General features: G+C 38.9%; 1 long non-coding RNA gene across 1 annotated transcript; it reads right to left on the bottom strand.

Annotated features, from left to right (window-relative positions):
* Positions 1–19322: 19322 nt before the first annotated feature.
* On the bottom strand, positions 19323–58549 carry LOC134484811 (uncharacterized). Its single transcript, XR_010062644.1, has 4 exons — positions 58413–58549; positions 44334–44435; positions 33368–33525; positions 19323–22029 (listed from the first exon to the last, which is right to left on the bottom strand). It is a non-coding gene; the product is annotated as an uncharacterized LOC134484811 (long non-coding RNA).
* Between the last annotated feature and the right edge of the window lie 13540 nt (positions 58550–72089).

Here is a 72089-nt window from a genome sequence, read left to right as displayed (position 1 = left end):
ACAACATTCAAGTCTGGCCACGGGAACACCGTAAGGTAGATAAAGCAGAACTGATATCAAATAGTTAGAGAACTGTATTCTATAGTTCATGTTGTCCTCTGCTTTACTGATGTCTGGTAATTTTGGGATTAAATAGGGATTTAGGTGTTTATCATTTCAAGTAGGTACACAATATTTGGACTGTTATATTCATTCTATAGCTGGGCAACATTTGTTGCCAAAATCATTGCAGAAAATGGAATTGGAAAACAGAAATTTTGAGTACACATTCAGCAATATTTATAAAGTCCCATATCAAGGAATGTACAATAAGAAAGTAAAATACAGTATTCATTCAATTGAAGGTCTGTTGGGAAAAACTTGCCATTGGAAAACAGTGAAAACCTACAAAATTGAACTGTATTTCATGAAAAGTACCTGGGAATAAAATTATTATTCAGAAGAATCTCCTCTACTCCATGTTACAAGATCTTTTCTATCCATTCCAAGCCCTTGAATAACATATTCTTTAGAGAGATGGAGTACATAAAGGTTTCCACTGAATCTCAGGAGACATACCAGGAAAGGGCACCCTCAAATCTAGTCAATGTAAGGAAAGCTGTTTAGCCAGTAGGGCCTGGAAGTTCTCAGTGACATCATGATGAGGATCTGCCTGAAAAATCTCTTGCAAGCTGGAGAGCTTTATCTTCTTCTGTGATGTCAAAAGTTTTGTCATGATTGCATCTGCCTCTCAGGTATTCTTTCAGAACCTCTAAGGTTTAGTAATTGTCATTTAATTCAGAGTAAACAGCTATTAGGGAGTGAAAACAAAGAGGATGAAGAGATCAGAAATGGGGAGAAGGAAGATGCCTTTCTGTCTTTGTCTAAAAAAAGGAAGAAAGATGTGTGCTTGGGAAAGCTCAGTGACTCCTTGGCAAGGGTTGAGTGGTATTGCTGAACAGAAAACATTGATCTTAGCCTTCCACATGTGGGATTCAGGAGCTGGGGTCCTCTCAGATGCATCTGGATATCTCTGTTCTTATGGTTCCTGGAAGGCATAGTGTTTATATTATTCATTTCTTTATTCCAAAGGGAAAGTGTTGGGAATGGCACAGATTTTCCCTGAGAGCTCATGGCCTTCATTCTTTTTGTCCAAATGAAAAAGGTCCCACAGAAGAATGAAAAGGCAAGTATTGTGTCCTCAGCTCAGAGTAAACTCCTCCATGCTTTGGAATCCAAAAGTGCAGTATCTATCTGACTCTGATATTTGGGAGAGAGAAGTGCTTCTAGTTGAGACTTCATCATCTCTGTCTTTCCACTAGTATTACTCTGAATAACACTTTAGATTTCTGAGTCAATAGGCATGATTAGGTGACAGTTTTCTTATCATTTATATCATTCTTTTATTTACTTTTTTGCAAATTTTAGTGGTTTCTTAAACTGGATATTTTGATATTTACATGTAAAATAATATTTTCTTTCTCATTTTCCTTCCCATAAGATCCCTACATATTCACTGTCCCTTCTTTAACCACACTTTCTGTCCCTTGACAATCCCTTGAACTAGAAGATAATCCTAGGTTGTATCAAGGGCTTCTCCTTCCATTGATGCCCATCAATGCCATTCTCTGCCACATATTCATTTAGGGCAATTGGTCTGTCCATGTAAAGTCTTTGAATATTGTTCTAGTACCAGAAAGCTCTGGTTCATTGGCAAAGTTGTTCTTATGGTGTTGAATGCACCTTCAACTCTTGCAATCCTTTCTCAAAATCTACCAACAAGAGGGCGGTTTTCAGTTCACTGGTTTGCAACTAGCATTCACTTCTGTATTTGACATGCTCTAGCTGTGTCTCTCAGGATGTATCTACATCCGGTTTCTGGTAGAATGCACTTCTTAGCTTCATCAATCTTGACTAGTTTTGATGACATATATATATATATATATATATATATATATATATATATGTATGTATTTTTGGTGACTCCTACAGTATGAAGTTAGTTGGTATTTTAACATGGATTATGCGCAACTAGGTGAAGAAGGTAGAATCCACAAATGCATTGCAAAATAGACTCTCTCCTGTTCTTATGAACCTATTGAAGTTGAGGTTTCACTGCTCCAGAAGCCATTCTTCTTTCTGCCAATCCTCCTCTATCTTATGTTTGGTCTTAAGAAAGGATCATGGTAAAACATCCTAAACCCTTAAATATGACCGTGAGACACTGGAATGTAGGTATTGCAGATGATATCAAAAGCGAATAAAGAAGAGAATTCTATGCTCCATGTGGTCCTTTGCTTTACTGATATCTGGAAATTTTGGATAGAATAGGATTTCAAAGTTTATCATTTCATGTCGGTACACCATATTTACACTGTTATACTCAGTCTGTAGCTGTGCGCCTTTGTTGAGAAATCATTGCAAAAAAATGGAAGTGGAAATTCGAATTTTTGAGTACACATTCAGCAACATTTATAAAATCACCTATCAAGGAATATACAATAAGAAGTGAAATACAATATTCATTCAACTAAGGGTCTGTAGAGAAAATACTGACCTTTGGAGGACAGAGATATCATAGAAATTGAACTTTATTTCATAGTAATTAACCTGGGAACAAAATATTATCTAGGAGAATCTCTAATATCCCATGTTCCTAAATCTTTTCTATCCATGCCAAGTCCCTGACCAAATTTCACCATTCAGAGCATGTAACCAATAATGAAGCAAAGAACAGTTTGCAGCTTTAGAGAGATGGAGTTCCTAAAGTTTTCCACTGTGTCACAGGAGACATACCAGGAAATGTCACCCTTGTATCTGGTCCATGTAAGGAAAGCTGTTGAGCATATAGGCTATGGATGGTGTCAGTGACATCATCATTAGGCCCTCCTTGAAAACTCTATTGTAACCTGGAGATCCCTAGCTTTTTCTGTGATGTCCGAAGTGTTGTTTCTAATGAAACTCCCTTTCAGATATTCCTTCAGGACCTCTAGCGTTTACAAATAATCCTGTAATTCAGAGTAAACAGCCATTTGAGAGGGAGAACAAAGAACATGAAAAGATCAGAGAAGGGGAGAAGGAAGTTGGTCTTCTGTCTTGGTCTAAAAAAAAAGGAAAAAATACATGGTCCATGGGAAAACTCAGTGAGACCTTGGTATAGATTGAATCGGAATGCGGAATAGATAGCCTTGACCTGAGTCTTCCACATCAAGAGCTGCGAGCCTCTCAGAAGCATCTAGACTTCTCAGGTCTTATGGCTTCTGGAAGTCAGAGATTTTATATCATTCATTTCTTTATTCCAAAAGCCAAGTGTTTGAAAGATAACAGATATTTTCTTGAGAGCTCATGGCATTCATTCTTTCTGTCAATTATAAACAAGTCCTAAGTAAGAAGGAAAAGACAAGTATTGTGTCCTCTGGTCAGTGTAAACTTCTCTATGCTTTGGATGCCAATAGTGCAGTTTGTTTCTTATACTAATGTCTGGGAGAAAGAAGTGCTTCTAGTTGAGATTTCAACATCTCAGTCTTTCCACTACTATTTACACTGACTAACACTTTAGATTTCTCAGTCAATTGGTGAGATAAGCTTGCAGTTTTCCTTTCTTTTATTTCTTTAATTTTTAATTTTTTTTAGCAAAACTCTCAAATCTCATCCTGGGTGACGATGTAGATTAGACCCATTAGATGAAATGAAGAATTAAAAAAAATCTCCTCATGATGAAAGTGGTAAGGAAATCACATTGATGTATCATAAATGCAGTGCCAAGAGTAATTTTCAGACTAGTCTGGGGAGATGCTGCCTTCATCAGAGACCACAGACCTTTAGTGGAGTATGATTCAGTACTAAACTGGAAAGGGGAAATTATGGTTGATATTGTTCTAGTAGATCTCACAACATTAAAAAGTGTTTCTTCCAGATAAATGAATGATTATTGTAAAGCAACTCCAGGAACGAACTTATGAGACCCACCATTAGCCTGTGAAATAATGTGTTAAAGAAGAAATCTGTGTCTCTCCAGGGACAAACTGTTGCTTTCAAACCAACAGTAAAGTGTCCATTCTATGAATGATACGTAGATATATACACATTATAACAGGATGGATACAGAGTTTCTTCAGGTCCATGAATGAGGTATTCAGCAGTTGACCTGACTCAGCAATAAAGGTAATTTTTGCCAACTCTTGAGACCTGAGCTCCTTCACTAGGAGCCCCATGATTGAAGGAAAGACCAAACTTCAGACAACGTGTCTCAGATTTTATTTAGTTCAGGTTTCATGGTCTTGGTCCTCAGAAGGAAAGACATCTTGTTTTCCAATTCTTGTTTATCCTATAATCCTTCTCTCTGATGCACTCATGCAAATAAATTACTGTGCATTTCATTGATAGGTTATTATTGCTATTTTAATTCTCTTGCCAAGAACTATAAAAAATAAGAATGACTGTATCAAAGCATCATATGAAAATCACACTAAGGGAATGTGGCCATTGGACATTTGTAACTGAGCTGAAACTCTTACTAGAGACAAACTGTTGTAGAAGGTCTTCTATAGATACCTGGTGTAGTAGTTGTTGTTCCCCAACAGATACTAAAGGATGAATATCTCTCTACAGAGGAATCAGACTAGTCACAATGATCACAGACTATGGACCACATAATTTAACAATGGCTGACTATTTGTAAAGTCCTAGAATGTTTTATTAGTTTATTAGTCCAATAGGCTAGATGTCTCATCTGGTCATTGGTATATGGATAAATCTTCAGTATGTAGGTTCTAATGTCTGTGAGGGTTTGGTAGCAATGTGACTGCAAGCAGGAAAAGGTAAAAGCTTCTTTCTTCCATGTTTTCTATGGGGATTCAAATAGAATGCATGGTTAAGAATACATAGGGATTGCCATTTTCAAACAGACCAGTATCTTCAACTAAATATTCTTTTCTGGGAAGATGCACTTTGTCAGCTTGGCTCATGTGTATGTGAACTGCAAGATCTTGTGTGGGAAGGCAGTCCTGTTCATCAATCCCAATTGCCCCTCTTACAGAAATATCCAAGACTTCCTCAATCAACTCCTTTGCAATCATGGTCTTCTGAGATTTGAAGACATTACATCTACTAACAACACCAATGGGATTCAAGATTACTTACAAAAGCTCACTGGAGTGAGAATAGTTCCTTGGGTCTTTATATGTAGAGAAAGACTGCATAGGCAGACACAGTGATCTAATCTACCTGCAACAGAATGAAGAGATGATGTGGCTGAAGCAGATTGGAGCTCTGCATTTATTAAAGGGATGGCAGTAAAAGCCCATGCTGACAGCAGACATTCAGACATGCTGAAGCCATGCTGAGACTTGATGTTTGTCACAGATGATGTCAGTATTTTCTTATGACTGGGATTTTCAACAAATTGGCTTTCATTCTATTCCTCATTCCAAAAAATCTGTTGCTGTAGGCCTCAAACCATGGGGTAGGGAAACTTAAGAGACAACAGAGGTTTGATAATCCAGTCTTCATTCACTGACTTGTCTCTACCTCTAAGTCCATGTTTCACAATCCAGTGCATTTAAATCTCCAGGGAATCAGTTACTGTTTCTCTACCATGCTGGTCTGCTGAAGTCATTTTACAGAAGTCCACTTCCAAGTAATTATTAAAGCAATGAATATTTTGAAGTTGTTTATGATCTACACACAGGCTTTTTACGCCCCAAGCATGTACCATCCCACTTCTGCATTTGCAGCTCTCAGCCAGTGTTCTCGACCTATCCATCCAGCAACCCTTAGATTCCACACTTTGTATGAGGATAATATTTGAAAAAACAGAAGAATAGCTGTAGCATAGTTGTTCTTCACTGTAGCCATATTAACACAGACGGCAGAGCATATGATGCATTCATCTCTGTTTGTAGTGTTTAATTCCCCGTAAAGTCCCAAACAATTGAGAGTTGATTCTGTCAGAGTACCAGCAAAGTCAAAAAGGAAATGCAAAATTTCAGAATTCTCCTTCCAAAGATGTTTTGAAAGAAGTTGTTTGCAAAACACTGTCTTAATAAATTTATTCCATTCTCACTTTGATATTTTGCTTTGATGTCTTGAAGTGATGTTTAATTATCACTGAAATGCAGGTCCCCTCTATAGTCTCCAGTATGAAGAATTCATTCCTCAAAAGGATGTATCTGCAGATGCCTGAAAAAATAATAGAAAGAATATTTCTTGATAAAGATCTAGGTTAATGTTGAAACATCCTACCACAAAGATACATATAAGAAGTTCATTTGACATTGACCTTATGTTATGCAGAAATTCTTCACATATTCCCTCTATCGTTGGGGTTTAATTAATCTCCAATGAATAGTTGACAATGAAGAGTAGCCTTTAGAATCATTTTACCCTTTTCAGTAATAGTTTTAAGCAAATGGAACACTAAAAGATCACAAAGAAGAAATGGTTATAATCAAAAGATACATGTGGGACAGTCTAACTCTCATGGTCAAGATGACTTTGCACATGCTCCTTATGGTCATGGATTGCACTCATAATACTCTGCAGAAGGTTGTTCCTACTGCCTCACTTTAAGCTCCAGGAATTCCAAGCTACAAGAGCTGTTCAAGTTCCCTTACAATGCACTTGAAAGCCACATATGCTTAGGAACTTTTGATGTGCTTTAGCTCTATTGTCAGGTTTTTTTAAGCCTCTACCAAATAGCAAGCTGTCCTTTTTACCCCCTTCTCAACACCTCTAAATCTGCCCTACTCAATTTCTCAATTGACATTAGTCATAGCTCAGCACCCCAAATATGCAGTCATCTTACTGTGTTTTTAACATCCTGCCTGCTACACCAATGGCCACTCCATACTAGATCTCACATGACTGGTAACTCTTGCTCCACCCTAAATACTTTCTCCACCCTTGTGTCTACTAGCCTGTTGGTAGAAATCCACACAACTGATTGGCCAAGAGCATCTTTATTGAACTATAGAGAATCAATTTGGGAACAGGACCTTCAGTGTTCGCAGTATGATTCCCGATCTACGAATCAAAACGATAGCAAACAAGACTCAATCCATGTCTCTGGTTTTGGGAGGGAGATAGAGCACTTTGATTCAGAGTTGAAATTTAAATAATTATAATATATATGTAGTATTAATTATGCCAGGATAAAAGGATCCAAAAAGTGGAAATGGGCAACATTAAAGGCAAGAGAAAAATCCCTACTACAGCAAAAAATGTGGACCTGTTAGAAAGACTGGTCTCTTTCCAGCCATCTGAATTTGTACTTGAAATTCTTCTAACCACTCTTGATCTCTGCATGTAGAAAAGAACAAAAAGAAAAAGAAAACAAAATAAAACAAAAAATCATTAAAATGAAACCAAAAGCAAAAAGAAATAGCTAATCAACCCAATCCTAAAAGAAGAGGACCGAGTGAAGATTGCTTGAGGTCCTCATTTTTAACTACAACTACAAGTCACCAATAGCTTTCAATGCAAAAGTTTGTCATTATTTTATTTGAAACTTCTCTGTGGGTCAAAGAAACAAGGTTTATAAGCTGCAACAACAGGAAAGAGAAAAAAATCATACTGTAGAGCTCAACACTGATATTACTATGGTGACTGTGGGCAATGCAGAGAATATTGGTGTTTGACAATGGGTCTTGTGGTTTTCTATATGCTGGCAATATCTATGACTCTGAAATGAATTAGAGTCATCACCAAATCATCACTAAATGAACTGCTCCTTTCTTTGGAGCACAAGATCTGGCAAACTGTTGACTGACTATGATTTTTAACTTGGATCTAGCCTCTGTGGTAAAGCTAAGGCTTCTGATGCAAAATCCTCCACCAAAATACTGGACTATCAATTGAGCTGCCAGCCAAAAACCAAGTCCTGACTCTACCCTGCAATCCAGAAGAGGTTTCAAAGTGTCAAACATAACAATATTTTAATTGTGGCTTTGTCTTTTTTTCACTTTTTATTTTAAATAAAGTGTGATATCTGGCATAATTCCTTCTAATTTCTTCCTCACATAGAACTTCACTTTGACCTCAAATTCCATTCATGAAGGGGTACTCTTATCTTTCGTTGGCTAAGTTTTCTATTTTGCTTTTATGGCTTGCTGTGATTGCTTATTGTGACTGTCTAAATAATGCATTATTGAGCAACTGACTCCATAAGAATGGCTTGCGGGCATCAGTATTTTGCATTTTCTTGATGGTTAGTTTATGTAAGGTGACTTAGCCCACTGTGGATGGTAACAGCACTAGTAAGCTGAGGAGGTTACAGAGAAAAGGTAGCTAAGCAGATTAGTAAGCAGAGTTCCTCTTTATTTTCATGCTGCTGCCTTGTGTTCTTTTCTTGGATTCCATTGATTATGAACTGGAACTTGTGAGGTGAATTAAACCTTCAATTTCCCACACTGGCATTTTTATGTTTACTATAACATAGTCATACTAACTGGAACATTTGGCACTTTCTTGAGATCTGATCCGATAGTCCATCCTCCTGCTGGCATGTAACCTACCCTTTTAAATTAATAAATAAATCCAAGTCACTCCAAACTTTTGACATATTCACTCTGCCAACAAAATCACACTGTGTATGTAACTTACTTTTTTAATCTCATATTTTTCCTCCCACATTTTTTCTCTTTAAAATTATCTCCCTAAACATGTTAGCACTTTGTCGTTTTAAGTTATCTTATGTCCCATAGAAATAGTATAGTCAAATTTTTGATTTTCATAAAAGTGGGTGATTTGTTGTAGTAAAATATTCTAATCAATACTTATTGCATTAACTTTATTAATTAATCAAAAATTGACATTATTATACTATCTAGTTATCCTTAAAACTATAAAAGATTTGATTCATTCAAGGCTTTAAGGTCCTTCAGAACATCAGGTGGAACGTTCTTATGTATAAACTGGATGTATCATGGTTACTTCATATGTCTTCTAACTCACAGTGTTCTTTCTAACAATGCGAATTCAGGGTATTTGATATATATTTTAAGAGTGTTTAAGTGGAATATTTCCCTGATGACTTGCCCATAGTTTGAAATTGGAAAACAAAAAGATAACGTGTTTTGAGTGTTCACTTTGAATTCTACTATTTCATGAATGCATTTTCAGCTTTAAGAAACTTAATCTTTTAAAGAAAAATTGTCTCTATTCAGGATCACGTCTAGCTAATTCATAGTGGTCTTTGCATTTTAAATACTTTCGTCCACAATATTTCGTTTTATATTTTCAGAGTATTGTGAGGGGAATTTCACCCATATTTCCTCACAGTATGGTTTGGATTGGCATAAAGGAGGCTAAGGAATGTTGTGTGTTCGTATGATATTCTGCTATTATGACTGTATTTTTCAGTCTTAAGAGACTGACATATTTTTAGAGTTTTTAAAATGGTATCATGACATCTGCAAATGAGAACACTTTCATTTCTTCATTTTTCATTTGTATTCCCTGGATCTTCTTCGGTTGTCATATTGCTCTAGCTAAAATTACACATACTGTAATACATAGTTGTGAAACCAGTGTTTATTCTTGTCTTCTTCCTGCTTGTAGTGGAACTGCTTTGAATTTTTCTCTCTTTAGCACGATGCTTGTGCTGGGCTTCTTGTACCTTGCCTTTATTATGTTGAACTATATCCTCCATATCTACAGCTTCCCCAGGATGAATCAAACTTTTATGTTGGGATTTGAAGAAAGCTTATCTGGTAGAAGATTATTTTTAATGTTGACTTGAATCTCTTCACAAGTATTTTATTGAGAATATGTGTGTATATGTATAAATTAGTGTGTAATTCTCTCTCTTCCTCTCTTTGTGTCAGTCGTTTGTAACTCTTTCTCCCTCTCTCATTACCTTCCCTTTTGCCTCATTGTCCCCCTGTCTCATTCTCTCTCCTTATTTTGTCTGTCATTGTTAGATAATACCAGATTCAAAATACAATTTTAATGTATTCAATCCTTTTGTCTACTTTATTGAATAGTCTTAGACACTTTAAATGCTATTTAAATGTATATTCATTTCTTTTCAACTGAATACATGTGGTCCTATGATATTTCAGGTGGGAGAAATTAAAAACCTGATTCTTTGTAATTGTTTAGTATAGAGCTTTTTAAATTATGCAAAATGAGCTGATTTAATATTGGTATATAAATACATCTAGTATTTACTGTCACTTCCAACCCCGACCAGCAGGAAAGGAGAGACACCACACATTCTTCTCAAAGCAGTTTTTTCAGGAACCCTTTTGTCTGCAAGCATGAACAATGCCTCCATCCAGCCCCCGAGCCCACTCCCTTATATCCTCCCTCAACCACCTCAACCGTCCAGTCTGCGTGACCTCCATTCCTAGGTCCACGTCACATGGTCTGATATATCGTCATGGTGCGCCTGCGCAGCTCTCACGATGGGGAATGGCTTAATTTCAGGTGCTATTAATGAGACGCGGCAGCAGTCCCGGGCTCCATTTTGGGATTGCTGCTACACCCGCTCCCCACAGTAAATCCGAATGCTTTAAAAAAATTCTAGATTTTGGACTGTAAATATAAATAATCTGTGTTTTCTCCATGTTTCCGATTTTCTCTTTCATTTTATTAATTCAAACCTTTCATTACCTAACATGGCCAGAGGTTATGACGATCCTGTTAATACTTTCCAAGAGTGACCCCTTCCTTTCATTCATTATATTGTCTACATTTGTCTACATTTTATTGATTTCAGCCATGATGAGTTGGATATACATGCTATACCCCTTCCCCAAGGCTAAAAAGCCATCCTGAAACAAGATGCAAAGAGACTATAGGTCCCCAAAATTGTGGATGGGATCAGACATAAAGCGTCTTCTTGATACAAGAGGTGCTGCCCTCATGTCACATAGCAGCTGTGGTTTCCTGCAAAGCTTCAAGCCAGTCAACAGTCAAGAATGCAGTGAAAAGGCCTAAAAACTGCTGTACATAACTGACATACAATGGACAGTAAGTATCTTCAGTTGGAGGGTTGAAAAATTAATTGTAAGGGTTTATAATAGAGTTATTAAACAGTACTTTAATGTAGAAGATATACAAATTTAGGATTCAAAGAAATAGAGTGAGTGGGTAAAATAAATGGAAAGATTATCATCAAAATTCTTTGGAAATTCTCAAAGAATAAAATATATGAACTCTATTCCTCAACATTATGTACATAGAAAATGTTTTATTATATAGGGATACTTCATGAAGCGACCTTATGATTTCTGTTGGTTAAAACAGATCTGCCAATTCTGTGAGTTGAATATGTGCATTATGTAATTTGATCTTAATAAGTTTAAAGTGGCTATTTTCAAAAATAGTAAGCATTATTTCCATGTACATGTTCAAAAACGGGCTTCAATAAATAATAATAATAGAAAAAACTAAAACACTATATATCAAGAAAACATAATTAAATTTGGCTACATGTCTAAGCAAAATATTCAAAAGTGAAGAAACTCAAGTGACTCAGAATCGAAAGTGAAATATTTATCATCCTTATACAATACAGAAATGCAAATCAAAATTATTCTGAGATTTTTTTCCTCCCTTTCAGAAATTTTAGTTTTATAACACATGAGTCAACTTATGTTTGCTGTGTTATGGGGAGAGGGGAACATTGATATTCTTCTGGTGGGAATGCAATCTTCTACAGCAACTTTGGATATCAGTATGATGTTTCTTCAGGAACATGGAAATGTATGCACCTAAAGATATAACGCGAGGAAAATATATCCAAGTGTTGATTCATGCTAGTATAGAGACTCTTGAATATTTAGAAATATTCACGTTGTTCCTTAACAAATGAATGCATAAAGAAAATGTGGTGCTTTTACAGATTGGAAAAGGAAAGCATGTAATTTTCAGGATAATGAATGGATCATGTGAAAGTCATCATAGATGAGATAATCCGGACCAAAGAGAAAAAATGGGATACATTTTCACTTTAATCTGAATATTAATTCTCCACACTGTATCAGTTTGATTAGTTTAGTGTAAAAGTCAAGGGATGTGGTCCAGACTATCCTCACTTTGTGATGTACAAATGTACTTATGGATTGCAGAGGAACACTGTCAGGAACAGGAATGTCAAATGTGAAGAGAGTGGGAAGAGGATGACAATGGAGGGAATGCAGAGATGTACAGTTAAATTGGGAGACGTTTGAGGCATTGAATGAAAACCATATGCAACAGAAATAAAAACTATTTTTTTATTTAATTATGTTTTTTGTCAAACTAAAGATTTAAAGCTATAAGGACAGAAGATAAAACATTGATTGGGTGTTTCTATGTGAAATTTCAATAATAAGAAACTCACAGTACTTATGGATTTCAACTTTCAATAAAGCTATAGTACAGATAATGCAATATACAGTCCTTAAGGAGACAGATGGGAATATCTCTGCTGTTTAAAAATATTAATTATATACATTATATATGTAAAATAATCTATTTATTTGCTTACATTTCAAATGTCATTTCCCAAACTGGTCTTTCTTTCTTGAATCCCCTAAGCTATTCTGTTCCTCATTTTTCTAATATGGTGCTCCCCCATCTACATGCGCACTTCCGCTTTAGTCCTCTAACATCCCCCTTCTCTGGGATATGAAGTCTCCACAGGACCAATTGCCTCCCTTCACACATATGGCAGATGAGGCAGTTGTCTTCACCATATACTCTGCTATTTGTGTAGCACAAGTCTTCGACTGAGCAAAGCATACTCTAGGATGTGGAAAATTTCCTGAGGCTCTGAAGGTTATATTTAGTTGATACTGTTATTCTTCAAATTGGGTTGCAATCCCCTCCAGATATTTAAGGCATTCCCCTAACTCTTCTTTTGTGGCTGTCAGGTGCTCTCAAATGCTTAGGTGTTTCTGCATCTGTCACAGTCAGGTGATGGCAGAGCCCCTCAGAGGGCAAACATATTAGGGTCTTATCTGTAAGCACATTTGAAATCAGGAATAGGGCCAGGATTTAGAGTCTGTGGAAGAAATGTTTCTTATGGTGGTGTGTCTCTGAAGGGCCTTTCCTTCAGTTTTTGCTCTGTTTTTGTATTTGTCTTTTTTTAGACCTTGGATGTATATAGGATAAAGATTTTGAACTGTGTGGGAAGCACCATTCCTTCACTGGTGGGCACGTCTAGCTACAGGAGGCAGTCTCTAATGGTTCTATCTCTTTGCTGCTTGGTATTTCAACTACCATCATTCCATTAGGTTTATCAGAACCTCTTGCATCCCTGGCACCTGGGACTTTTATGGGGAAACCCAAGTTCACCACCAACCACTGATGTTTATTGTCATTTATTACACTTTTCCTCTGGAATTCTCTCCTGTCTCTTTTCATTGTTGCAACTCCCCCTACTTTGTCCATCATTCTCTACCTCTAAATAAGTCCCTCCGTCCCTCTGCCTTCCATGATTATTTTGTTCTCCCTTCTAAGTTGTTTGCAAGGATTCGCAATCTGGCCTCCTAACATGTTACCTTTCATGTGATAAATGCTCTCAATAATGGGAGTTCTGAGCTTTATGGCTAACATCCATTTGTCACTAAGTTCATCCCATGTTATGTCCTTTTTGATCTCTGTTACTTCACTAATTTCCAGCACCATCCCTTTGCCTACAAAGTTCTTGGTGTCCTCATTTTTAATACCTTAGTAGTGTTCCTTTGTTTAAATATAGCACACTTTCTCTATTTATTCCTCAGTGGAGTTGAGGTAAATCACGCTTGCGCCCAGCATTCGACTATTGTAAGTAAGGCTGTTGTGAACCTGTTCAACCTCATGTCCTTTTTGTATGTGGATCAAGGTTGAGTATATGTGTTGAAGTGAGTGGTAAAGCTGGGTCTTCAGGTAAAGCTATTTGCAATTTTCTCTGAACGTCCATATTGCTATCCAAAGTGGCTCTACAGGTACTAATAACACCAGCAGTGAGGGAGTGTTCCATTTGTCTACATCCTAGCTTACTCTGCTACTGCATCAGTTTTTTATCTTAGTCATTGAGATTGGTGTAATGTAGAATCTCTGGTTCATTTTGATTTGCCTTTTTCAGATAAGTATGGATGTTGAACATTTCTTGATGTTTTTCTCAGCTATTGAGGTACCTCAGTTGAGAATTCTTGGTTTAGCACTCTAACCAATTTTAAAAGTTTGGATATTTATTTGTCTGGGACATTAAGTAAGGGGATATCAATGTGGAGGGGACAATCACTATAAAAGGTGAGGGGTAGAGGTTAGCGGTGATGGACAGGAAAGTAGACAATATCATCTGTGATCTTTAATCAGTGTAAATATGCATGTATGTATGTATGTATGTATGTATGAATGTATGTATGTATGTATGTATCTATCTATCTATCACTCTGATCTATCACATATTGCACTACTTTGATATATTTTCTCCCTCACATAGGTCTAGTATTATCTTCTAATTATATCACATGCTGGAAAAGCTAATTAGTTATGTTTCATGCTAAAAGGTATACAGTCACATAACTAAAGTAAATATTTATGTTTTTATGAAATAGTTGAGAAATTTGATAGCATAAAAATTAATTATCTTTATTGAATCTGTTTTCTGAACTGAAATTTAACCTGAATCAAAATTTATAAAGCAGCTTTTAAAATTCTTGAGTACTAATGTATACATCAGAATTGTTTCATAAAATTAGAAAATAGAGTGCATTTGTATGTTACATATATACACGTACAGACACATATATATATATATATATGTACACACATATATAAACATATATACACACACACACACACACACATATATACATGTGGCCACATACACATATATACAAATATATACATATATACATATACAAATATAAATATATGTACAATATATAAACATATGTCCTTATGTACTCATACACATATAGACATACACATACATACATACATACATACATACATACATGCATGCATGCATGCATACATACATACATACATGCTTTTAAAAAAAGTTAACCTGTAAAGAGTAATACATGAAAAACTACAATTATGTATCCTAATCAAAGTTGTAATGTTCAACTTAGCAGAATTATTGATTGATGTGTTTTCACTGCCTGAAGAAGCTACTTGGGCAATTTGACTCAAAGCAGCCAGGATGGTTCCAGTGCCCACAGCACTATTGTTCATACGATCTAACCAATTGGCCAATGTGGTCCTTCACAACCATATAAAATGCTGGGAGGAATTTTTAAGAGTGAAACATAATGTATGTAACAAAGAATTATTAGTGGCAGTATACCGTTGGGGCAATTCTACATTTGGCGCTATACAAGGAACATCATGCAAACAGGATGTACAGAAAAAGTTGGAAAACAGTAGAATTGCTGTGAATTGGGATAAGTACTGGCCAGTATCTGGCAATGGCACACAGAGTGAGTGAATCAACCTGGATTACCATTTCCACCAGTAATGGTAGGGTTCGTAGTCTCATCTTCACGAATAGCAGGAGGCAGTTTGCAAGTCAAATATTCAGGCACCCATATTGGATTGTCTTGATTCTGTGGAAAAACACAAACAGCGCCCCTAGATCTCAAAATTACGAGTCTGGGCCACACCATTCACCAGTTAAAACATCCTTCCACTTTAAGTCTGCATTAGCCATAGGTTTAGTAGCAGCATGGCGATCCGCAGCAGTGCGGCCATGCACATCTAAAATTAAGAAATTTAGAGTAAAAGGAGCTAAAGACAACTGTTCTCTTGGTGTTCTGCCATTGGCAATTTCCCCTTTTTGTTTTTGAAAGAGCTCTTTTAAGGTACGATCTATTCTTTTCACAATTCTTTGACCTTGGGGATTGTATGGCAATCTAGTACTATGACTGACCTGCACTGTCTGGCAAAATGAGTGAAAGGAGTTTACAGTGTAGGCAGGACCGTTGTCTGTATTGAGACTATCAGGCTTTCCCCAGGCTGCCCATGTCTGTAAGCAATGACTAATGGCATTACGAGCCTTTTCACCAGTCATCAGAGGGGCATGTATAATACGGGAACAGGTATCAACAGAAACATGAGCATATTTTAAATTTCCAAATTGAGATATGTATGTGACATCCATCTGTCAAAATTTTCGCGGGATCAGACCACGAGGGTTAATTCACACATGAGGAAGGAGGTGTAACTGAACACAATTCTCACCTTTATACAACATCACGAGCTGCAGCTCTAGAGATTTTAAATTTTTGTTGAAGAGTGAAAACAGGAACATGAAACTTTTGATGAAATTCTCTAGCGAGATCAACCAGAGCAGCATGAAAAATAAAATCTCTATGAGTACTAGCATCCATCAGGATGTTATTATTGGACATGGGACGAGGCAATTTAGTATGAGCTCGGATATGTTGTATGAAAAACTTATTTTTTCTGGCCCAAAACAATTTTTGTAATACTAAAAGAATTTGACCCACAGTACTAGTCGACATAATTGGTCCTGCAATTTCAAGTGAGCGCAGAGCATTAACTACTTAAGCAGAATCAGAAATTATATTCAAAGAGTCATGAATTCTTTTAAAAACTTCCAATACAATTTTACATTCTGCAATTTGGGGGGTGCCTGGACTGTATTGAATTAATACTGGTTCTTGAGAATAAACCATATAGGCACCTACACCTGTTTTGGAGCTATCTCTATAAATATCTAACGCTCCAGACAAAGGCTCTGAGGCAGCGAATTTAGGAAAGATCACAGGATGTTCAGTAAAAAAAATTGTAACAAACAATCCTTAGCATAATGATTTTCAAACTCTCCATCAAAACTACATCATAATATGGCCCAGTCATCTATCAGGGCACACAATGTTTCCACCTGAGTGGTAGTATATGGTATAATTTTTTTGGACAAAATAACAATATGCTGAATACAAGATTTAACACCTAACATAGCAAGCTGTTCGACAGCAGAGGAAAAATATTCAAGGGTTTTATTCGGAGAAATATGGGGATAAATCCACAGTAGTGGTCCTTTTTGCCATAGCACTCCTGTAGGCTGACGAAAAGTTCTCAGTATACACAAAAAGAGAACCTCCTTTTCCTTTTACCTTCTTAGCATTGCTTTTTCCAGTCTTTCTTCTACTTTTCTCAAGGATGATTTTGCTTCCTTGGTTACAGCACAGGGTGATGTAACCTGAGAATTTCCTTTCAGGATCTCATAGAGTGGTTGTAAATCTACTTTAGGCATTTTAATATAGGGTCAAATTCAATTTATTCTTCCTAGTAACTTTTGAAAGTCATTTAATGTTTTTACATGATTTTTTCATCAAAAGACTGACAAAAGAATTGTAACCAGTTCACCTGGGACTTTCAGGACCTCAACAGTGGCCCTTTATCAAACTGTCTCAGAGGGCTAAAGGCCCATGGAAAAGAAAACTTTAATCTTGACCTTGGTCACAACCCCTTATTGGAGTAAGGTGAAGAGCCTATGCCAAGACTTTCACCTCTTATCATCTTAGAGCAAAGCCTGTTCTGTCTAGAAAGACAAAGTTACTCATACTCTGCTGTAGACATTTTTGAAACTACTTTAGGCACCCCCTGTCCCCAAATCTGGGGCATTTTTACCATAGGGGCAGAAACTGGCTGCTGAGGGGACAGGATCAAAGGCACTCTCCATGTTAATGATGATGAAGGGGAAAAGTAACTTAATGCTGGAGATCAAGGGGAAATGTAACTTAATGCTGGAGACTGACTCCTCTCTTGGAATAAAGCCAGCAGATAAGGCAGACTCTCTTAAGGAAGTTGTCTTAATGAGCACTCTCTTTCTGTGAGCAAATGTTGAAGGTCAGGTGTTCAACTGGGAGCAAGTGGAATTTTTTCTTCTGACCTTGTTCTTTCAGTTATGGATAAATTCCTTTCTAGTTCTTGTTTTACTTAGAGTCTTCCCCCGCCTTATGCTCAGCCTTTTCAGATTGTTCTTTCTGTAACATTTCTAACACAGCCTGTCCCTTTTCTATAGCCTGTTAACAGCATTTCTGATCTTCTAGGCAGGTATTCATTAAGTGCCAAACCGGCCCATCCTCTGTCTTTATAGTTCCTTGCTCCCAAGCAAAATTTAAATCTTTTCCCAGCTTATCTCAGCTGTCAACCATGAGATTCCCAGAGAGTTAGCCAAGGAGTAATGGCTTCGAAATCACTAAGAAATCTCTCTATAGTGCTTCTTTTTATCCTGTCTATTTCTTTCAAACAGCTCTTGAAGAGCCAGGAAAATTGGGTGAGACTGAGAAGTTTCCATGTTCACTGTAGCAGCTCCGCAGCTAGTTTTGCTCCCCCCTACTGTGTGGGCTGGGAACAAAAGCACAGATAAAACACTATGTTTCAAAAATTAACATTGGGAATCAACCAACACACCACTACTAGAGCAGGGTCCATAAAATTAAATTTCCTTCTACTACACTTACTCCTTAGCCAGAGGCCTTATCTGGGGAAATTTTATTTAAGAGTGATTTCTTCCTCAAGTTTCCTTGTCTCTTTTCCTTTTGATTTTAAGCTTACGCTGACCAACAAGCTCCTGAATAGCTGACAGGAGGGGGTGGAGTGTGAGTTTCCCACGATCTACGACCTTATTTACTATTGATTTACGAGCAGGGCAAGCTGGAGTGTTTATTTACACACCAGTTTGTAGCTCATCATTAGTGGTCTCTACCCAGCACATGTATTCATGGCCTGGATGGTGGCAATTCAAACAGTAGCAACACCACCACACAAAAAGGGTAAAAGGCAAAAGTGTTAGTACAACCCACAGAAGATCATTTGGGGAAAATAAAACTTTGCCACGTTTCACTCACCTTTTTGCCTGTAAAACAAGGCTTTCATCGTCTCTGCTTACTCCAGAGAAACTTATTTTCCCATTAGGGAAATTTTATAGTCCCTAACACACCAGAACTTGATCGACACTATCTGGGATATTTATCGTCCCTTTTCTGGGAGCTTTATGATCTCTTATCCAGGAGCTTTATCGTCCCATCAAGAAACTTCCTCACGTCACAGTCCTAAGGCTGAAAAGTTCCGAATCCACTTGAGAAAAGAGAATTTTCTTGGGTCCCCGTACAAGTTGTAGTGCCCAAGTCGTCCAGTAAGGAAGACACAACACCATTGGATTCTTCTCAACAGCCTTTTTTGCAGGAAAACCTCATTCTTGATATGGGGGACCCTGGGGAACAAAGGCACCTGACTTAAATACAAGACAGGCTGTGGTTGTAAATTTGTTCTCTGGGGATTGGTGGAGTATGAAATACCTTATTAACATGAATATTACTCCAGTCTGATAACTGCTGGAGAAATGTCACGACATGCACTTTGTAGTTGTTTATCACTAATGATCACCGGATTTCGGAGCCATCTTTAGCTTCTCCCTACATATTAGTTTGAGTGTATCTGGTATGATGTGAAGGTCCTTGATTCACTCGTACTTAAGCTTTGTACATGGTCTTAAAATGGTATAATATGCCCTCATCTTCATGCTGACTTCCAGTTCAACCAGCCCTTTTTTCGGAAAATGTTATATTTCTTCCTTTGGATGGATTTATCTCCATTGCCAAAGATCAAGTGAAAGGTTTGTGGGTTCATTTCTGGGTCTTCAATTCTTTTTCACTCTCTATCTGTCTGTTTCTCTACAAAAAACATGGAGTTTTTATCACTATTGCTCTGTAATACTGCTGGAGTTCAGGGGTGGTGGTTCCCGCAGAAGTTCTTTTATTGTTGAGGATAGTTTTAGCTATCATGGCTTTTTCTTATTCCAAATGATTTTACAAATTGCTCTTTCTCTCTCTATTAAAGAATTGAATTGTAATTTTGACGGAGATTGCATTGATTGTGTAGATTGCTTTTGGCAAAATGGTCATCTTTACTATATCAATTCTGTCAATTCATGGGCATGGAAGCTCATTGTATCTTTTGAGTTCTTCTTCAATTTCTCTCTTCAGAGACATGAATTTCTTGTCATACAGATTATTCACCTGCTTGGTAAATCTCACAACAAGATATTTTACATTATTTGGGACTATTGTGAAGTGTATGATTTCATTATTTTCATTCTCAGCTTGTTTATCCATTTAGGATAGGAAGGCTCCTGGTATGTTTGAGTTAATTTTATGCCCTGACACTTTGCTGAAGTTATTTATCAGATTAAGTAGTTCTCTGGTGGAACTTTTGGGGTCACTTAAGTATACAATCATATCATCTGCAAATAGTGATATTTTGATATCTAACCTTCCAATTGTATCCTTTTGACCTCCTTTTGTTGTCTGGTTTCTCTGTCTATGACATGGAGTCCTGTTTTGAATAAGTAGGCAGAAAGTGGTGCAGCCTTATCTAGTCCCTGATTTTAGTGAGACTGCTTCAAGTTACTCCCCATTTAGTTTGATGTTATCTAGAGGTTTACAGTATATTTCTTTCACTATGTTTAGAAATGGGCCTTCAATTCCTGATCTTTCTACGACTTTTATTCTGAAGTGTCACGTCCACCTCGGCTGGCAAGGAATACGCAACACAGTGGGATTCTTCTTAACAGCCTTTATTGCGGGATCACCTCTTTACTGATAAGGGGAACTCAAGCAGCAAAAGCGCTCGCCTTATGTAGAGAAGAGACTGTGGTTATGCTAATTGTCCTTCAGGGATTGGTGGATCATGGATCACCCCACTATTACTCTGCTACTTGTCCTTCATGGATTGGCAGAGCATGAATCCCTCATTAGCACATTCCTGTCCCATCCAACTGATGCCAGGTGCAAATTCCATGCATGAGCTGTATACAAATACCTTTGTTCACCACAGCAGGGCTCTGGATTACCTCATTATCATAAGGCCGCCCTGGCAAGTGGACAAGCCTATGCATCCTCGATAAGTCATTTACTACCACACGGGACAGGATGTCTGCGCCATCTTTGTTTTACCATGCTGCTCCCCACTTCTCCCCCTTTTTTGTTTAATAATATGAATGGTCTAGATCTGGGTGTAACATCATTCTTTTCATTGCTCCTGTCTTAGGTCATTCCTGATGATGACTCAGACTTACCCATAATTGGGTTCACATACAACCACTGGGCCTCCTGTCTCAGGTTGGACCGAACTCCAGGATATTTACCCATCTCTGGATACAATGATTCCACATGACAATGACAAAAATGATCTAGGGCGAACACTTAATCTTATAAAGAGGCCAGCCCTATGTTGGGAGAAGCACCATTTTCAAAGACGATCATAGCCTGGTAAACAACCGCTTTTTGTCTGACATGTTATCTTTTTAAATGGCCAATAAGCTAGAGACATACTCTGCATCCAAGGAGGAAAATAGCTCCCCAGGCAAACATACCTGCCCACTCCATAATAAAGGGAGAAAGCATTGGCAATCCATGACGTAAAGTCTTCAACTGTGATAGGGTCCAACCTAGTGCTGTTAAGTCAGCAATCTACATCAGCAATTGTCTTGATAGTTGCTCTGCTTTCATGGAATAGTTCCCTTTCAGATAATTCAAGATTTCTTTGCTCTGTTGAGAATGCTGAGAAAAGTTAACTTGTAAAGGAGTAATGCATAAGCCTCTATGGGAAGAAAAGCAGGACAGCTGCGTAATATGGTAAGGTGCTTCAATTTGTCCTTGAACTAAATCTATCCTTTGATTAACTAATAGGAGGCCAGATACCAAATGGGTATATTGCTCACATTAGAGCTTATATTATATTGAATATTGAAATGTGGCTCTACGCAACCAAATGCAATGCAGGGAAGAGTTCTTAAAATAAAACATAAGGTATGCGACAGAGAAAAGTTAATGGCTGCATACCATTGGGGCATTTCTCCATTTGGCAAAATACAGGGAGCATCACACAAACAGGAGGCAGAGGAAAAGTTTGGCAAAACAGTTGAATTGCTATGAACAGGCATGGGTACTGGCCAGGATCTGGCAATAGCCCACAAGATTAGTGAATCAACCTGAATTACCATTCCCAGTTATAGTAGGGTTCGTAGTCTCATCTTCAGGAAGAGCAGAAGGCAATTTTCGAGTCAAGTGCTCAGGTACAAATTGGATTTTCTTGGTTCTGCGGAAAAAGACAAACAGCTCCCCTAGACCTCGAAATCACAAGATCTGGCCCACACCATTCACCAGTTAATATTCCTTCCACTTTTCTTCTGCATTACACATAGGTGTAGTAGCAGCATGGCAATCCGTGACAGAGCGGCCATGCACGGACAAAATTAAGAAATTTAGCGTAAAAAGAGCTAATGAATGTTCTTCTTTTGGTGTTTGGCCACTGGCAAATCCCCCTTTTTGCTTTTTATAAGCCCTTTTAAGGTACAATGTGCTCTTTCCACAATTCCTTGCCACTAGGGAGTGTATGGTAATCCGGTAGTATGACAAACCTGCATTGTCTGGCAAAATTCCTTAAAGGACTTTGCTGTGTAGGCAGACCCGTTGTCTGTCTTAACACTATCAGGCTTTTCCAGGCCACCCATGTGTCTAAGCAATGACTAATGGCATTACTAGCCTTTTCACCAGTCACCAGAGTAGCATGTATAATACCAGAACAAGTATCAACAGAAAAATGAGCATATTTTAAATTTCCATATTGAAATATGTGTGTGACATCCATCTGCCAAAGTTTTAGAGGGATCAGACAACAAGGGTGAATCCCCACATGACAAGGGTGGTGAAATTGAACACAATTCTGGCAACTAACACCACATCACGAACTGTAGCCCTAGAGATGTTAAACTTTTGTAAAGGCAGGAACATGAATCTTTTGATGCAATTCTCTACTAAGATCAACTGGAGCTGCATGAAAAATAAATTCTCTATGAGTACTAGCATCCACCAAGTCGTTATTATTGTCCACAGGACCAGGCGAATTAGTATGAGCTCGGATATGTTGTATGAAAAACTTATTTTTTCTGACCCAAATCAATTTTTGTAATTCGAAAATAATTTGACATACAGTATTACTCGAAGTAATTGGCCCTGAAATTTCAAGTGAGCGTAAACTACATAAGCAGAATTAGAAATTAAATTAAAAGAATCATGAAATATTTTAAAAACTTCCAATACCATTTTATATTCTGTGATTTGGGGTGTTCCTGGACTGTACTGAATCAATACTGTTTCTTGAGAATCAAACATGTAGGCACCTACACCTGTTTTGGAGCCATCTGTATAAATATCTAATGCTCTGAGGCAGTGACCTGAGGAAAGATCACTGGATGCTCAGTAAAAAATTGTAGCAAAGGATCCTTAGGATAATGATTGTCAAACTCTAAATCATGAAGTTAGACTAAAGGGGGACAAATAACCCTATTGAAATATGGGGTTCAGAGCAAAACAAAGAATTCACGGCTGAAGAATATCAAATGGCAGAGAAACACCTAAAGAAATGTGCAACATTTTTAGTCTTAAGGCAAATGCAAATCAAAACAACACTGTGATTCCACCGCACACCAGTCAGAATGTCTAAGATGTAAACTCAGATGATAAAAGATGCTGGCAAGGATGTCAAGAAAGAGGAACAGGCCTCCATTGTTGGTGGGATTGCAGACTGGTACAACCACTCTGGAAATCAGTGCAGAGCTTCCTCAGAAAATTGGACATTTAACTACCTGAGGAACCAGCTATACCTCTCTTGGGCATATTCCCAAAATATGCCCCAACATGTAACAAAGACACATGCTCCACTATGTTCATAGCAGCCTGATTTATAATAGCCAGGAACTGGAAAGAACACAGATGCCTTCAACAGAGGAATGGATACAGAAAATGTGGTACATCTACACAATGTAATATTACTCAGCTATCAAAAACAATGACTTTATGAAATTCATAGGCAAATGGATGGAAGTGGAAAATATCATCCTGAGTGAGTAACCCAATCACAGAAAATCACACATGGTATGCACTTATTGATAAGTGGGTATTAGACCAATTACCCTAGATGCACAGAACATGTGAAACTTAAGAAGGTTGACCAAAATGTGAATGCTTTGCTCCTTCTTTAAATGGGGAACAATAATATACTTGGGAGAGGATGGGGAGGTAAAGTTTACAACAGAGACAGAAGGAACACCCATTCACAGTCTCCCACACATGTGGCCCATACATATACAGAAACCTAAGGAGATAAGAGATGATGCAAAAAAGTGAAGGCTGACAGGATCCAGATGTAGATCTCTCTTGAGAGACACAGCCAGAATACAGCAAATAAACAGGCAAATGTCAGCAACAAACCACTGAACTGAGAACGGGACACTTGTTGAAGGAATCAGGAATCAGTTGAGCTTGAAGGGGCTCGAGACCCCATCTGAACAACAATGTCAACCAAGCAGAGCTTCCATAGACTAAGCCACTACCCAAAAACTATACATGGACTGACCCTGGGCTCGAACTTCATAGGTAGCAATGAATATCCTAGGAAGAGAACGAGTGGAAGGGGAAGACCTTGGTCCTGCCAAGACTGAATTCACCATTAAATGGGATTGTTTTGGGGAGGCACTAATGAGGGAGGAAGGGGAGCTAGCACCTATATAGAAGGGGATGTGTATGGGATACGGGGATGTTGGTCGAGAAACTGGGAAAGGGAGTAACAATTGAAATGTTAAAAAACAAAATAACCAAGTTAATAAATATGGAGAAAAAAATAATTTTCAACATGTTTAATCATAAGGAAAATGCAAATCAAAACAACCCTGACATTCCACGTCACACCAGTCTGAATGGCTACAAAAAAAAAATCTCAGGTGACAGCAGATTCTGGCAAGGATATAGAGAAAAAAAAGAGCACTCCTCCATTTTTGGTGGGATTGCAGACTGGTAAAAATCATTCTTTGAGCTTCTTTAGAAAACTGGGTATTGCACTATCTATGTACCCAAGTATATCTCCCCTGAGCATATACCCAAAACATTCTCCAACATACAACAAAGACTCATGCTCCACTATATTCACAGAAGAAGAAGGAAATTACCCAGATGCCCTTCAAGAGAGGAATGGATACAGAAAATGTGATAAATCTACACAAAGGAATACTACTCAACTCTCAAAAAATGACATCATATAATTCATAGGCAAGTGGATGGAACTAGAAAATATCACCCTGAGTGAGGTAACCCAATCACAGAAAAAACACTCATGGTATGTAGTCAATGATAAGCGGATATTAACCCAAATGCTCTGATTTCCCAAGATGCACAGACCACAGGAATTTCAAGAAGGATAACTGTAATGTGGATGCTTCACTCCTTCTTTAATAGGGGAACAAGAATACCCATAGTAGGGCACAGGGTGTCAATGTTTAGAGAAGAGAATGAAGGAAAAGTCATTGGGGCCCATACATATACAGCCACCAAACTAAATAAATGGATGAAGCAGCAAAGAGTGGCAGGCTGACAGGAACTGGATGTAGATCTCTCCTGAGACACAAAGCCAGATAATGGTAAATACTTAGGCAAATGCCAGCAGCAAACCACTGAACTGAGAAACGGATCCCCGTTGAAGGAATCAGAGAAAGGCCTAAAAGAACTGAAGGGGCTTGAGACCCCATGTGAAATAACATGCCCACCAACCAGAGCTTCCAGAGACTAAGCTACTACTCAAAGACTTTACATGAACTGACCCTGGTCTCCAAAATCATAGGAATCACTGAATGCCTAGTAGGGGCACCAGTGGAAGGGGAAGTCTTTGGTCCTCCCAAGACTGAACCCCCAGTGAATGGCATTGTTGGGAGAAGGGCAGTAATGTGGGGGAGAATCGGACAGTAACACCCCTGTAGAAGGGGAGTGGGAGGGGCTAGGAAAATGTTAACATGGAAACCTGGAAAGAAAATAACATTTGAAATGTCAATAAGAAATTCTCAAGTTAATAAAGATTGAAGAAAAAAAAAAAACACTCCTTCTGGAAGAGGAGAATGTATCATTTTCCGTTCAGTATCTGTGGGAAGAATTTTGGACACTTGGGCAAATGTGGAATAACCCTATAGAACATTGGAAACATTTGGTTATTTCCGCAAAGTCCTGGGTGGATAGGAACATCTTGGGGTAAAATGGGAGATCGAAGTTCTCCATGTCTAGATAGGGAAGGATGTTGGGAACCTGGAAAGTGTGGGGAAATTACCTGTCCAAGTTTGTCAGTAGAAGAGTCAGCAGAAGGTGGGCCAGGCATAGTGTGATCTACTTTGAATCTTTCAGTGTTCTCTCCAGTACTGTGTTTTGTAGATGTTGCAGGCACTCTGGCTACCAACTCGTCAAAGTCCATATTTTCTTCAAACCCAGTAGAAATAACCCACTTTTTTTTTCATCTTCCCAAGAATGAGCACTAAAGATGCGGCCACTCTTTTTCTGGTAGCAGGATGTAAGCACATGTTCTGGTATCCCTGGTCAGTGGGTTACTCAGTGATCTGCTATCCTTGGTCAGTGAATTACTCATGCCCTCAGGAACCCTCAGAGGAAGTGGAACTGTCCATTTCTTCTTCTCTGTCAGTTCCGGTCTGTGGTCTAGGACCCCCTTACTGACTGAAGCCTTCATATGATCTTCGAGTTTCCGTAGCTTTTCTGTAGCACGAATATCAGGTTTTTTTGAATCTCTGGTCTTCATAGGGTTTTGTGCATCTGAACTTGTACCGAGTGCGTCTAAGTAGTCCGGGAGGTACAAAGTCGCTCGGGTCTCTGCTGTTCAATTGCTTCCCACACTGGTGTAGGAAGTTATAATCCGGTTGGGGGACACTGAAGGCGGTCTCAGGTGGCGAACACTGGGAACCCTTAAAGTGCTTCCCCCATTGGAGTCCGGTGTTATAATCATCTTGGGGGACTCTAAAGACGTTCCAAGGCCGAGGAGGCTGGGAAATCGGCGGTGCATGGTCAGAGGGTAAAGTCCGGGATGAAGCTCACTGGCCTCTCTCCACACATCTGGCCTTTTAGTCGTTAGGAAATTGAACAAGAAATGGCAAATGGGCTACTACTCGTGAAGTGGCAGTGAATGTACTTCCCAGTGGTGAGGAACATCAGTTGAGCTGTATCATTTGAGTATTGCTCTCTCTCCCGAGAACTTTGGACAAGTCCGGAAGGCAAAGCAGGGAAATCTCGAGTGACCATTGATCTCAGGAAACAACCAAAGCTCGAGAGGGCCTGTCCTCGAGTTAGCACGGGGCAGTAGCGAGGACTGCATGGTGCAGTCGCGAGGTCTGCACGGGGGTCGTGAGGTCTGCACCGGGAAGTCGCGAGGTCTGCAGGAGGCAGTCGCGAGGTCTTCATGGCCCAGTCAGGAGCTGCCTCACTTGTCAATTCTGCTTGTAGTAGCGGGCGATCATCCAAGCTTTCTGAATGGGGAGGATCCCTGTCGACTCTCCTCCTTTGAATCCAGAGTGCTATCTGCTCTTGTGCACACTGTCAGGGGCCAAGACAAGGGATTCTGGAAGGATCAACATGAACGGAAAGGGCAAGGAGTGCTTAAGACACTGTGCAGTCAAGCGACTCTTAAAACAGGGTAGTTTCCTGTAAACTGAAGGCCATCAGTGGTGCAGTCATGTGTCTTGGAGCCTCAAAACCGAATGTGAAAAGCTGATCCAGACCCTTGCTCCTCAGAGACTGTAGGGACTAGAAAATCACTGGTGGACTGTGTTAGGGAATGAACATGTAATAGGATATGAATAGAGCATAGAATGCGTGTGATTGATATTAGAATTCCATGTGACTTCCAGGTGTTTCTGTGATGCTTGTGACTTGGTGTTCATTATTTTTTCTTGTCCTAAAGCTCTTAATATTATTTCCATGATGATATTTTTGAAATATTGAGTATGCTACTCAATGGAATGTATTTTCTCTAGTCACATATATTGAATTTCTAAATGTCTCTTGTTATCGTACACAGTTGCCTGGCTAGAAATCCTGGGATGCATTCAATACTAGTAAGTTTATTGAACACATACTGTTCGTGTTACAAATTTTGCTTGTAATTAATTCTTTTGGTGACCCCCAAATAGATTGTAGAAATGGCTCCTGCCTTTTACAGACATATCTACAATCACCCTTGCTTGGAGAAAGGAGTTAAGTGTTATGCCTTCTTTGAATGAAGAGAAAGCCCTAAGGCTACACTCCTCAGAAAACAAGAAATCAGAAACTGTAGGAAGAAATATGCATCTAGGCAACAATAAATGTTCCAAGCTAACCTGTGCAGTAAAATAATGTATGGAAAATGCCACTCCTTTATTATTAGTATTATTAATCATTGTTTTTGTTTTCATTGCAAATATTAACCACTTTCCAGTCCCTGTTAATAAACCACCCCACAGTATACTCCTCCACTTTGTCTCTAAGAGGGTGCCTCCCCAAATCTCCCACTCATTCTTCCCTCACCCCTCTAGAATCACTCTTCTCTGGGACATCAAGCATCTAAAGGCCAAGTGCTTCCCCTTCCACTGATGTGAGATGAGGCAGTCCTCAGCTACATATGTAGGGTACCAGACCATATACATTCTATGGTTGGTTGTTAGGGCCATGGGAGCTCTGAGGTGTCTGCTTAATTGATATCGTTATTCGACCTCTAATTACAATCCCCTTCAGCTCCTTCAGGCCTTCCCCTACATCTTCCATTGGGATCTCGAGGCTCAGTTCAATGGTTGGCTGTGCTGGCAGAGCCTCTCAGAGGATAGGCATATCAGACTCCAGTTTGCAAGCAGATCTCAAGATCAGCAACAGTGTCCAGTTTGGTGTCTGCAGATCTCTGGATGGCCTTTCCTTCAGCCTCTGCTGCATTTTTGCCCTGCATTTCCACTAGACAGGGATAACTGTGATTTAATAAGAGATGGGTGAGTTGTCCCATTCTTGCACTGTGGACCGTGTCTATCTACTGCAGGTGGTGTCTTCAGGTTCAGTATCACTGTTGTTGTGTATGTTGGCTAATGTCAACAATGTTAGGTCCAGGGAACCTGTCACATCCTTAGTATCTGAGAAATTCGAGAGATTACCCCCTTACCAGTGAGTGAATGCCATGTGCCTTTATTTGTGTTAGGGTTACTTCACTCAGGATGATATTTTCTAGTTTCATCCATTTGCCTATGAATTGCCTGAAGTCATTCTATTTAATACCTCAGTACCACACCATTGTGTAAATGTACCACCTTATCTGTTTGTCTTTTGAGGGACATGTGGGCTCTTTACAGCTTCGGTCCTTTATAAACAAGGCTGTTATAAACATAGTGGTGTATGTGAACTTGTTGTAGGTTGGAGCAAGTTTTGGATATATGCCATCGAATGGTACAGCTGGGTCCTCAAGTAGTAAATACTACGTTCAATTATCTGAGGAACCTCCAGCCGGTTTCCAGAGTGGTTTAAAGAGCTTGCAATTTCAACAGTGACAGAGTGTTCCTTTCTCTCCACATCCTTGCCAGCCTCTTTTGTCACCTGACTTTTTTATCTTAGCCATTCTGAGTGGTATGAGGTAGAATCTCAGGATTGTTTGATTTGCTTTTCCCCAAGGACTAAGGATGTTGAAAATATCTTTAGGTGCTTCTCAGCCATTCAATATTCATCAGTTGAGAATTTTTGTGTTTAGAACTGTAGTCCACTATTAAATAGTGTTATTTGGTTCTCTGAAGGATAGCTTATTGAATTTTTTGTATATATTGTAGATTAGTGCTCCATCGGATATAGGATTTTTAAATATCTTTTCCCAAGATGTTAGTTGCTGTATGGAAGTAATGACAGTGTCCTTTGCCTTACAGAAACTTTGAAATTTTATGAAGTTTCATTTTTCAATTTTTGATCTTAGAACAAAAGACTTTGGTGTTGTATTCAGGAAATTTTCCCCAATTCTAAAGTGTTCAAGGCTTTTCCCTGCTTTTTCATCAGTTAGTTTCAGTGTATCTGGTTTTATTTGGAGGTCTTTTTTTAATTTTTTTATTAACTTGAGTATTTCTTATTTACATTACCAGTGTTATTCCCTTTCCAGTTTTCCAGGCAAACATCCCACTAATCCCTCCCCCTCCCCTTTATGGGTGTTCCCCTCCCCACCCTCCCCCCATTGACACCCTCCCCCAACAATCACATTCACTGGGGTTTCAGTCTTACCAGGACCAAGTGCTTCCTGTTCCACTGGTGATCTTTATGTGGAGGACTTTAATCCACATTTACTTAAACTTTGTACAAGGAGATAAGAATGGATTAATTTGCATTCTTCTACATTCTGCCCTTCAGGTGAAACAGCACAATTTTTTAAAAAATGCTATCGTTTTTTCCACTGAATGGTTTTAGATCTTTTATCAATTTCCAAGTGGCCATAGCTGTGTGGGTTCATTTCTGCATCTTCAATTCTATTCCATTTATTTACCTGCCTGTCTCAATACCAATACATTACAGTTTTTCATCACCATTGCTCTGTAACACAACATGAGCTCAGGGATGGTGATTTCCCCAAAATGCTTTTATTTTTGAGAATAGTTTTCTCTATCCTGGGATTTATTTTATTCCAAATAAATTGGCAAACTGTCATTTTTATGTCTGTGAAGAATTCACTTGTAATATTGATGGGGATTGAATTGAATCTGTAAATTGCTTTTGGCAAAATGGACATTTTCACAACATTTGTCCTGTCAATACACAAGCATGGGAGATCTTTCTAATTTCTGAGACCTTCAATTTAATTCTTCAGAGACATGTGTTCTTGTCATATATATCTTTCACTTGCTTGGTTAGAGTCACACTGAAGTATTTCATATGCTTTTTGACTATTGTCAAGTGTGTCATTTCTGTAATTTCTTTCTCAGTCTATTTCTCTTTTGAGTAGAGTACTGATTTGTTTGAATCAATTTTTTACCCTGCCACTTTGCTAAAGTTGTTTATTAGGCTTATAAATTCACTGGTGGAAATTTTGGGGCCAATTAAATATACTACCACATCATCTGCACATAGTGACATTTTGAATACTTCATTTGCAATATTAGTCTGTTTACCTACATTTGTTGTCTAATTACTCTGGCTAGGACTTCGAATACTATATTGAAAAGGTAGGGAAAGAGTGGGTGTCCTTGTCTAGTTCCTGATTTTAGTGGGATTGCATTAAATTTCTCTCCATTTAGTTTGATGCTGGCTACTGGTTTGCTGTATATTGCTTTTACTGTGCTTCAGTATGGTCCTTGAATTTAAGATATTTCCAAGACTTTTAACTGTAAAATGCTTTCTCAGCATCTAATGAGATAATTAATTGTTTTCTTTTCTTTGAATTTGTTTTTATAGTGGGATTAGTTTGATTAGTGATCAGGTTCTGTATATTAAACAATCCCAGTATCTCCAGGATGAAGCCTACTTGATCATGATGGATGATTGTTTTGATGTGTTCTTGGATTTGGTTTGAAAGAAATTTACTGAGAATATTTGCAGGGATATTCATGAATAAATTGGTCTGAAATTCTCTTTTTTTGATGGGTCTTTGTTTGCTTTAGTTATAAGCATAACTATGGCATCAGAGAAAGAATTGTGTAGTGTTTCTTCTATTTCTAGTTTGTTGAATAGTTTGGAGAATATTGGTATTAGGTATTCTGTGAAGGTCTGAGAGAATTCTGTACTAAACCTTTCCAGTCCTGGGATCTTTGGTTGGGAGATATTTAATGACTGCTTCTACTACTTTATGAGTTATGGGAGTATTTAGATGGTTTATCTGATCCTGTTTCAACTTTGGTAACTTGTATCTGAATAGAAAATTATCCATTTATTCCTTACTTTCCCGTTTTTTTAAGCATAGGCTTTTATAGTAGGATCTGATAATTTTTCGAGTTTTCTCATTTTCTATGGTTATATCTCTATTTCAATTCTGATTTTGTTATTTTTAATTTGAATACTAAGGATTTACCTATTTCTGGATTTTTCAAAGAACCAGCTCCTGGTTTTGTTGATTCTTTATATAATTCCTTTTGTTTCTACTTGGTTGATTTCAGTCTGGAGTTTGATTATTTCCTGCTGTATAGTCCTCTTGGTGTATTTGGATTTGTATTGGTTCTGAGATTTCAGGTGTTCTGTCAAACTACTAGTGGATCATAGCAATTGTTTCTTTGTGGAGGCTCTCAGAGCTGTGAGTTTTCCTCTTAGAATTTCTTTTTTGTGTTCCCAAGTTATGCCTTCATTTTCATTAAATTCAAAAGTGTCTTTAATTTTTTCTTTATTTCTTCCTTGAACAAGTTCTCCTCGAGTAAATCATTCCTGAGCTACCATGTATATGTGGGTCTTTAGTTGTTCTTGTTGTTATTGAAGACCATTCTTAGTGTTTAGTGATCTCATAGGATGCAAGGGATTAATTCAGTCTTCTTGTATTTGTTGAGGCCTGTTTTGTGATGGATCATATTGTCAGTTTTGGAGAAGGTACTATGTGGGACTGAGAAGAAAGTGTCAGGAGCCATGACTGGACAAGCTAATAACTGGCAGGTGATCATCCTCAGATGAACAGCATCGGATTACTTTATAATCCACAACTGGTACACCCTTATTAAGCAAGGCTGTAATGGATTCATTTTGGGAAAGTTTCCTGCTATTAAAATGCTATTCCTGTTGTTATTATTAGACATATATAACAATAATTGAGTTATAGCACCTTTGGAGCACATCTCTGCAGGCCTATGAAGTTGTACTGTCCCGTAGTGTTAGTATACAGACAAGTAGATGAATTCTTTAGTCTTAATAACGATCCTACAATAATTCTTAAAATTATATCAATGGTTATTAAGCTCTTTTATAGTGGGACTGCTATAAGTCTCTTTCTATTAGTCAAAATTCCAGTGACAACTCTGCCAGTCTCCCAGGTGTGACCATTTAATTGTTCTGAGAGAGTAAACAGACTTAATCCTACTCAGAACACATTCCAAGAGGTTCCAAAACAGTTATCAAGAGTCAAACAAAGAGATCAAACGATTTGGTACAGGTGAAAGGACACAAGATAAGATATTGACTGGGTTTTTCAATATATAACTTCACTAACAACTATGGTTTAGGATCTTCAGTGAGCCTGTGGAGCTGACACTCGTGATGAATGTTTAGCCAGATAATTACTTCTGATGGATAATCGTGATGTCATGCCCCACCACCATGATGTCATGTCCCACACCCATGATGTCCCGCCCCCTTCCCAGTGATGTCATGCCTGAGTCCCTTGCTAGAATGGTTGCATCTATTCACCAGGTAGCATTCTGAATGCTGCCCTGGAACCACACTCCTCCAGGCTCCTACCATTTATACTCCCTCCTTCTATCCTCTCCCCTTCTTATCTGAGAGAGTGGAGGACCCCTCTGGGTTCACCCTCTCCCCTGGCACATCAAGTCTCTACTCAACTAGATTCATCATCTCCCACCAGGTCCTGAAAACGCAGCCCGGGTAGGAGAACAGGATCCACAGACAAGCGACTGGTTTAGTGACCCCACCTGAAGATCATTGTGCTCCTCTGTCTCTGTCTGCACTTCCCTCAGCCCTTCAGTGAGACTCACTGAGCTCCATTCGATATTTGGCCGTATGTCTGTGCACGTGTGTCAGTCGGCTGCTCTGTTGAGTCTTGCAGAGGACAATAATGCTACCCTCCTGTCTGCAAACATAAGAAAGGACCATTAATAATGTCAGGGTTTGCCGTTTGCCCATAGGATAAGTCTCACATCCGGCCACTTACCTTGTCGCCATTCCCTCATTTCCTCTTCCATCTCTGTACTTGTGTTTCTTATAGAGAGGTCAAATTCTGGGTCAAAATTTTGGGAGTGTGTTTGGGTTATTATCCTTCCACCTTGGGTCCTCTGTGGCTATGGAAAGTGACCATTTCAGTACCCGTATCCCCACTGCTACGAATCTCAGCTAAAGTCACCCTCATGGATGCTGGGGTAGCCTCACACATCCCAGATTGCAGGCAAATAATACAGATATCACCCACCCTGGACAGTCACTGATTTCAGTTTATTCTCCTGCCGTCTGTCCCTCTTGCCCGTCTCTCCCAAGAAATGATTCTCAAACCCCATTTCCCTTCCCATCCTCTCACCACCCAATCCTTTCCTTCCATCTGCCTACTCTCATTATTTTATTCATCTTTCTGAGTGAAATTTAAGCATTTTCTTAGGCCTTTCTTCTTGTTTAGCTTCTTTGGTTCCGTAGATCGTAGCTTGTGAATTCTGTACTTTATGGCTAATACCTTCTTTTAAGTGAATATGTACATGTTATTTTGTGTCTCAATTACCTCATTCAGAACAATACTTTCTCATTCCATCTACTTGACTACATCCTCACAATGTACTTATTTTCATAGCTGCATAGTATTCCATACTATAAATGAACCACATTTTCTGTAGCCATTCTTTGGTTGAGGGGCATCTGGGTTATTTCTATTTCCTTCTTATTATGAAGAAAGCAGTAAGGAAACTTATGGAGCACATGTCCTTGAGGTATGGCAGAGGTCTTTTCAGTTATAAGGCCAGGAGTAGTATAGCTAGGTATATATATATATATATATATATATATATATATATATATATATATATATATATATATATATATATATTGGTTTATATGCAACTTAAACAAAGTTTAACTCCATGTGTAGCTCACAAGTTAATGTGAAATGCTGAGGGCAGAATTTTTTACACTTCAGTTTGCTTATATGGTGAATCACTTTGATCGATTTTCATAGACTGAACCACTCCTGCAGCTACAGGAGGAAGCCTACTAGATGGCACTGGATGGAATATTCATGTGTCCTTGGATTTTGTTTTCTATAATTTTACCTAGTATTTTTTCCACCTATGTTCTTAAGGGAAGTTCGTCTGAAATTCTTGCTGTGTTAAGTCCTTTTGTGATTTAGGTGTCAGGGTGACTGTGCTGTCAAGGAATAAGTTTGGCAATTTTCCTCCTGTTTCTGTTTTTTGGAGTATGTTGAGAATTCTTTGAAAATCTGGTAGGACTCTGTGCTCAAACAATCTGGCCTTGTGGCTCTTTCAGTGGGGAAACTTTTAATTACTCTTTTGTCTCTTTAGGTGTTGTAGAGCTATTTACATAGTTTATCTTACCTCAGTTTACATGTGGTCAGTGTTATCCATCTACAAAATCATCCATTTCATTCAGAGCTTCAAATTGTGTAACCACCAGGTTTCTGAAGTGAGACCTAAGGATTTTGTGACTTTCATCAGTGTCCATGGATGTGGCTCCCTGATCATTTCTGATTTGGATGCTATTTCTCCTCCTAGTACATTATCTGTCTTAGGGTTTGTCTGTCTTGTTGATGTTCCCAAGGAACCAGCTATTTTTTTTTGTTGATCTTTGTATTCTTTGTTTCTGATGTACCACTTTCACCCCGAGTCTGATTATTTCTTGCTGTCTCCTCCTTTAATATATATTTGCTTCTTTTTATTTTAGAGACTTAGGGTGTGCTGGGAAGTTGCTAGTGTTGGTTCTCTCTGGTTTCTTTATGAAAGCGCCTTGTGCTGCATATGCATGTTCCTCTTAGCAATGCTTTCCTTATTTCCCTTAAGTTTGGAGAAGCTGTGCCTTCATTTTCTTTGTATTCTAGGAATGCTTTTTTTTATGTCTTCTCTGAACGGATGGCTCTTCAGTTGCGAGTTATTGAATTTCAATGAGTTTATACACTTTTTCTTATTGTTGAAGTCCAGTTTTAATCTATTGTCATCTGAGAAAATACAATGGTTAGCACAGTCATTCTGTATCCCTTGTGGCTTTTTTAGAGTGTGAGAACATGGTCAGTTTAGGATAAGGTTCCATGAGGTACTGAAAGGAGAGTGTTTACTTTTGTATTCAGGTGAATTATTATGTAGATATCAGTGAGGTCAACTTAATTGAACCCCGTGTTAGTTACATCATTTTTTTTTTAATTTCTGTCTCAATGGCCTGCCCTTGGTAAGAGTAGGACATTGATATTCCCTACTCCTCATTTGTGAGGTTCGATTTGATATTTAAGCTTCAGCAATATTGCTGCCTTTGTCTTTGGCATATAGACATCTAGAATCGAGATGGCATTTTGGTGGACTTTTCTTCTGATGCATATGAATTGTCCTTCCCCAACTCTATTGATTACTTTTGGTTGCATGTCTGATTTGCTGGATGTTAGAATATCTACGCCATTTGTTTCTTGTGTCTATTTGCTTGGAAAAGCTTTTCAAACACCTTTGTATGAGGTTGTGTCTATCTCAGTTGCTGGATTGTGTTTCTTGAGTGCAACAGAAGGATAGATCCTGTTTTTAAATCCATTGTAATAGCCTGTGTTCTTTTACTATTGAGTAGAGGCCATTAATGCTTAAAGGCATTAATGATAAGTGATATTTAGTTCATTCTATTTTGATGTTGTCGAAGCATGGTTATTTTTTTTTGATTGCATGTTTTTTGGTTTTTGTTTTTTCGATTGGGATGTTTGAGTGTGTATGTGAGTATTAGATATGTTCTGTAGGGTGCATGGCTTTTTTTGTTAACATGTTTCGTTTTTGTTTTTTGGAGGAGCTGTTAGAGTATGTGTGTGAATATGAGAACACTTCTGTAGGTTATGCTGTGCAAATATTAATTTCTAGTGGGAGGCAGGGATGGTTCAATTTCTGAAAATCCATCAATATAATGCACTACCTAATGAAAATAAAAGAAAAAAATCACATGATAATCTGATTAGATGCTGAAAAGGCTTGCAAAAATATTCGAAACCGTTTTCATGTTAAAAGGATAAGAGCGAGCAGGGATACCAGTCCTATGCAGAAACATAATAGAAGCAATGAGCTGCAAGTCGGTACCCTACATTAACCTAAATGGAGAGAAACATAAAGCAATTCCATTAAAGTCAAGGACAATGTAAGGATGCCCACTATCAGTAGAGTATTTGAAATTCTATCCATGGTAAAAGAATGGTTCAAATTTGGTTCTGACATGGAGTATGGCCAAGGCCTGAGAAGGAGAAATGGCATAGAGATTTAGAACTCCTGGGTTATGGCCCACTCTTCAGCACAGTCTCATTGGGCATTGGTGAGTCATGAACCCAACGAGGACTTCATGCAGAGTGTTGCTCGGTTATACCACTCATATCTCTCTTAATCTAAGAAGTGCATGAAAATCCTCATGGAGATTCCCACCATTCAAAAGGCAGCACCATTGGTATTGGCAATAACAGTGGTCAAGGTCATTTAGGGATTGCCTCTGGGGCAGATCAGTGCTTCCATCATTGCCTGAAGAAATGTACAATGGTCAGAGATGACCACAACCCTTAAAAAGCTTTTGGGAAAATAAAATTGTTCGTGAAGCTGGCTAAGATGTTTTCACTACTGTCTCTGATGTAAAATATATATATATATATGGAACAATTTGAAGTTCGGAAAGGCTGGGACCTTTTAAGGTCAGGGATCAAGAACAATGGTGGTACAGGTAATGGTGTGACTGTCACAGAAGCTGGACTGTTGATGACTCATTTCTGACCCAGTTTTACCCTCAGCTTCCTGATAAGATTTAATAAGGATTTCCAATCACAGACGTATATTCTGATCATTTAAAGCAGATATGACGTTTTTATACAGATGTTTAGATTTCTTTTTTTTTTTTTAAGATTCTTATGAGGGTACTTTTAATGATAAATAATACAATACTTAACCATTGCTCTAGAAATTCAAATTGCTGCCTACAGTGAAGGGAAACCAACTGAAAAAAATACTTTGTTTGTTCTTTGTTACTTTATAACAAATTGCTTACTTATGAAGTTACGTTGGCCTTGGGAGTAATTTGTTTTCTCTACGTGTATTATGTAATACGAGGTCTCATACAGTGTTGGGTACCACTTTTTTCACCATCAAGCAGGAGAAGAAAATTAGTACATGTTCACATTTGCAATTTTTAACGGCTTGAAAGATTTCACTAGGATATCAAAGCTACTTGTTGTGGTTTGCCCTGAAGTTATCTGTATTTTGATGCTAAATCCACTGGCCCAAGGATAGTTGCCTAGTCTTGTACTCAGAACTCAGGTGACTTCACAAGAACCACCTCCCATTGAATTTGTAAAGTACATGTGAGGGGCAGGAACAGGATAGAAGGAATCCTGTCATTGGAGGAGAAGGATGGATGGGCGGGAGAGATGTTTGAAAGGAGAGGAGGAGACTAGAGGAAAAGGGAGAGACAGGAAGAGGAGAGGGTGAGAAGCCATTGAAGGTGAAGTCAAGATTCTGCTCTCTGTATTTACAGGTTGGTATTAATGTTCCTAAGGGATAGATGGTAAAGTGCTTTGTTTGTTTAAGTGGGCAATTATATCTTATTAATTGGGTCAAAATTATTGTGTTGTGTGTTCTTTTACATGAGGGTTTGAGGATAGGAAAGTGTGTGGCAGCAAGAGACACTGGGCAGCCAAGGAGTGGGGATGTGTTTTCCCAAAGATATCTACCAGATATCATGGGACAATATGGTGCCAGTGCTAGCGGTGTAAAAGGCAACATTACTTTTTTCTTTTCTCTTTTTACAACAGATCATGAACCAAGGTGATGATCAAGAATCCAATAGCATTCCTTAGAGTTTACTGAAAAGTTTTATTTTCTAAGTAAGAGGACACAGGCTCTATGTTAAGGCATGTGATAACTTAAGGCCAGGAATTCAAATAATGAAAAAGCGAAGCAGCCTGTACTGACAGGCTGTAGGTCCGCTGCTCTGTGATAAGTAAGGGCAGCTCAGAGAGTTAAGAGATTAAAGCTGCTTTTTAAAGAAAGTTGTTTAGAAAGTTTTTCAGGATACTCATATTCTTTTTAAGGTGGGCTCCAAGTGAATTTTGGGATTAAATCCTAGCTACACAAGGTACTTCATTATTAAAGGTATTATTAAAAAGTGATAAAATTTGGTTTTAGAAAGAAGAGTGTAGGGACATTTCCTGAAACAGGGGGGATTTTCATAAAAGCTTCAGAACTTAGATAAGGAAAAATTAGTCACTACCACCAAGTTGAGAGTTGTGATAAATGTCTGTAACAGCAGGCAGAGTGAATGCAGACATATATTGTAGAAGTTATTAAGGTTAAAGAAAAATCTGTGGCTCCGGGTAGAGAGCTTAAGTGATGGATATATTTTGGGCTAAAGCCCTGAGTTTTAAGTTGCATATTGATTTTAGAATTGATAGAATGTTGTGGTTTGCCTTGAAATTTTCTCTGAATTTGTTAAATAAAGGCAAGAGCGTGAGATTTGGACAGAGGGAAATGTCAGGAGCAAGAGGGGGATTAGATTCAGAGAATAGGGTTAGAGAGAACAGTTGCTGACAGTTGAGCCAGTGGAACCTGAGCAGGAGGGGGAGAGGATGGAACAGTTGGGAGTGTGAAGGGAGGAGAAGGAAGCAAGGAGGAGAAGGGAATGGTTTAGAGATAGGATGGGGAACTGAGAAGTGTTAGAAGAGACAGGAGATGGAGATAGGGGAGGAGAAGGAAGCTAGGAGGAGAAGGGAACGGTTTAGGGACAGGATGGGGAACTGAGAAGAGTTAGAATTGACAGGAGATGGAGAGAGGGGAGAAGCTAGGAGTCTTTGTAAGAGAAAGAGAAACTAAAGCATGAAAGGGTTGATATATTTGGGAGAGTGAGTAAAGAAAGAGAGAGAGAGAGGAGAAGCAAGGAGTCGTTGTGGGAGAAGCTGGAGACTTGGTAAATATAAGGTGCAAGGGATAGATGGTACCGGGCTTTGTATGTTTAAGTGGGCAATTATATCTTACCAATTGGAAATAAGATTATTGTGTGGTGTGTTTTTATATGTAAGAGTCTCACTGTAAGAAAGTGTGTGGCTGGGCTGTGTTTCTGCCAAGATATCCAGCAGATATCTGGGGCACTGAGGTGTGGAACCCAAGCAGGGTAAACCAACCAGAGAAAAACATTTACTGTTTCATTTTTATTTTTTATTTTTTATTTTTATTAATTTTTACAACAACAATAGAAGGTGCTTAAGTTTGTTTTAAGGAGAGTAAAGAGACTACCTGAATCACGTGGTGATTTTCATCTGTGGTTTGAAACTTAGGGAAAAATTGGTCTTATTTTGCAGTTTGTGTCTGACATTGATATCTGGGAGATAGAATTGTTTCTAGTTGAAACTTCATCATCTCAGTCTTTTCACTAGTAATAATCTGAGTTCCATTCCTTGACAGTGACCTTTTAGATTTCTGAATCAGTAGGTGTGATTAGGTGGCAGATTTCTTTACTTTAATTTCTTTTATTTTTTTAGCAAATTTTATTCCTTTTTTCAATTGGATAATTCTATATTTACAATTCAAATGTTATTTCCTCCCCAATTTCCGGCCCATAAGATCCCTAAACTGTCCCTCTCCCCATTTCTACAATGTCCCTTACTGCTTCTTGACATTCCCTTGAACTGGGAGTCAAACCCAGGGAGGATGAAGGGCTTCTCCTGTTGATGCACAAAAAAGCCATCCTTTGCTACATATCCAGTTGGAGCCATAGGTCTGTCCATTTAGACTTTGAATATTGGTTTAGACCCAGAAAGCTCTGGTTCATTGGCATTGTTGTTCTTATGGGGTTGAAAACCACTTCAGCTCCTTTAATTCTTTCTCAAAATATACCAACAAGAGGTCTGTTTTCAGTTCACTGGTTTGCCACTTGCATTCACTTCTCTGCTTGACAGGTTCTTCCTGTGTCTCTCAGGGAAGATCTATATCAGCTTCCTTGCAGAATGCATTGCTTAGCTTTATCAACATTATCTAGTTTTCGTGGCTAGTAAACATACATTTGTTGGCTCGTACAGCTGGTTAGGTGCAATTTTAAAATGGATTCTGCACAACTAGGTCAAGATTTTATAATCCACAAATGAATATGACCAATAGACTCCCTCCTTTTCATATAAACATATTGGTATTGAGGTTTTAGTGGACCTAAAGCCATTCCTCTCACAGCCGATCCTTCTGAATATTGTTTGGCCTGTAGAAATAATCATGGTAGAACATCCATAACCCTCAAGTCTGGGACTGGGAACACAGGAAGGTAGATATGTGAGAACTGATATCTAATGGGACTAGAGAACTGCATTCTATACTCCATGGTGTTTTTTGCATTACTGATTTCTGGTAATTTTTGGATAAAATAAGGTTTAGGGAGTTTATTCTTTGAAGTAGGAACATAATATTTAAATTATTATACTCTATAGCTGAGTCCCCTTTGTTGAAAAAATCATTTAAAAAATTGGAATTGGAAAACAGAAGTTTTGAGTACACATTCAGGAATATATTTATAAAGTCCCCTATCAAGGAATGTAAAATAAGAAAATGTAATGTGAAATTCATTCAATTAAGGTCTGTAGAAAAAATATTGGCTTGTGGAAAACATAGAAAACCTAGGAAATTGAATTGTATGTCAGAGGAATGGAATTGGGAATAAAATGATTGTCCAGAAGAATCTATTTCACCCCATGTTCCTAGATCTTTTCTCTGCATGCCCAGTGCCTGACCTTCTACATTTACAGCATGTATACACTAATGAAGCAAGAAGTAGTTTCTAACTTTAGGGCGATGTAGTATGTAAAGGTGTCCATTGTATAACCAATTCTATATGGGTGATCCCCTTCCCATCCTCCCCCCATTACCTCCAGCCCCCCAACAATCACGTTCACTGGGGATTCAGTCTTAGAAGGACAAAGGGCTTCCCCTTCCACTGGTGCTCTTACTAGGATATTCATAGATGCCTATGAGGTCACAGTCCAGGGTCAGTCCATGTATAGTCTTTGGGTAGTGGCTTACTCCCTGGAAGCTCTGGTTGGTTGGTATTGTTGTTCATATGGGGTCTCGAGCCCCTTTAAGGTCATCCAGTCCTTTTTTTGATTCTTACAACGCAGTTCCCTTTCTCAGATCATTGGTTTGCTGCTGGCATTCACCTATGTATTTGCTGTATTCTGACTGTGACTCTCAGGAGAGATTTACATGTGGTAACTGTCAGTCTGAATTTCTTTGCTTCATCGATCTTTTCTAATTGGGTGACTGTATATGTATAGGCCCCATGTGGGGCAGGCTCTGAATGGGTGTTCCTTCTGCCACTCATTTGATCTTTGCCTTCCTATTCCATGCCAAGTGTATTCTGGTTCCACTTTTAAAGAAGGAGTGAAGCATTCGCATTTTGATCATCCGTCTTGAGTATCACGTGTTCTGTGCATCTAGGATATTTCATGCATTTGGGTTAATAGACACTTATCAATGAGTGCATACCATGTGTGTTTTTCTGTGATTGGGTTACGTCACTCAGGATATTTTGCAGTTCGATCAATTTGCCTATGAATTTCATGAAGGCATTGTTTTTGATAGCTGTGTAATATTCCATTGTGTAGATGTACCACATTTTCTGTATCCATTCCTCTGTTAAAGGGCATCTGGGTTCTTTCGATCTTCTGGAAAGTATAAATAAGGCTGCTATGAAAATAGTAGAACACGTGTCTTTTTATATGTTTGGGCATCTTTTGAGTATATCCCCAAGAGAGGTATAGCTGGATCCTCAGGTAGTTCAATGTCCAATTTTCTGAGGAACCTCCAGACTGATTTCCAGAAGGGTTGTACAAGTCTGCAATCCCACCAACAATGGAGGAGTGTTCTTCTTTCTCCACATCCTTGCCAGCAATTGCTGTCCCCTGAGATTTTGATCTTAGCCATTCTCACTGGTGTGAGGTGAAATCTCAGGGTTGCTTTGATTTTTATTTCCCTTATGACTAAAGATGTTGAACATTTCTTTAGGTGTTTCTCTGCCATTCCATGTTCATCAGCTGTGAATTCTTTGTTTAGCTCTGAACCCCATTTTTTAATAGGGTTATTTGACTCCCTGTGGCTGTCTAACTTCTTGAGTTTGGAGATTATATATATATATATATATATATATATATATATATATATATATATATATATATGCCCTCTATCTGTTGTAGGATCGGTAAAGATCTTTTCCCAATATGTTGGTTGCTGTTTTTTCCTAACCACAGTATCCTTTGCCTTCAAAAGCTTTTCAGTTTTATGAGATCCCATTTGTTGATTCTTGATCTTAGATCATAGGCCATGGTTTCTTCAGGAATTTTTCTCCAGTGCCCTTGTTTTCCACACAGCATGCACTTCTTAGCATCATCAATCTTATCTAATTTTGGTGTCTGAAATATATATAGAAAATGTATGCACACACACACACACACACACACACACACACACACACACACATTTTGCTGCCTCCTACAGCTAGGATGTTGGGTGGAATTTTAACATGTTTTCTGGGAAACTAGGTCATGAATGTAGAATCACCAAATGACAATGTCAAATAGACTCCCTCCTGTTCTTATGAAACTATTGAAGTTGAGGTTTATCTTGACCTCAAGTGATTTTTCTCCCTGCCCATCCTCCTGAATCTTATGTTTTACCAGAAGAAAGAATCGGGGTAATTTATTTAAAACCCTCAAGTCTGTCCCTGTGAACTCAGGAATTCAGATATTAGAGTACTGATATCTGATGGGACTACAAGAAACATAATCTGTACTTCACTTTGTCCTTTGCTTTACTGATGTCTGGTAATATTGGGATAAAATTATGATTTGGGAGTTTATCATTTGAATTAGGTACACTATATTTAAAGTCTTAGATTTACTCTATAGCTCGACCCTCTTTGTTGCCAAAATCAGTGCAAAAAATGAATTGAAAAATACAGTTTTTGAGTACACAAATATATATATATATATACAAAGGAATATATACAAAGTCTCCAATAAAAGAAGTACAATAAGAAAGTGTAATACAATATTCAGTCAAAATACTGTAGGGCAAATTCTGTCCTTTAGGAAACAGAGAAAACCTAGGAAATTGCACTGTATGTCACAGGAATTGAACTGGGAATAAAATTATTATCCAGAAGTATCTCCTCTACTCTGTGTGTCTAGATCATTCTACCCCTGCCAAGACCCTGACTAACTTTGTCCATTCAGAACATGTAAACAGTAATGAAGCAAAGGGAAGTCTCTAGCTTTAGAGAGACAGAGTACATAAAGGATTCCCCTGTGTTACAGGGCACATACCTGGAAACGGCACTCTCGAAACTGCTCAATGTAAAGAAAGCTGTTTAGAGGTAGGCCATGGAAATTCTCAGTTACATCATCATTAGGCCCTCCATGAAAAAATCTCTTGTATCTTGGAGATCCCTAGTTTCTCCTGTGATATCATGTTGTCATGTCTGCAATGCCTCTCGTATATTCCTTCAGTACCTATAGGTTTTACTAATTGGCCTCTATTTCAGAGGACACATCAATTTGGGAGTAAGAATAAAGAGGATGAAAAGCTCAGAGATGGGGAGAATGAAGATGGACTTCTGTCTTGGTATAAAAAAAAGGAAGAAATATGTCCACCCAGAGAAATCTCACTGAGTCCTTGGTAGGAGTTGAGTAGTTACCTTGAAGAGATAGAATTGATCTGAGCCTTCCACACATGGGATCAGGAGCTCGGAGCTCGGAGCGTGTCAGAAGCATCTGGACTTCCCTGCTTCAAGTGGTTCCTGTTAGTCAGAGAGTTTATATCATTAATATCTTTATCCCAAAAACCAGGCGTTGCGAAGGGCACTGTTCTTTTCCTTAGAGCTGATGGCTTTTATTTTTTTTTTTGCCCAGAAGAAAAAGGTCCTAAGGAAGAAGTGAAAGACAAGTATTGTCTCTTCAGCTCACAGTAAACTCCTCGATTATTTGGATACCTATAGTGCAGTTTGTCTCTGTTACTGGTATTTGGGAGAGAGACATGTTTATAGTTCATCATATCATTTTTCCACTAATATTACTCTGTCTCCCATTGCCTGGTTGTGACCCTTCAGATTTCTCAGTCAATATGTATGATTAGATGGCAGTTTTCATATCTTTAACATATTTAATTCTTTTTATTTTTTAGCAATTTTTTTGCTTTTTAATTTGATTTTTCCATATTTACATTTCAAATATTTTTGCCTTTCCCAGTTTCCTGTCCATAAGATCCCTCCCCGTCCCCCCACACTTCTTATATAATTTCCCTTTATGCCCTTTGACATTCCCTTGAATTGGTAATAAAACCTAGTTTAGACCAAGGGCATCTCCTCTATTGGTGCCCAGCAAGGACATTCTCTGCTACATATGAAGTTGGAGCCATAGGTCTATCCATGTATTATATTTGAATATTCATATAGTACAAGAAAACTCCGGTTCGTTGGCATTGTCTTTTTTATTGGACTGAAAGCTCCTTCAGCTCGTGTAATCCTTCCTCAAAAATCTACCAACAAGAGATGTGCTTTCAGTTCACTTTTTTGTTACTACCATTCACTTTTGTATTTGACATGTTCTAGCTGTGTCTCTCAGGAAAGACCTATATCCATATCTTCTGATCATGCAATTCTAAGTTTCATCAATCTTATTTAGTTTTGGTGGCTGATACACACACACACACACACACACACACACACACACACATATATATATATATACATATACATATATATATATATATATATATCTGTATATCTATATCTATATCTACATCTACACCTGCATCTCCATCTACATCTCTCTCTCTCTCTCTCTCTAGAGAGAGAGAGAGATAGAGAGAGAAAGAGAGAGAGAGAGAGAGAGAGAGAGAGAGAGAGAGAGAGAGATTAGATGGAATTTTAACATGGATTCTGGGGAATAATGTCAAGAAAGTAGAATCTAAAAAGGACAGTGCAAAATAGATTCTCTCTTGTTCTTATGAACCTAATGAAACTGAGGACCTCAAGCCATTCCTCACCCTGCCAAACCTCGTGAATCTTATGTTTGGCCTGAAGAAAGAATCATAGTCAAGCATCCACAACACTCTAGTCTTGCCACGGGAACACAGTAAGGTAGATAATGCAGAACTGGTATCAAATGGGACTAGAGAACCGAATTCTACAGTCCATGTTGTTTTTTGCTTTACTGATGTCTGGTAATTTTGGGATAAAATTAGGATTTGTGAGTTTATCATTTCAAGTAGGTACACAATATGTACACTGTTATACTCATTCTAGAGCTGGGCCACATTTGTTTACAAAATCATTGCAGAAAAAGGAATTGGAATACGGAATTTTTGAGTACACATTCAGAAATATTTATAAAGTCCCATATCGAGGAATGTACAGTAAGAAAGTGAAACACAATATTAATTCAATCGAAGGTCCGTAGTGAAAATACTGGCCTTTGGGAAGCAGAGAAGAGAAACAAAATTGAACTGTATTTCACGAAATGTACCTGGGAATAACATTAATATCCAAAAGAATCCCATCCATTCTATGTTAAAAGACCTTTACTACCCATTCCAAGCCCTTGACTAACTTTTTCTGTTCAGAGCATGTAATCTCATATAAAGCAAAGTGAAATCTATAGTTTTACAGAGATGGAGAATATAAAGGTTTCCACTGTGTCACAGGAGACATATCAGGAAAGGACACCCTCAAATATGGTCAATGTAAGGAAAGCTGTTCAGCAGGTAGGCCATGGCAGTTCTCAGTGATATCATCATTAGGCCTTGCCTGAAAAATCTCTTGTAACCTGGAGAGATTTTTCTTCTGTGATGTCACAATTGTTGTCATGACTTCATCTGCATCTCAGGTATTCCTTCAGTACCTCTAGGGTTCAGTAATAGGCATCTAATTCAGAATAAACATCCATTTGGGAGTAAGAACAAAGAGGATGAAAAGATCAGAAATGGGTAGAAGAAAACTGCCATTCTGTCTTTGTCTAAAAAAGGTAAGTAATATGTGTGCTTGGGAAAACTCAGTGCCTCCTTGGTAGGGGTTGACTGGTATTGCTGAACAGATAGCCTTGATCTGAGCCTTCCACATATGCAAATCAGGAGCTGGGACCCTCTCAGAAGCATCTGGACTTCTCTGTTCTTATGGTTCCTGTAAATCAGAGAGTTTATATAATCAATTTCTTCATTCCAAAACTAGTTGTTGGGAAGGGCACAGTTGTTCTCCTCAGAGCTCATGGCTTTTACTCTTTCTGCCCTGAAGAAAAAGGTACAAAGAAACAAAGAAAAGACAAGTATTGTGTCCTCAACTCAGTGTAAATGCCTCCAAGCTTTGTATACCTGTAGTGCAATTTGTGTCTGACACTGATATCTGGAAGGGATCTAGTTGAGACTTCATCATCTCAGTCTTTCCATTAGTATTACACTGAATACCATTTCCAGACAGTGACTGTTTGGATTTCTCTGTCAATAGGTTTGATTATCTGGCAGGTTTCTTTTCTTTCTTTCAATTTTTTTTATTTTTAATACAATTTTATTGCTTTTTTATTTGGATATTTCTACATTTGCATTTCAAATGTTATTTCCTTTCCCAGTTTCTTTTCCACAATTGCCATATCTAAATCCGCTAACCTTCTTATATAACCCACCTTACTGCCCGCTGACTTTGCCTTGAACTTGGAGTCAAACCCAGGCAGTACCAAGGACTTCTCCTTCCATTGGACTTCTCCTTCCATTGGACTTCTCCTTCCATTGGTGACCAACAACGCTATCCTTTGCCACTTATGCCGTTGGAGCCATAGTTCTATCCATGTATAGTCTTTGAATATTGGTTTAGTACCAGAAATCTCTGGTTCATTATGATTGTTGTTCTTATAGGGTTGAAAGCACCTTTAGCTCTTTTAATCCTTTCTCAAACTCTACCAAAAAGATGTCCGTTTTCAGTTCACTGGCAGCATAGACTACTTAGCTTCATCAATCTTATCTACATTTGGTTGCTGAGTGTGTGTGTGTGTGTCTGTGTGTGTGTGTGTGTGTGTGTGTGTGTGTGTGTGTGTAGAGCTGAACAATGAATTCTCAACTGAGGAATATCAACATCCTTAGCCACTAGGTAAATGGAAATAAAAAAAAATCCTGAGGTTCCACAGCACACCAATCAGAATGGCTAAGATTTATTTGGTGCCTCATACAGCTAGGGTGTTTTGTTGATTTTTAACAAGGATACTGTGAAACTAGGTCAAGAATTTAGAATCCACAAATGACTAAGCCAAAGAGACTCCATCCTATTCTTATGAACCTATTGAAGTAGAAGATTCACTGGACCTCAAGCCCCTCATCCCTCAGCCCATGACATGAACCTTATGTTTGGACTTCAGAAAGAATCATGGTAAAACATCCAAAACCCTCAAGTCTGGCCCTTGAAACACAGGAAGATAGATATTAGAGAACTGCTATCTAATGCGACTACAGAAATGTATCATATAGTCTATGCTGTCCTTTGTTTTACTAATATCTGGTAATTTTTGGATAAAATAAGGATTTGGGAGTTTATCATTTAAGTAAATACAAGATATTTAGAACTATAGAGCTGGGCCCCCTTTGTTTCAAAATCATAGCAAAAAATGGAATAGGATAATAGAACATTTGAGTACACATTCAGCAATATATATATGTGTGTATATATATATATGTATATATATATATATATATATATACATACATATATATATTCCACTATCAAGAAATGTACAAAAAAATTTAATAAAATATTCACTAAACAAAAGGTCTGTAGGGAAAATACTGGCCTTTAGAAAAGAGAGATATCTGAGGAAATTGTACTATAAGCCAGAGGAATGGAACTAGGGATAAAATTATTATCCAGTAGAATCTCCTGCACTCCATATTCTTAGATCTTTGGGACACATGCCAAGGCCCTGACTAACTTTCTCCATAAGAGCATGTAACCACGAGTGATGCAGAGAGAATTCTGTAGCTTTAGAGAGATGGAGTACGTAAAGGTTTCCACTGTGCCAAAGGAGACAGACCTAGAAAGGACACCCTTGAATCTGGTCAATGTAAGGAAAGCTGTTCAGTAGGTAGGCCCTGCCAGTTATCAGTGACATAATAAATAGGCACTACCTGAAAAATCTGTTGTAACTGGAGAGCCCTAAGTTCTTCTGTGATGTAACAAGTATTGTCCTGACAGGAACTGCCTCTCAGATATTCCTTCAGTACCTCTCTGGTTTACTAATAGGCCACTTATTCAGAGTAAACAGCCATTTGGGAGGGAGTACAAACAGGATGAAGAGATCAGAGAAGAGAGGAAGGAAGCTTGCCTTCTGTCTTAGTATTAAAAAAATGAAGAAATAAGTGGTACTGGGAAAGTTCAGAGAGCCCTTGGTAGGGGTTGAGTGGTATCACTGAAGAGATAGACTTGATCTGAGCCTTACTCATATGGGAATCAAGAGCTGGAAGCTTCACTGAAGCATCTGGACTTCCCTGTTCTAATGGTTCCTGGATGTCAGAGGATTTATCTCATTCATTTCTTTATTGCAAAGCCAAGAGTTTGAGAGGGCACAGTTGTTTCTCTGAGAGCTATGGCCTTTATTATTTTTGTCCTAAGAAAAAGGTCCTAAAGAAGAAGGATGGACAAGTATTATGTCCACAGCTCAGAGGAAACTCCTCCAAGATTTGGATACCTATAGTGCAGTTTGTGTCTGACATTGATATCTGGGAGAAAGAAGTTCTTCTAATTGAGACTTCCATCATCTTTGTCTTTCCACTAGTATTACTCTGAATACCACTATAGATTTCTGAGTGAATAACTGTGATTAGTTGGCAGTTTTCTTTATTTTTATATCTTTCTTTCTTATTTTTTATAAAATTTTAGTGTTTTTAAAGTGGATGAGTCTATATTTACATTTAAAATATTATTTCCTTTCTTAGTTTCCTGCCCATAAGATCACTACCTGTTCACAATCCTTTCTTATCTAACCATACTTCTACCCCTTGACATTTCCTTGAACTGGGTGACAAACCAACATAAGACCAAGGACTTCTCCTTCCATTGGTGCCAGCAAAGCCATCCTCTGCCAAATATACATTTGGAGCCATAGGTCTGTCCGTGTTCATTCTTTAAATATTGGTCTATTACCAGAAAGCTCTGTTTCATTGACATTGTTTTTCTTTTGGGGTTAACAGCACCTTCAACTCTTGTAATCCTTTCTCAAAACCTACCAACAAGAGGTCCGTTTTCCGTTCACTGGTTTGCCACTAACATTCACTTCTGTATTTGACATGCTCCAGCTCTCTCTCAGGCAAGACCTATATCCAGTTCCTGGTAGAATGCACTTAGCTTCCTAAATCTTATCTAGTTTTGGTGGCTGATCAAACTTTTGGTGGATCCTACTGTATGAAGTTAGGGGGAATTTTATCATAGATTCAATGCAACTGGGTCAAGAATGTAGAATCCACAAATGGAATTGGCAAATAGATTCCCTCCTGTTCTTATGAAACTATTGAAGTTGAGGTTTCCCTGGTCCTGAAGCCATTCTTATCACTTCCCATCCTTCTCTATCTTATGTTTGGCCTCAAGAAAGAATCATGGTAAAACATCCAAAAACCTCAAATCTAACCCTGAGACACTGGAAAAGAGATATTGAAGAACCGAGATCAAACGGGACCTGAGATCCAAATTCTATACTCCATGTGGTCCTATGGTTTACTGATATCTGGAAATTTTTGGATGAAATAGGAATTTGGAGATTGCCATTTGAAGTAGGTACACCCTATTTACACTGTTATAATCACTCTATAGCTGGGCGCCTTTGTTGCTAAAGTCATTGCAGAAAATGGAAGTGGAAAAGCAAATTTTTGAGTACAAATTCAGGAATATATATAAAGTCACCTATCAAGGAATATTCAATAAAAATTGAAATACACATGCATTCAATTAAAGGTCTGTAGGGAAAATACTGGCCTTTGGGAAACAGAGAAAATGAAGAAAACTGAACTGTGTGTCACAGGAATGAACCTGAAAAAGAAAATATTATCTAGAAGAATCTTCTAAACTCAAATTCCTAAATCTTATCGACTCGTGCCAAGACCCTGACTACCTTTGTCCATTCAGAGCATTTAACCACTAATGAAGCAAAGAGAAGTCACTAGCTTTAGAGAGATGGAGTACGCAAACATTTCCACTGTGTAATAGGAGATATATGTGGAAAGAGCACCCTCAAATCTGGTCAATTTAAGGAAAGCTCTTTAGCAGATAGGCCATGGCAGGTCTTAGAGACATCATAGTTAGTTCATTCATGAAAAATCTCTTGTATCCTGGAGAGCATTAGCTTCTTCTGTGATGTCACATGAGTTGTCGTGACTGCAACTGTCTCTCAGATATTCCTTCAGTAACTCTAGGTTTTACTAATTGGCCTCTAAATTAAGAGCAAATTGGGGAGTGATAACAAAGAGGATGAAGAGATCAGAAATAGGGAGAAAGAAGCTGGTCCTCTGTCTTGGTACAAAATACAAGGAACAAATATATGGTCCTACGGAAAGCTCAGTGAGACATATATAGGGGTTGAGTGCTATGGGTGAAGAGATAGCCTTGATCTGAGCCTCCCACATGAGGGAATCAGGAGCTGGGAGACCCTCATTAGAATCTGGACTTCCCTGTTCTTATGGTTCCTGGAGAGTTTATATCCTTCATTTCTTACTTCCAAAAGCCAAGTGTTGTGAAGGGCACAGTTATTTTCCTAAGAGCTCATGGCCTTTACTCAATTTGTCAAGAAGAGAAGGTCATAAGGAAGAAGTGAAAAACAAGTATTGTGTCCCTAGGTCTGAGTAAACTCCTCCATGCTTTGGATATCTATAGTGCAGTTTCTGTCTGACACTGATATTTGGAAGAAAGAAGTGCTACTAGTTGAGATTTCATCATCCCAGACTTTCCACGAGTACTACTCTGACTACTTCACTATTTAATTACTTCACTATTTTACTTTACTATTACACTTCGGATTTCTGAGTTAATATGTGTGATTACTTGGCAGGTTTCTTTTCCTTTATATCATTCATTTTTTTATTTTTTAGAGAAATTTATTGATTTTTTTAATTGGAATTCTCTATATTTACATTTAAAATATTCTTTCCTATCCCAGTTTTCTGCCCATAAAATCCCTAACCATTCCATTTCTTTCTTCCCTATCCAGCCTTTCTGCTGCATGACATTCCCTTAAACTGGGAGACAAGCTAGGGAAGACAAGTGCTTCCTTTCCAATGTTGCTCAAAATCTCATCTTCTGCCACATATGCATTTGGAGCCATAGGTTCAATGTACGTTCTTTGTATATTGGTCTAGTATGAGAAAGTGGTGGTTCATTGGCATTGTTGTTCCTATGGGGTTGAAAGCACCTTCAGCTCTTCTAATATTTTTTTTCAAAAATTACTAACAAGTGGTCCGTTTTCAGTTCACTAGTTTGCTACTAGCATTCACTTCTGTACTTGACTTGCTGTATCTCTGTCTCTCAGGAAATATCTATATCCAGTTCATGGAAGAACGCACTTCTTACCTTCATCAATCTTATCTAGTTTTGTTGGCTGATGTAAACATATATACTTTTGGTGGATCCTACACCTATGTAGTTAAGAGGAATGTTAACATGGATTCTGCACAACTATTTCAAGAATGGAGAATTCACAAATGACAATTTTTAAAAGAATCCCTCCTGTTTTTATAATCTATTGAAGTAGACCTTTAACAGGTCCTCAAACCATTCTTCTCCCTGCACATCATCCGGTATCTTACTTTTGGCCTTCACAACACAGGAAGCTAGAGAGTGTAGTACTGATATCAAATGGGACAAGAAACTTAACTCAATAGTCCATGTTGTCCTTTGCTTTCCTGATGTCTGGTAATTTTTCAAGAAAATAAAAATTTGGGAGTTTACCATTTGAAGTAGGTACACAGTATTTACACTTTTATATTCACCCTTTAGTTGGGCGCCCTTTGTGACCAAAATCATTGCAGAAAATGGAATTGGAAAACAGAATTTTTGAGTACACATTGAGGAATATTTACAAAGTCCCCTATCAACGAATTTTCAATAAGAAATTGAAATACAACATTCATTCAATTAAACGTCTGTAGGGAAAATACTGGCCTTTGGGAAACAGAGAATACCTAGAATATTGAAGTGAGTCACAGGAATGAACCTGGGAATATAAGTACTATCTAGAAGAATCTCCGACACTCCATGTTCCTAAATCTTTTCTACCCATGCCAAGACCCTGACTAACTTTCTCCATACAGAACATGTAACCTCTATTGAAGTAGACAGAAATCTCTAGCTTTAGAGAGATGGTGTACGTAAAGGTTTCCTCCGCATCAATGGAGACGGACCTGGAAAGGGCACCCTCGATCCTGTCAATGTAAGGAAAGCTGTTCAGGATGTAGGCTATGGCAGTTCTCAGTGACATCACCATTAGGCCTTCCCGAAAACACTCTTGTAACCTGGAGAGTCATACCTTCTTCTCTGATTTCACAACTGTTCTCATAACTGCAACTGCTTCTCGATATCCTTCAGGAACTCTAGGGTTTAATAATTGGCCCCTAATTCAGAGAAAATTGGAGAGTGATAACAAAGTGGATGATGAGATTGGAAATAGGGGAAAGGAAACTGGCCTTCTGTCTTGGTATAAAAACAAGGTCGTTTGGAAAGCTCAGTGAGTTCTGGGTGGTGGTTGAGTGGTATCGCTGAAGAGATAGCCTTGATCTGAGCCTTCCACATAAGGAAATCAAGAGCTGGGAGACTCTCAGAAACATCTTGACTTCCCTGTTTTTATGGTTCGTGGATGACAGAGGGATTATATCATTCATTTTTTTATTCCAAAACCAAGTTTTATGAAGTGCACAGTAGATTTCCTGAGAGCTCATGACCTTTACTATTTTTGTCAAGAAGAAAAGGACCTACGGAAGAAGAAAAAACAAGTATTGTGTCCCTAACTCAAGTTAAACTCCTCAATGCTTTGGAAACTTATAGTGCACCTTGTGTCTGACACTGATATATGGGAGAGAGAAGTGCTTCTAGTTGAGACCTCAACATCTCAGTCTTTATACTAGTATCAACCTGACTTCCACTTCTGAGTCAATATGTTAGAATATTTGGCAGCTTTCTTCTCTTTTATATCATTCATGTTTTTTTTTATTTTTTAGCAATTTTTTTCTATTTTACTAGATGTTTTATATATACATTTAAAATGTTATTTCCTTTCCCAGTTTCCTGACCATAAGTTCCCTACCAGTTCCATTTCCTTCTTTTCTAACCAGCCTTTCTGCCGCATGACATTCCCTTGAACTGGGAGACAAACTAGGGAAGACAAGGGCTTCTCTTTCCAATGTTGCCCAAAAAGGCTATCCTCAGCCACATATGCATTTGGAGCCATAGGTCAGTCCGTGTACTTTCGTTTTATATTGGTCTAGTATAAAAAGTCTCTGGTTCATTGGCAACGTTGTTCTTATGGGTTTGTTAGCACCTACAGCTCTTCTAATTCTTTTTTCAAAATTTACCAACAAGAGGTCCATTTTAAGTTCACTGGTTTGTTACCAGCACTCACTTCTGTATTAGACATGCTATATCTGTGTCTCTCAGTAAATATTTATATCTGGTTCCTGGCAGAATGCACCTCTTACCTTCATCAATTTTATCTAGTTTTTTTGACAGATGTATACATATATACATTTGGTGTCTCCTACACCTAAGTGGTTAAGTGGAATGTTATCATGGATTCTGCCTAAATATGTCAATAATGTAGAATTCACAAATGACTATTTCAAATAGACTCTCCTGTTTTTATGAACCTATTGAAGTAGATGTTTAACTGGTCCTCAAGACCTTTTTTGCCCTACCGATCATCGGGTATTTTATGTTTGGCCTTAAGAATAATCATGGTAAATTATCCTATACTCAAGTCTGGGCATGCAAACACTGGATGTTAGATAGAGTGTATTGTTATCAAATGGGACTAGTGAACTTAATTCAATAGTCCGTGTTGTTTTTTGCTTTCCTGATGTCTCATAATTTTTTGTTAAATAAGGATTTGGGAGTTTATCATTTGAAGTAGGATTACAGTATTTACACTGTTATACTCACTCTGCAGCTGGGCACGGTTTGTGACCAAAATCATTGCAGAAAATGGAATTGGAAAACCGAATTATTGAGTACACATTGAGGAATATTTAAAAAATCCGCTAACAAGGAATTTACAATAAGAAATTGAAATACAGTATTCATTCAATTAAATGTGTGTAGTGAAAATACTGGTCTTTGGGAAACATAGAAAACCTAAAAAATTGAACTGTATGTCACAGGAATGACCTGTCAATAAAAATATTATCTAGAAGTATCCCCTACACTCCATGCTCATAAATATTTTCCACCCATGCCAATACCCTGACTAACTTTCTCCATTCAGAGCATGTAACCACTAGTCAAGCAGAGAGAAATCTCGAGCTTCAGAGAGATGGAGTACCTAGAGGTTCCCACTGTGTTACAGGAGATGGACCTGGAAAGGGCACTCTCGAATCTGGTCAGCGTAAGGAAAATTGTTTAGCAGGTAGGCCATGGCATTTCTCACTAACATCACCATTAGGCCTTCCCTGAAAACTCTCTTGTAACCTGGAGAGCCATAACTTCTGTGATGTCACAACTGTTGTCCTGACTGCAACTGCCTCTCAGAAATACTTCAGTATTTCTAGGGTTTACTAATTGGCCTCTAATTTAGAGCAAATAGGGGAGTGAAAACAAAGAGGATGAAGAGATTGGAAATGGAGAGAAGGAAGCTGGTCTTCTGTCTTGGTATAAAAAACAAGGAAGAAATATGTGGTTTTTAGGAAAGCTCAGTGAGTCTTTGGTAGGTGTTGAGTGATATCACTGAAGAGATAGCCTTATCTGAGCCTTTCAGATATGGGAATCAGAAGCTGGGAGCCTGTCAGATACATCTGTGCTTCCCTGTTCTTATGGTTTCTGGAAATCAGTAGGATTATATCATTCATTTCTCTATTCCAAAAGGCAAGTGTTGTGAAGGGCATATTTGTTTTCCTGAGAGGTTATGACCTTTACTCTTTTTGTCAGAAGAAAAGGTCCTAAGGAAGTAGTGAAAAACAAGTATTGAGTACTGAGCTCCGAGTAAACTCCTCCATGTTTTGCATATCTATACTGCAGTTTGTGTCTGACACTGATATCTCGGAGAGAGAAGTACTTGTAGTTGAGACTTCATCATCTCAGTCTCTCCAATAATATTACTCTGAATACCACTTCAGATTTCTGAGTCAATATGCGCGATTACTTGGCAACTTTCTTCTCTTTGATATGTTTCTCATTTTAGCAAATTTTATTGCTTTTAATAACTGGATGTTTCTATATTTACATTTAAAATATAATTTTCTTTCCAAGTTTCTTGCCCTTCAGATCCCACTTGTTCTCTTTTCCTACTTCTCTAACCAGTCTTTCTGTTTGTTGACATTCCCTTGAACTGGGAGACAAACTAGGGAGGACCAAGGGCTTCATGTCCATTGTTGCCCAAAAAGGCCGTCCTCAGCAACGTATGCATTTGGAACCATAGGTCAGTCCATGTACTTTCTTTGTATATTGGTCTTGTAAGCAAAAGCTCTGGTTCACTGGCTTAGTTGTTCTTATGGGGTTGAAAGCACCCTCAGATCTTCTAATCCTTTTTCTAAATTTACCAAAAAGAGGTACGTTTTCAGTTCAATGGTTTGCTACCAGCATTCACTTCTGTATTCGACATGCTGTATCTGTGTCTCTCACTAAATATCTATATCCAATTACTGGCAGGATGTATTTCTTACCTTCATCAATTTTATCGAGTTTTGTTGGCTGATGTATACATATATACATTTGGTGGCTCCTACACCTAAATGGTTCAATGGAAAGTTAACATGGATTCTGCCCAACTATTTCAAGAATGTAGGATTCACAAATGACAATGCAAATAGACTCCTTCCTGTTTTTATGAACCTATTGAAGAAGATGTTTCATTGGTCCTCAAGACATTCTTCTCCCCGCCCATCATCTGGTAGATTACATTTGTCCTTAAGAAAGAATTATGGTAAAAAGTCCTGAACAATCAAGTCTGGCCATGGGAACACTGGAAGGTACAAAGGGTTGTACTGATATCAAGTGGGACTAGAGGACTGAATTCAAACTTCATATTGTCCTTTGCTTTCCTGATGACTGGTAATTTTTTGATAAAATAAGGATTTGGGAATTCATCATTTGAAGTAGGTACACAGTATTCACACTCTTATACTCACTCTATAGCTGGGCCCCCTCTCTGACCAAAATCATTTCAGAAAATGTAATTGGCAAATGGAATTTTTGATTCCACATTGAGGAACATTTACAAAATCCCCTATCAAGGAATTACAGTAAGAAATTGAAATACAATATTCATTCAATTAAAGGTTTTAGAGAAAATATGGCCTTTGGGAAAGAGAGAAAACCCAGAAAATTGAACTGTATGTCACAGGAATTACCTGTCAATAAAACTAATATCTGCAAGAATCTCCTACTCTCCATGTTCCTAAACCGTTTTTACCCATGCTATGCCCCTTAATAACTTTCTGCATTATGAGCATGTAACCACTGGTGAAGCATAGAGAAGTCTCTACTTTAGAGTGATGTAGTACATACAGGTGTCCTGTGCCACATGAGACATACCTGGTAAGGGCACTCTCGAATCTGGTCAATGTGAGGAAAAGTGTTCAGCAAGTAGACCACGGTAGTTCTCAGTGACAGCATCATTAGGACCTCCATGAAAACTCTCTTATAACCTGGTGAGCCCTACCTCCTTCTGTTGTCATGACTGCAACTGCCTCTCAGATTTTCCTTCAATAACTCTAGGGTTTGCTAATTGGCCTCTAATTCAGAGACAATTTGGGAGTTAGAACAAAGAGGATGAAGAGATATGATATGGGGAGAAGGAAGCTGGACTTATGTCTTGGTATAAAAAACAAGGAAGAAATATGAGGTGCTTGGGAAAGCTTAGTGTGTCCTTGTTAGGGGTTGAGTGGGATCACTGAAGAGATAGCCTTTTTCTGTGCCTTCCACATAAGGGAAACAGGAACTGGGAGACTCTCAGATGCATCTGCACTTCCCTGATCTTTTGCTTCCTGGTAGTCAGAGACTTTATATCATTCATTTCTATATTCCAAAAGTCATGTGTTGTAAAGGACACAGTTGTATTCCTGACAGATCATGGACTTTATACATTTTGTCAAAAAGAGAAAGTTACTAAGGAAGATGGGATGGACAAGTATTGTGTCCTCAGCTCAGAGTAAACTCTACAGTGTTTTGGATACCTATTGTCCAGTTTCTCTCTGTCTGAGACTTCTATCTTGGAGAGAGAAGTGCTCTATTTCAGACTTCATCATCTCAGTCTTTCCACTAGTATTACTCTCTCTATCATTTTAGATTTCCAAGTCAATAGTTATGATTAGTTGGCAGGTTTTTTTTTCTTTTATATCTCTCATTTTTTAGCAAATTTTATTGTTTTTTTAACTGGATGTTCCTTTATTTACATTTAAATTGTTATGTCCTTTCCCCTTTTCTGGCCCATAACATCCCTATCTGGTCCCCCTGCCCGTCTTCTATAACCCATCTTACTACCCCTTAACATTCCCTGGAACTTGGAGTTAAACCTAGGGAGGACCAAGGACTTCTCCTTCCATTAGAACTCACCAAGTCCATCCTCTTCCACATATGCAGTTGGAGCCATAACTCTGTCCATGTACATTCTTGAACATAGGTCTAGTATCAGAAAGCTCTGGTTCATTAGCATTGTCGTTCTTATGGTGTTAAAGCCCCTTCAGCTCTTGTAATCTTTCCTGAAAATCTACAAACAAGAAGTCCATTTTCAGTTCACTCGTTTGCCACTAGCATTCACTTCTGTATTTGGCATAATCTAGTTGTGTCTCTCAGGAAATATCTATATCTGATTCCTGGAAGAATGCACTTACCTTCATCAATCTTGTCTAGTTTTGGTGGCTGATGTATATGTATGTACTTTTGGTGGCTCCTACAGCTCTGAGTTTAGCTGGAATTTTGACATGGGTTCTGCATATCTAGGTCAAGACTGTAGAATCCACAAATGGCAACACCAAATAGACTCCATCCTGTTTTTTGAAACTTCTGAAATTGAGGCATCACTGGTCCTCAAGTCATTCCTCTAGATGCCCAGCCTCCTATATCTTATGTTTGGCCTTAATAACTAATCATGGTAAAATACTCAAAACCCTCAAGTATGGGAATGAAACTCAGGAAGGTAGATATTGCAGAACTGATATCAAATGGGACTAGAGAACCGAATTCAATAGTCCATGTTGTGCTTTGCTTTTCTGATATCTGGTAATTTTTTGTTAAAATAAGGATTTGGGAATTTATAATTTGAATTAGGTATACAGTATTTACAGTGTTATGCTTACTCTATAGTTGGGCCTCCTTTGTTGCCAAAACCTTTGCAGAAAATGGAATTGGAAAACAGAATTTTTGAGTACACATTGAGGAATATTTTCAAAGTCCCCTATCAACGAATTTTCAATAAGAAATTGAAATACAATATTAATTCAATTAAACGTCTGTAGGGAAAATACTGGCCTTTGGGAAACAGAATACTTAGAATGTTGAACTGAGTCACAGGTATGAACCTGGGGATATAAGTATTATCTGGAAGATCTCCTATATTCCATGTTCCTAAATGTTTTCAACCCATGCCAAGACCCTGACTAACTTTCTCCATTCAGAGCTTTTAACTACTAGTGAAGCAGAGAGAAGTCTCTAGGTTTAGAGAGATGGAGTATGTAAAGGTTTCAACTGTGCAATAGGAGACTCTCCTGGAAAGGACACCCTCGAATCTGGTCAATGAAAGGAACGCTGCTCAGCAGCTAAGGACATGGCAGTTCTTAGTGACATCATCATTAGGCCTCCCTGAAAAATCTTTTGTATCCTGGAGATCCCTAGCTTCTTCTGTGATGTAACAAGTATTGTCCTGACAGGATCTGCCTCTCCGATATTTCTTCAGTACCTCTCTGGTTTACTAATTGGCCACTAATTCAGAGTAAACAGCCATGTGGGAGTGAGAACAAACAGGATGAAGAGATCAGAAATGGGCAGAAGTAAGCTGGCCTTCTGTCTTAGTATTAAAAAAAAGAAAAAAAATAAGTGGTATTTGGAAAAGCTCAGAGAGCCCTTGGTAGGGGTTGAGTGGTATTGATGAAGAAATAGACTTGATCTGAGCCTTCCACATATGGGAATCAAGAGCTGGAGCATCTGGACTTCCCTGTTCTTCTGGTTCCTGGATGTCAGAGGGTTTATATCATTTATTTCTTTATTCCAATACCAAGGGTTATGAACGGCACAGTTGATTTCCTGAGAGCTCATGACCTTTACTCTTTTTGTCAAGAAGAAAAGGTCCTAAGGAAGAAGGGAAAAACAAGTATTGTGTCCCTAACTCAAGTTAAACTCCTCAAGGCTTTGAATACCTATAGTGCAGTTTGTGTCTGACACTGATATCTAGGAGAGAGAAGTGTTTCTAGTTGAGACTTCATCATCTCAGTCTTTATACTAATATTAACCTGACTACCACTTCAGATTTCTGAGTCAATATGTTAGATTACTTGGCAGCTTTCTTCTCTTTTATATCATATTTTTTTATTTTTTAGCAATTTGTTTTCTTTTCAAACTACATGTTTCTATATATACATTGAAAATATGATTTCCTTTCCCAGTTTCCTGCCCATAAGATCCCTACCAGTTTCATTTCCTTCTTCTCTAACCAGCCTTTCTGCTGCATGACATTCCCTTGTACTGAGAGACAAACTGTGGAGGACAAGGCCTCTCTTTCCAATGTTGCCTAAAAAAGGCCATCCTCTGCCACATATGCATTTGGAGCCATAGGTCTGTCCATGTACTATTTTGTATGTTGGTATAGTATGAGAAAGTTCTGGTTCATTGGCATTGTTGTTTGTATGGGTTTGAAAACACCCTCAGCTCCTCTATCCTTTTTCAAAATTTACGAACAATAGGTCCGTTTTCAGTTCAATGGTTTACTACTAGCATTCACTTCTGTATTTGACATGCTGTATCTGAGTATCTCAGGTAATATTGATATCCGGTTCCTGGCAAAATGCATTTCTTACCTTCATCAATCTTATATAGTTTTGATGGCTGATGTATACATATTTACTTTTGGTGGCTCCTACACTTATGTGGTGAAGTGGAATGATAACATGGATTTTACCCAACTATGTCAAGAATGTAGAACTCACAAATGACCATTTCAAAAATACTCCTTCCTATTTTTATAAACCTAATGAAGTAGATGTTTAACTGGTCCTCAAGCCATTCTTCTCCTTTCCCATCATCCAGTATCTTATGTTTGGCCTTAAGATAGAATCATGTTAAAACATCCTAAAACCTCACGTCTGGCCATTGGAATACTGGAAGCTCAATAGTGTAGTTATGATATCAAATTGTACAAGAAACCGAAATCAATAGTCCATGTTGTCCTTTGCTTTCCTGATGTCTGGTAATTTTTCAATAAAATAAGAATTTAGGAATTTATCACTTGAAGTAGGTACACAGTTTTACACTTTTTATACTCACTCTATACCTGGGCCCATTTTGTGACCAAAATCATTGCAGAGAATGGAATTGGAAAACAAAATTTTTGAGTACACATTGAGGAATATTTACCAAGTCCCTTGTCATGCCCAACCTACACCAGCAAAAAAGATATGACCAATGAAGATCTTCTTCAAGCAGTTTCACTCAGGAACCTTGAAACAATCTTCTGACCCCGGGGAACCCCCGGAGAACACTTAAATAGCTAGCGCTGGCTAATCCCAGCAAGCTATCTGGGTCATGCAGACAGGCTATCACTATGCGGAAGCTAGCAAGCCAGGCAGGTATAGCCAAATAAGGAGTCCTTACTACAAGGAGCGCACACTGTTCGGAGGGTGGAAAGTGGAACCAGCACGATCTTTGACGCGCGTCACGTCACAGCCGCCTATAGTTCCACCTTTTTGTTTAATTAACCAAGCAGGCAAAGGCACCACTGAGTGTGGTGACCCCCACTGTCTTAGGATCATCCCTTCATTAAACCAGTCTTATGACACCTCTTTGCCCACCAAGTTCCTTAGCTAGAAGAGAGGTTGCCCATAACTGGGGAGGGTCACTCACACATACTCATGCCTGAGGTACAACAAGGTCTTCTGAATAACCTTAAGCCAGGCTTGAGGGGACTGTCCTGCTTCAATTGCTGCAAATACCTGTACCACCATAACAGCGTGCCGCCTCTGAACAAACCTCATTCTACAGAGACAACACAGGCACACTAGGCAGACCAGCAGCAAGAATCCAACTAGGGTTCCCATACCCTCCCACTCCCTCAGATGATTCATAGCAGCCTCAATCCAAAATGACAATCCCGTAGGCAGTCTAGCATATGCACGTGTGGAGTTCACCGTCACGATGGCTGCACATAGCTGAACCATTAAGAAATCGAATTCTCCTGTCCAATTTCCTAGAAGATAACTTGACAACTTTTTAGAAAAATTAGATGAGTGGATTTAAAAGTCATGACGTATCGGCATGAGTCTCCGGAACACCAATAGTATCCCCCACAGGGGTTCCATTTGGACCACCATTTGGGTCACACCAAGAAGTGTCAGCAGCAGCAGGATCTTCATTCTTGTTGTACCTCCTGGTCAATCTTTCAGCGACCCACAACGGATCTTGCCGGTCCTGAGGAAACACACAAAGAGACCCTCTTGCCCATGACAACACGGGATCTGGCCAATGTCATAAGCCAGTGATCACGTCTTTCCATTTCACGTAACCTTTCAACATGCCCACCCGACACTGATGTCTGTCAGTGGCAGATAGGCCATCATAATCCAATATTAAAAAATTAAGAGTAAAAGGGGCTAAGGATATCTGTTCCCTGGTGGTTCTACCATGGCCTATTCCCCCTATTTGTTTAATCACGCATTCCTTCAAGGTACGATATGCTTGCTCAACAATACCTTGACATTGGAGATTATAAGGCAGGCCATGGGTCAACTGCATATCCATCTGTTTACAAAAGGATTTGAAAGATATAGCAGTTTAAGCTGGGTCATTATCAGTTTTTAAGTGTTAAGGCTTTTTCCAAACAGCCCAGGCTTATAGGAAGTGTCCAATAACATTGCGTGGCTTTTCTCTACTCATAGGGGTAGCATGAATGACACCTGAACAAGTATCCACAGAAACATGAATGCATTTTAGAGTCCCAAATCCAGATATGTGAGTTACATCCATTTGCCAAATCTTTAGGGGCAAAAGGCCTCTAGGATTAACCCCTACACCTGGGGAATCGTGAAAAGTGATACACTGTTGACATCCTAAAACTATCTGTCAAGCATCTGCTCAAGACAGATGAAACTTCTGTTCTAAGGTCTTAGTAGGCACATGAAATTGTTGATGAAACTGTCCAGCTTGATCCAATGATGAGCTTAAGAAGATGAACTCCATTTGGGTCCATCTATCCACAAGATCATTTCATTGTTAGACAAAAATCTTGACCTCTTTTCAGATCAATTCCTGAAGTTCCCTCAGCAGCTGGCATACCGTGCTGCTAATTTTAATAGGGCAAACCACTTCTAAAATCTTAACTGCATTAACAAATATGATGAATCAGAGAGCAAATTAAAGGCAAAGGAACAATTTTTATACACTTCCTGCACAATCTTGAGTTCAATTATTTGTGGAGAGCTGGGATGATATTGACACAAAATTGGCTCTTGATGGTTAATCATATAAGCTCCACAGCCATTTTTGGATCCATCTGTAAAAATGTTTGGCGCCCCCTGTATAGAAGTACTGGAAGTAACCTTAGAAAGAATATGGGATGTTCTTTAAAGAAGGATAGCAAAGAATGTTTTGGATAATGATTATCTATCTCTCCATGGAATCCACAGCATAATATAGCGCAATCACCCACAGTGCCACACAAGATCTTCATCTGCTGACCTGTATAGGGCACTATGATCGAGATTAGGGAAACACCAAAAAATTGTATGCACTTTTGGATCCCATACAGGCCTAATTCTGTAACTGCTGTAGGATAATACTCTACTGATCTAGCTGGAGAAGCCTTGGGATAAAAACAAAGCAGAGGGCCATCTTGGCACAACAATTCTGTGGGCTGCATGTAGGTGGCTAGAATTCATAGCACAATGTCTGCACCCTCCTTCCATCGATGTAAAATTGTGCCTTGTAATCCTTTTTCAACCTTCTTTAAAGCTCTCCTTGCTTCATCTGTCAATTGTCTATGAGAATCCAAGGCCGAATCCCCAACTAAAGTATTATAAAATGGTTTTAATTCATAATTTGGTAAATTTAAATAACATCTGACCCAAATAATACCTCCTAATAATTTTTTAAAATCATTAAGTATTAAGATTATCTTTCCTCCATTCATCCTCCTGGGGAATAATGATAAAAGGACTTAATTTTGCTCTTAAATAATTTACAAGATTGCCCTTTTGTACCTTTTCCGGGGCAATAATCAATCCCCTACCTTCTAGCAATTTAACTAAATTTCCATATGATAAATCTAAAATCTCTTCATTCTTTGCAGTTAAAAGGATATCATCCACAATATGAGGTGCATGAAACTTCTGTCTTATTGGGGTGATGGCATTGCCAGAAAAAGTTGACATATAGAAGGGCTATTTGGCATACCCTGTAGTATAACTACTGATTCATATTTTTGATCAGGTTCTTCATGTTTGCATGATGGAACAGTAAAAGCAAATCTTTCACTATCCCTTGGACAAAGAGGTATGGAGAAAAAGCAATCTTTTATATCAATCAGTACAGCAGGTCAACAGGCTGGCAGAGAGGATAAAAGAGGAAGCCCACGTTGCACTGGGCTCATGATTTGCAACTGTTGATTATTAAATTGTAAATTATGCATCATCATTCCCTGACTTCTTATATCACATATATTGGGGTATTCCAATATGATACTGATGGTTTTATATGCTTCATAGTCAGCTTTAGCTGTGGCAAGCTTCTCAGAAGAAAGCAGTCACTGAAGAACCCTCAATGGCTCCTCTGTTTTCCAGGTAATGGGAACCCTTACTCAGCAGCCCCAAGGAAAAACCCAAGTCCTGATCCTTTTCTCTGTTTTGGGCAGTTATAGGGTTAGTCCTACCCTGCAGGTATTTCCCTATTCCCTTACTGGGAATATAACCCATATGTTTCATAATTTTTTGTGAAGTTTCAGAATACTCAGTGTTCAATTTGAAACTCATATATTTCAGCAAATCTCTCCCTCAAAGGGAAATGGGCAAATCCAACATACAGGGTTGCATAACTCCCGAATGCCCTTCCTGATCTCTCCAACTCAATTGTCTTGCACTCATATCAGGAGCTCATGCTTAATGGAGACATTGTAATGTTTGATATGAGGCCTGTACTGGCCATCCAGAGGGCCAATCTTTTTAGCTATTATACTTCTATTGGGCACTGTATCCAACAGTCCTAGGATCCTTTTTCCTTCTACCCTTAGCTCCATTACTGGGTGTTGGTTTAAACCCAAGGCTAGAAATGTAAGGTTGGAGCTGAAACCATTCTCTCCTCTCCCTCTAGACTGGGCTGAAAATCTTCCATGAAGCCTAGGCAAAGTAATAGTTTGGCTATTCTGTCCCCACGGGAAATGGCAGTAATCCCTTTCAGTGATTCTACCATGTTCTTGACTACCCCAGTATAATCTGGGTCAATAACTCCTGGATGGACATGTAGTCCTCTTAAAGCTGTAGATGATTTCCCTATAAGTAACCATACTGTGCCAAGTTCAAGGAGACGTTTAAAATCAGTTTCTATCAACTGTACACCCATCCAAGGAGTTAGTACGAGTCTGGCAGTGGACCAGATGTCTAGTCCTGCAGAGCCTTTAGTGGCTCTCCTTGGCCCCTCAGATGGCGAAGGGATGGCCATCTCTCGTGACTCTGTTCTACATCCTAATTCTCGACTGGCACATATATTTGTGGGCCTTAGGGTCGTGGACGTGGCTGTCCATTTTTTGGACCTGCTCCACCAAAACCCGAGCTAAGAGGCTGCCCATTGATGTCTTTTACCGAGTGGCACTCATGAGTGCAATGGTTCCCCTTTTTGCACTTGGGGCACAACCTTTTTGCCTTGGTCATTGGCCACTTCTTGTACTGAAAAGACTTCTCCTTTCTGGACATTGCCTTTTGAGGTGCCCCTGTTGATCACACTTAACACACATTCCTGAGCTTCCTCCTTTTCTCTGCATCATCTGCATAACAGCAGCTCCAAGTCCAGCATTAGTCAAAGATCCCCCTATATCTCTACAGACCTTGATCCAAGCTTCAAGTCCCTTATTCTTGTAAGGAGTGATAGCGGCTCGACATTCCTTTGTGCAAAGCTCATAGGCCAAGTGTTTAATTAAGGGCATAATCATAATGGGGTCGCCAAAGTCTCTGCCTGCTGCTACCACTAATTGGGCTACAAAGTCAGAGAATGGCTCCATAGGTCCTTGAAGGATCTTGATGAGGTTTCTACTCACTTCTCCCTTTCTAGGTAAGGATTTCCATGCATTTGTTGAAACCTCATTAATCTGCTGGTAAACCTGTCCTGGATAACCTGTCTGAGCATTGGCAGAGTGTCCCTGACCTAGCAGCATATCTCTATCCCAGGCAGCCTCCCCCCCCCCCTCGATACCAAGTTAGCGGCAGCCTGTTCATTGGCAAACTCAATAAGAAAAGCTCTCCAGTCCAAATACTGTCCCAGACTAAGACAGGCCTAAGGAAGTTTACTCCAATCACTAGGAGTCATGCAAAATCTGTGTAAGGCCTCAACCTGAGTTATGGTAAATGAGGCCATAATGCGATATGTCCTGACTGATTTTACAGGGACTTGATCACCTTAAAGTCTAAAGGCTCATGATACCTTTGTTGATTATCATCCACATAAACAGGATAGACCAGATGCAGTTCTGTGTGGATTGGCTTCCACTCTTCTGGGCAGAATTTACTACCCATTTGTCACGCGCCCAATTTCTCACCAGCAAGAACGACGTGTGGCAACAGGATTCTTCTGCGAACAAGCCTTTACTGTACAGCTCCCTTGAACAGGGACAGGGAGACCTCAAGCAGCAAGAGGGCTCGCCTTATATAGACAGCAGCTGAGGCTATGCTAAGTGTCCTTCAGGGATTGGTGGAGCATGAATTACCTCATTAGCATGGTGCTGCTCCCTCATTAGCATATTATCAGCCAACTGATGCCAGGTGCAAAGCCTGCGCATGCTCAGTACCGTTGTTTACCACAGGAGGGTGCCCTGCACCCGAAACTCTACTCCCTTCCTCTACAACATTGCAGGGAGGAGGAGCTGAGAGGAACTGCCCAGGAAGTTCCTCCACCATTTTAGGCTTTTTCCTTTTCTTCTTCTGTCTATTCCTTAGAGACGGTTTCCTCATTTGATCTATCAACACTTGTAGCTCTTCTTCTGACTCTGTTTAGTCTGTTTCTTCCTCTGCATCTGTCTTTTCTGAGTCTGTCTCCTTTGTGCTTCCCTGCTTTTCTGACCTCTCCTCTTGAAGCATTTCTAGGGCAGCTTGCCCCTTCTCTATATTTGCCTGAAAACATTTTTGATCCTCAAGGTAACTACGCACTAAGCACCACACTGGATGGACCCCGGGTCTTAGAGTCCCCTGTTCCCAGGCAAAATCAAGGTCTTTCCCTAGTTTTTCCCAACTTGCCACAGTAAGATTATCCGAGACTGCGAACCAGGGGGCAATGACTTTGCATTCGTTCAATAAACTCTCTAAGGTGCTCCTTTTTATTTTTAGTTTCTCATGCTCAAACAGCTCTTGAAGAGCCAGGAAAATTGGATGAGATTGTGAGGTCCCCATGACAAAACCTTTCTACGCTTTTACGGCTAAATTCACCAGGCCTCTTCCTAATTTCGGTTCGCTGCTACTGAGAACTTTCTTGTTAACTACCCTGAGAATTTATAGCCACTTATTTCCCACGGTCCTTATGGTCCTATATTACCTTGGGAATGTTCTAGAGATGCCCTGACTGCAAGAAGTTCTGATTTCAGGAGGTCCCTATATGGGCCATCACTTGCCAAGCCCAACCACGACCAGCAAGGAAGCCACAAATAGTGAAGATCTTCTTCAAGCAGTTTTTTTTTTTTTTTTGGTTCTTTTTTTCGGAGCTGGGGACCGAACCCAGGGCCTTGCGCTTCCTAGGTAAGCGCTCTACCACTGAGCTGAATCCCCAGCCCCTTCTTCAAGCAGTTTTACTCAAGAACCTTGATACAATTTTCTGACCCCAGGGAACCCTCGCACCACACTTAAAAAGCTAGTGCTGGCCAATTCTATCAAGCCAGGTGGGTCATGCAGATACGATGTCACTATGTGGAAGCCAGCAGACCAGGCAGGCATAGCCAAATAAGGACTAGTTTACTACAAGGAGAGCTCACCGTTGGGAGGGTGGAAGGCAGAAACCAGCACCAACTTTGAGGCCTTGCACGTCGCAGCTTCCTAAAGTCACTTTTCAAGGAATTTACAATAAGAAATGGAAATACAATATTCATTAAATTAAAGGTCTGTAGGGAAAATACTAGACTTTGGGAAACAGAGAAAACCTAGAATATTGAACTGTATGTCAGCAGAAAAAAACCTGTGACATACAGAATAAAAACATTCTCTAGAAGAATCTCCTAAACTCCATGTTCCTAAACCTTTTCTACCCATGCCAAGCCCCTGAATAACTTTCTCCACTCAGAACATGTAACCACTAGTGAAGCAGAGAGAAGTCTCCAGCTTTAGAGAGATGGAGTACATAAAGGTTTCCACTGTGTGACCGGAGACAAACCTGGAAAAGGCACTCTCGAATCTGGTCAATGTAAGGAAAGCTGTTCAGCAGGTAGGCCATGGCGGTTCTCAGTGACATCATCATTAGGCCCTCCATGAGAAATCTCTTGTAACCTGGAGAGCCCTAGCCTCATCTGTGAAGTCACAAGTGTTGTCGTGACTGGAACTGCCTCTCAGATATTCCTTCAGTACCTCTAGTGTTTACTAATTGGCCTCTAATTCAGAGTAAACAGCCATTTGGAAGTGAGAAGAAAGAGGGTAAAGAGTACAGTGATGGGGAGAAGGAAGCTGGCCTTCTGTCTTTGTATAAAAAAGGAAGAAATGCTTGGTCCATTGGAAAGCTCAGTGAGCCCTGTTTAGGGGTTGAGTGGGTTTGCTGAACAGACAACCTTTATCTGACCTTCAACATATGGGAATCAGGAAATGAGAGCCTCCCAGAAGCATCTGAACATCCCTGCTTGTTATGGTTCCTTGAAGTCGGAGAGTTTATATCATTAATTTCTTTATTCCAAAAGCCAGGTGTTGGAAAGGGCCCAGTTGATTCCTGAGAGTTCATGGCTTTGATAATTTTTCCCAGAAAGAAAGGTGCTAAGGAAGAAGGAAAAGACAAGTATTGTGTCCTCAGCTCAGTGTAAACTTCTCCTTGCTTTGGATTCCTATATTGCAGTTTGGGTCTGACACTGATATCTGGGAGAGAGAAGTGCTTCTAGTTGAGACTTCATCATCTCAGTCTTTCCACTAGTATTACTCTGACTACCATTCCCTGACAGTGAGCCTTTAGATTTCTGAGTCAATAGGTGTGATTAGCTGGCAGTTAACTTTTCTTTTTTTCTCTCATTTTTTTTTATTTTTTAGCAATTTTTATTGCTTTTTCTAATTGGATATTTTTATAGTTACATTTCAAATGTTATTTCCTTTCCCAGTTTCCTGTCCCTGAGATCCTTAAACAGTCCCACTAACCTTCTTCTATAGCCCCTATTACTGCACCTTTACATTCCCTTGAACTGGGAGGCAAACCTAGGGAGGAGCAAGAGCTTCTCCTTCCATTGGGGCCCAACAAGGCCATCCTCTTCTACCTATGGAGTTGGAGCCATAGGCCTGTCCATACACAGTCTTTGAATATTGGTTTAGTACCAGAAAGCTCTGCTTAGATGAATTGCTGATCTTATGGGGTTGAAAGTCCATTCAGCTCTTGTAATCTTTTCTAAACATCTACAAACATGAGGTCCATTTTCAGTTCCCTGGTTTGCCACTAGCATTCACTTCTGTATTTGACATGCTCTAGCTGTGTCTCTCAGGAAAGATCTATGTCCAGTTCCTGGCAGCATGCTCTTCTTAGCTTCAACAATCCTATCTAGTTTTGGTGACATATATATATATATATATATATATATATATATATATATATATATATATATATATATATATATATATGCTTTTGTTGGCTCCTTCTACTAAGAACTTTGATGGAATATTTACTTGGATTCTGTGTAACTGGGTCAAGAATATAGGATCCACAAATGACAATGCCAAATAGATTCCCTCCTTTTCTTATAACCTATGGAAGTTGAGGTTTCACTGGACCTCAAGAAACTCTTCTTGCTGACCATCACCCAGAAACTTATGTTTGTCCTGAAGAAAGAATCATGGTAAAACATCCAAAAACCTCAAGTCTTTCCCTGGGATCACAGGAAGGTCGATATTAGAGAACTGATATCTAATAGAACTACAGAAACACATTCTATACTCCATGTTGTCCTTTGCTTAACTGATATCTGCTACTTTATGGATAAAATGATGATTTGGGAGGTTATCATTTGAAGGAGTTACACAATATTTACACTGTTATATTCACTCTATATCTGGGCCCCGTTTGTAGCCATATTCATTGCAAAAAATGGAATTGGAAAAATGAAATTTTTTAGTACGCATGCAGGAACATATAAAATGTCCCCTGTGAATGAATGTACAATCAGAAAATGTAGCACAATATTCACTCCATTAAAGGTCTGTAGAGAAAATACTGGCACCTGGGAAAATGAGAACACTAGGCAATTGAACTTTATGTCATAGGATTGGACCTGGGAATAACATAACATGAATCTTCAGAAGAATCTCCTTCTCTCCATGTTCCTAAATCTTTTCTACCCATGCCAAGCCCCTGACTAACTTTCTCCATTCAGAGCATGTGACCACTAATGAAGCAGAGAGAAGTCTCTAGCTTTAGAGAGATGTAGTACGTAAAGGTTTCCACTGTGTGACAGGAGACACTCCTGGAAAGGGAACCCTTGAATCTGGTCAATGTAAGGAAATCTGTTCAGCAGGTAGGACATGGCAGTTCTCAGTGACATCATCATTAGGCCCTCCATGAAAAATCTGTGTATCCTGGAGAGCCCGAGCTTTTTCTGTGATGTCACAAGTGTTGTTGTGACTGCATCTGCCTCTCAGATATTCCTTCCGTATAACTATGGTTTACTAATTGGCCATAATTCAGAGTAAAGAGATTTGGGAGGGAGAACAAATAGGACGAAGAGGTCAGAGATGGGAAGAAGAAGCTGGACATCTGTCTTGGCATAAAAGAAAAGAAGAAATAATGTGGTTCTTGGGAAAACACCCTGGGCAGATGGCTTTAGTTCTTTTGTTCTCTAGGTTCACCGAGCTCTTGGAGAAGTAGCTGAACATCCTAAAGACCTTTGGGCAAACGGTAAAGTTTCTAGATACCCCTTTTTAGATTTCGATTGTCCTGTGGATTGTATGGCTGATGGTAAATGTTTCCCAGGAAGAGTGCTAGAGCCAGATTGATTTGTAGATGCTTTAGAAGACATGGAATTTTTCTGATATACTTTGGCTAATGTCACAAGGTCTAAATGATAATTTCTATGTGGACTTTCCCTCAGACCTTTGGGAATATAAAAATAGGTTTTGTATTTTTGAAGTCTAATTTGCACAGTGACAAATCACTTTGAGCATGGAGAACTCTTTCCAGAGCCCTAGAGAGGGGTGAAGAAATTCCCTGAAACTCTGGGCAGACGGTATACATGCCTTTTTGGTAGAAGGAGGAGTTACTTGAGCATCTTGGGACAATATGGAATGTCCAGCATGCCCTTGTAAAGATTGGCAACTTTCCACAATTCCATCATCATTTTTGGAAAATTCTGTGGTCATTTGGACAGATGGAGAAGGTGTGGGACTCACCTGAGAGTAATTGTAACTTTTGGTGTCTCTTTTGCAGAAGAATATGGCACAAGATCCCTTTGGGCAGAAGGTGGAAGGTTGAAACTGTCCTCCTTAGAGGAGAAACTTCTCAAGACACCATCAGAAGGATCAAATCTTAACCCTGTGTTTCTAGAAACTGGATGCCTGTGGTCCACTTTGGTAGAGGGAGAATGTCGACTATTTCTCCCCAGAGTGGACATGTGAAATAAATCTACTTGGGTAGATGGGGATAGTTGTAAAGCATGCTGTTCAG

This window comes from Rattus norvegicus (genome assembly GCF_036323735.1).
Source record: "Rattus norvegicus strain BN/NHsdMcwi chromosome Y unlocalized genomic scaffold, GRCr8 chrY_unlocalized_9, whole genome shotgun sequence".
Taxonomy (NCBI): Eukaryota; Metazoa; Chordata; class Mammalia; order Rodentia; family Muridae; genus Rattus; species Rattus norvegicus.
Note: the sequence above shows the minus strand (reverse complement) of the source record. Positions and strands in the feature narration are given on the sequence as shown.